The sequence below is a fragment of the Amblyomma mixtum genome, chromosome 8, assembly GCF_055824585.1.
Source record: "Amblyomma mixtum isolate Tamu chromosome 8, ASM5582458v1, whole genome shotgun sequence".
Classification (NCBI taxonomy): Eukaryota; Metazoa; Arthropoda; class Arachnida; order Ixodida; family Ixodidae; genus Amblyomma; species Amblyomma mixtum.
Window position 1 is genome coordinate 66,946,448 of NC_143019.1, and position 69,399 is coordinate 67,015,846.

The 69,399-nt window shown below is 46.6% G+C and overlaps 4 protein-coding genes across 6 annotated transcripts; 2 read left to right on the forward strand and 2 right to left on the reverse strand.

The window, feature by feature from the left end:
* Positions 1–14,607: 14,607 nt before the first annotated feature.
* Positions 14,608–28,343, forward strand: Polr3F (RNA polymerase III subunit F). Its single transcript, XM_089558417.1, has 10 exons — positions 14,608–14,825; positions 14,934–15,051; positions 15,137–15,204; positions 15,267–15,334; positions 15,406–15,518; positions 15,651–15,794; positions 15,855–15,962; positions 20,314–20,523; positions 25,890–25,995; positions 28,276–28,343. Exons 1-10 carry the CDS (start codon positions 14,767–14,769, stop codon positions 28,281–28,283), a joined length of 1,002 nt encoding a protein of 333 aa, XP_089414543.1. The 5' UTR covers positions 14,608–14,766; the 3' UTR covers positions 28,284–28,343.
* On the reverse strand, positions 28,344–30,030 carry LOC149332822 (protein dpy-30 homolog). Its single transcript, XM_089558418.1, has 4 exons — positions 30,006–30,030; positions 29,641–29,729; positions 29,368–29,516; positions 28,344–28,827 (listed from the first exon to the last, which is right to left on the reverse strand). The coding sequence occupies exons 1-4, from the start codon at positions 30,013–30,015 to the stop codon at positions 28,734–28,736; spliced, it is 342 nt and encodes a 113-aa protein (XP_089414544.1). The 5' UTR covers positions 30,016–30,030; the 3' UTR covers positions 28,344–28,733.
* A 75-nt stretch (positions 30,031–30,105) lies between these two features.
* On the forward strand, positions 30,106–34,571 carry LOC149332823 (uncharacterized). 2 transcript variants are annotated; one of them, XM_089558419.1, is made up of 3 exons: positions 30,106–30,432; positions 31,003–31,131; positions 33,759–34,571. In XM_089558419.1, exons 1-3 carry the CDS (start codon positions 30,355–30,357, stop codon positions 33,873–33,875), a joined length of 324 nt encoding a protein of 107 aa, XP_089414545.1. In that variant the 5' UTR covers positions 30,106–30,354; the 3' UTR covers positions 33,876–34,571. The 2 variants fall into 2 exon arrangements, with proteins under 2 accessions (XP_089414545.1, XP_089414546.1); XM_089558420.1 differs by having other exon boundaries at positions 30,108–30,399.
* Positions 33,043–59,867, reverse strand: LOC149332824 (coiled-coil domain-containing protein 85C-like). 2 transcript variants are annotated; one of them, XM_089558416.1, is made up of 10 exons: positions 59,013–59,757; positions 57,541–57,835; positions 55,872–56,123; positions 53,538–53,868; positions 51,429–51,508; positions 49,570–49,728; positions 47,820–47,870; positions 45,448–45,549; positions 41,238–41,297; positions 33,043–33,094 (listed from the first exon to the last, which is right to left on the reverse strand). In XM_089558416.1, the coding sequence occupies exons 2-9, from the start codon at positions 57,784–57,786 to the stop codon at positions 41,262–41,264; spliced, it is 1,257 nt and encodes a 418-aa protein (XP_089414542.1). In that variant the 5' UTR covers positions 57,787–57,835; positions 59,013–59,757; the 3' UTR covers positions 33,043–33,094; positions 41,238–41,261. The 2 variants fall into 2 exon arrangements, with proteins under 2 accessions (XP_089414542.1, XP_089414541.1); XM_089558415.1 differs by lacking the exon at positions 59,013–59,757 and adding an exon at positions 59,764–59,867 and having other exon boundaries at positions 33,045–33,094.
* Positions 59,868–69,399: the final 9,532 nt, after the last annotated feature.

A 69,399-nucleotide genomic window follows, 5' to 3' on the forward strand; every position in this document is an offset into this window, starting at 1 on the left:
AGACTCTATTTCTCGGGCAGGCGGACTTCGGCCCGCCCATGGGCCCGCCATTCTCCGCTATTCTCGAGGCACAAGTCGTGCCGAATACGCTCGCGCACATAGGCGGTTCCGACGTGAAATGCAGCAGTGAAGTATTTATCTCTCTCTCGCTGTCGAGAGAGAGTGCCGCGGCTTTACGTCTGCCCCTGCGCGGGGTCTCCCGGCCACTGCGCACAATCACTTACAAAAAGAAGTAAACTGTATGTATACATAGCCGCGCGCTCCTATAGCGTCCTGTCTCGGACTAATCGCGCGCGCGGCACACTGCACTAGCGGCCGGGGTGGGGCGCCCGGCTGCGTATACCGTCCGAGGTAGCACCCACGGAGCGTTCGTGTCACGCGTGCACTACCTGGCGAAGAGCGAGCGGGAAGTCAAGCCCGCCTGCTCGATGAACGCACAGAGGCTCACCACTGTTCTGTCACGGGTATAGAGGCTAGAATATCACGGGTGCGCGCAGTGCCGCGCGGCCAGAGGAGCGCTTCGAGACTGTCCGGGATGATTCCCAGCGCCCTGCAGGCCGCGAGAATCTCGCGACGCGGCACTGCAGAAGCGGCACAGCGAAGGAGCATGTGCTCCGATGTCTCCACTGCGCCGCAGTCAGCGCACGCGTCGCTCGGGGATGGTGGCCGCTGCGGCGAGCGAGCAGTTTGCGCTCACCACGGAGCCGTCAGTGAACACAAGCAGATGGTCGCGCAGTTGCTCGTACAGCGAGAGAGCGAAACCGAAACCGAAATCCGGCTAAGAGCTACCACTGCCTTGTCACGTGAGGGCCTATTTCCCATGATGCTTTCCATTATATTTTTTATGACTAGGCTTCAAGATTGTGACGTCATGGTCCCTCCTAGTTTTTCTTCCTCCATGATGACCAACCTCCTCGCCGCGCTTTACCCCCCTGCTAGAATCCCTCTGCTATAAATCTCACAGAGTCCATCTCCTGGGCGCGTTAAGCATTTCCTGTTTCTTTTTGGTCTTTTTGCTTTCTGTTAACTTTTCCCTTCCCCAGCATTCTTTTATTTCTACTTAATTTATTTATTTATTTATTTTCCCAAGAAAAAAAATTCATCACAAAACTCTGCCATTCTACGAGGTGAACAACAAGTTCCAAACTTGAACGAAGAAGAAGACTCCAAGATGGATACTGACCGTGAGTATGCCTTGCATATAAGCACGACAGTCTCCTAGCTTGTGTAGCTCTGAGGAAGGTGACGGCGTGAGGTTTACGGATACGCGACCTTTACAAGCTCGCTATTAAAAGCGGCACGAGGTATTTGACCTGTGAGCTAGCCTGCAGGTCAAGCAGCATGTGGGTCAAGTGGCTTGGGTATGCATGTTACACTATAAACGCCCCTTGAATTTATTTTTATTTTCATTTCTTCAGGGAGCACCAGCAGGAGCATCTCAAGGTTGGTGCATGGTATTGAGCGCCACTTTCATTTGTTCCATTAGTAACTGGTCATCTACATTTCTCTCGCCAGGGTTTTTGTGGAGAAGCTGGGTCACGAGTAAGTGCGCTATGGTCACCTAATTCTACGCGGCTTCAGATTGTCTGGTTTCACTGGGTTCTCGTTCCCATTGTATATATTTCCGCTGGTCCACATATGAAACCTGGTTTAATCAGGCGGTGAATAGCATTGGTGGATCGTACCTGCTGATACCCTTCCCTATTGGAATTTTATTTCTGACTTTGTGGAGGACTATCATAGGTGTACACCCGCTATAGATGTCATCGAGTATAATTACAAACGCGGGTTAATGACATCCTAGTTGAAATCAAGAGGATGAAATGGGCTTGGGCAGGGCATGTAATGCGAAGGCAAGATAACCGCTGGTCCTTAAGGGTAACGGAATGGATTCCAAGAAAAGGCAAACGTAGCAGGGGACGGCAGAAAGTTAGATGGGCGGATGAGATTAGGAAGTTTGCGGGGATACAGTGGCCGCAATGATGATATTTACATAAGGCTCTCCTACAGTCTGATTCCGCAATGCCTGCATGACAGCTGAAGTTTCGGCTGAGTTCAATGCTTTCTCGCAATCTATAAAGGCTATATATAAGGGTCGGTTATACACTGCGCAGTTCTCTATCACCTGATTGATAGTGTGAATATGATTGGCGAGTACCCTTAACGAAAGCCTGCCTGATCGTTTGGTTGATTTAAATCGAAGGTTGTGAGTTAGCGCTTAGTCGTTGTGTGTATTTTTTCGTGCGATTGTGCTGTAAAGTAGAGCGCTTAATATTGATCTTATCCGTATTGCTAATGACATTGCCCTCTATCTCTTAACGCATACATCTAATTTTTGCTATGCCTAGTTTCCTCTTCACCATTTTTTAGGCTACGCCCGTTCTCTCGAGCGTGCTGGATTCTGTCCATATTAAACTTGCTTACACGAGTTACCTTACGCTTATGATTAACCTTGATAGCTCTGCCAGTTCTATTCTGTCTGCGGGGCTTGATGCTTTCATGCTTTGGCGTTTCTTAATCAGTTTGAATCAAGTAGCAGGAAAATGTTTAAACTCAATTTTCGCAGCCATAAATACGCATTTTTCTTCCGGACCAACGTTTACTGAACATTTTTAGCGATAACAATAATTCAGATGGTGTTGCCCTCAGTTTCCCTTTAATGTGTGTGGAAAGGAGGGAGGGAAGGCATAGCCATAGCTGAAGTCTCTTCTCAGTGTTGGTCAAATGTTTAGGGGAATCCCCCAAGGTGGAGTAAATTTGTAATAAGGGAGTATTGGCATCCATTTTTTTTTTAACTACGAAGTTTCTGAGAAAGCTGTATAGCTTTCCTTTGTAGCTCGGGTGGACGTCAATGAGTAATTACTCCCTTATTACAAATCTACTCCACCTTTGGGGATTCCCCTAACATTTGGTCAACACTGTTCCCACTTCGAGTTATTGATCAATTCGCTTTCGCCCTACCATAAGCTTGCCGTCCCGGTTAGCTCAATTGGTAGAGCGACTGCTCCGGTGAAGCGGTGGTCCCGGGTTCGAACCCCGGATCAGGACGAATTCTTCTTTAACTACGAAGTTTCTGAGAAAGCTGCGCTGCGCTTGGGTGGATGCCAGTGAGTAATTACTCCCTTATTACAAGTCTCTTCTCAGTGCCGGAGAAAAGGTTAACAATCTCCGAGTTTCAGCGTCGCACTAGCTATTACGAGTTAACTATATCGAACTAAATGAATACGCCGTTCATGCGTCACTACAACGCAATATTTGGCAGTGGTGCATAGCCACTTGATTCGTGTGCACAGGCCTCAGGACCCTTCACGCTGCGACATGAACTGCGTCAGGTGCCTGTGAACGTAACGAAAGGCGAGGGTGCGTGTGTTCCGATTCACAAGCTGTTGCCACGGAACACCGGTCCGTGCAGCCCGGCTTAATTTATTCACTGCTGCGACGCGCAACGCAAAGGGCCGAGAGGAAGAACAGCATCGCATGCGCTTTCCTCCCCTGATGCTGTCCACTGCAGTAACGACGGACAGTGTGTAGTTGGATGAGACCGTTCACTCGTTTTCCTTTCCTTTCCCAAGTGTCGCAGACAAAGAGGACGTCTCTGTGCAACCGCCGCTGAGGACTGTCAGGTGAGAAACCCTTGACCAGCCGGGTGGCGTCCCGGCTGCCCGCGGAACATTATGTAAACTTTCGGATGGTCATTACCCCTACCCAGCCCTGCTTCGTGGGGTGCTCGGCTGACCTCGTGTCAGCTTTGAGACCAGCTGGTCCTGAAGCCAACTTAGTGGCTAGCACACAAGCTAAGCAGTAAAGTGACCCCACACCTGCCTTAAAGGGGCCCAGAAACACAATCTTAGTTGACTGTTCTCCCTGTTGATCGCATACAGTGAGTTACAATAGGGCTATCAGCGTCGGTAATACCGCGTATATTCCGTTTCTTTAATACTTTAATGTCCTCCCAAAAACAAATTCATGGCTCTGATGGTGTAATCACACAGTGGCGGGTTTTAGCAGCGGATATGACATCACCTGGCGCGAGCTTGATGATTGCACGAACAGTAAATATACTGCAAATTGTGTGAATAAATAGAGACACATTTTGTCACCTGTTGGTGTTTTATATTCGATCAACAAAAACAACTTGTTCGTCAAAGATAAAAGCCCTGCAAAGCAAGCAAAATAAAAATACACCACCAGGGGCTCTGGCATGGAAACGACGCTGCCAGTCTCAGCAAGAACGAGTTACAGAGAGCAGGCAACCATGGAGTACAAACTTCCGCGACGTGCTCTGGCAGGCTGTTTTGATTGGTTGCGCCAGGTGCCGTCATTGGGAGAGCGAAATAGGAGTGGGAAGCCCCTCCAAAATCGAGTTGAGGGCAGCGTTTTGTTTGCTTGTGTTTTGAAATTTCTTCATTGAATAACTCCCGTTCCTGTCAGAGCGGCCCTTATAATGTGTGCGTAGTCTGCCACCACAGAGCAGCCGACATGACGGTCAAGCTATACGCAGGGCCCCCCAGCAAGGTGTCTACCCCGAAGGCAACCGGCGTGCCATTGCCGTCTGCGTAGTTGCCCTGGTCGTCTCCATCGTGGCCGTCATGGCTGCCATTATCTACATACTCGTCTCCGGTAAGCGTAACAGAAAAACAAGCGTCAAGCTCGAGGTTGGACTACTACCGTAGGATGCAATTTAAATATGCAGCAACTGTCAGCTCTAGGCACACTGTATGCTACTCCGCTAACCAATCACAGCGCAGTAAAGAAAACCAACTTCTCAATATTCAACAAACAAGTCAGGGCATTGAAGTTATTACGCTAATAATTTATCCTGTGGCTACCGTTTACTGGCTTCGGCAACATGATAATCAACTTCAACAGGCTTACTCTATCCTATTACCCATCGGTTGCTTCGTCTGACAGACACCCTGCCATGGCGGCGTACAGTACAGGTAGTCGAGGTTGTTTGGTAACGAAAGGCGCGATGTCCCACTCTGGGATCACACCTGAGCCGCGTATTGAGGGGAAGGAGTTGAAGGGGAGAGGAGAGAGAAATGCAGTTACGGGCAGAAATGTGGAAGCCAACGAAAAGGAGAGTTAAAAAGGTCGGAATGGCCGGTTGGTATGATCGTACGCTCGTCCGGCGACACGTTGCCGGTTGGGGCAGCCACTCCAAACTTCTTGAGAAGTTAAAAAACTGATTTATTGAAGACTGGAGCAAAATACAACACTTAGAGAAAAAGGCGAGTAAAAAAAAAGGCTTTTAAAAGAAGGGCTGTAAGAAAGCGGCCGAGACTGAGACTCGGCGCGTTCGTCCTGCTCTTGTTTGCAGCGGGTTTTAATACCTTCGATAATTAGGCGGAGCTTTATTAAACCTGCTCTCGCCCAATTCCAACCAATGCCGCTGCAATGGCACTGTACATACAAGTGGGCGGAGCCCAGTGCTCGCCAGAGCCCGACTCTAGAGGCGCCAGTAAGTCCACTGCTTAGCTATTTCAGAAGTCGCCGACCTTACTGACCCCCCAGAATTTCCTTTCAACGGGAAACGGTCGTCGGCGCCTTGCGGCCCCGACAAGGCTGTTCGCGGTCTTTCTCCCCAATCCCCGCGGGCTTGGACAGCGTCCGAAGCGCGCGACGCGCTGTCGTCATTGTCAACCCCTCCTGACTTCAGACGACACGGTACGGGGGGAATTACCTACTGGCGCCGTAGGCTTCTACGTTAACAAGGAGCGAGCTATGGAAAGAAAAATTATAGGTGTTACGTTGAGACCGGAAGCGGGCGGAGTGGGTGAGGGAACAAATAAATAGCAGCGCAAGTAGACGAGGACTAGACGAGACAACAAGGACGGCGCTGAACTATCACTCCTTCTGATAAAGAGCTGACATATTTGCGCATGCACTGACGATGACGCCGGATTGTTCAGAGTGCATACATGTTCGCATGATTCGTTGGAAATAAAAGTTGGACGTTCAGCGCCGTCCTTGTTGTCTCGTCTAGTCCTCGTCTCCTTAATTGCACTGCTATTTATTTGTGCAGAACAATGACATCCTAGTCGAAATCAAGAGGGAGAAATGGGCCATGTAAGGCGAAAGAACCGACGTCCCTTTATGGTAACGGAGAGGATTTCAAGAGAAGGCAAGCGTAGCACAGGACGGCAGAGAGTTAGGTGGGCGGATGAAATTAAGAAGTTTGCGGGGATACGGTGGCCGCAGCTGGCAAAGGACAGGGTTTATTGGAGACACATGGGAGAGGTCTTCGCACTGCGGTGGGCAGGATTCTGATGATGATGATGACAGGCAGAGGTAAGCAAACGCCCTCATTTCTGCTTTTTCTGCCTCACCTTTAATATTGGCCTTCCCTCATTCATTGTCCCTCCCTCACCCTAGGCCTCACCAAGCAGCAACACCACGCTTAAGGCTTTCGCCTCACCGCACTTTAGGTCAACAAAGCGCCCTCCTGAATTTTTTTTTTTTTTGCCGTGTTCATCCCTCGAGCAAAGTAAACTTTACAGGCCTGCCAAAGCCAAACAGGTGCTTGAGCGTTTATAGGGCTCGACGTGCTAAAGCGACACAGGCTATGCCGCAGTCGAGTTGCTGTTGTTAGTGGCTATTTATTGGTAATAAAAAATAAAAATTGAAGGAACAGGTGTTGCTAGCCACAGCATCTGGCATCGAAACCTCAAGAACCTGAGCTGCGGCTAGCGGGAATTAAAGGAGAGAGAGAAGGAAAGAAAGGGGGGAGCGACAGAAGAAAGGATAGGGGTACAAATACAGGGGGTTCTGTCTAATTTCGACCACTTGAGGTTCTTTAACGTGCAGCGAAATCGCACAGCACACGGGTCTCTATAGCACTTGGCCGCGATCGAAATGCGACCGACGCAGCTGGGATCGAACCCACGTCTTTCGGGTCAGCAGCCGATGGCACCATAAACACTGAGCCACCGAGGCGGCGTTCGAGAGCATCGGTGACGGCATGCAAGCAACAGCAGAATGCACAATGCAACGAGTACTCAGCATAGCGTGTAAATCTAAGAATATTTATTTGATTTCTTGCGGAAAAGGATTCAGAACATCTGATTCAGGTATTTATTATGGCTCATAAAGGGATCGATTCGTGCCACGCTGTTTAGTGCGCATCAGAGGCACAATTGGCTCGCGTGGAGTTGAGTGCCATATTGTGCAAATGTGTGAAAAATTGCGCGACAAAGCATTCATTTTGTACCATTCACATGAATTCATGACCGGCAAATGACCTGTCACTTTGCAGAGGACTCCAGGGCGTCTTTGCCAGGGGCACCACGCCACAGGGCGGATCAACGTAACGTATACATTTTGGTAGCATCCAATATCTGTGTGGTACATACCGCGGTAATATGAGGCGCAGATCAGGCAACTGGTACTACATGTCAAGTGTTGGCGCGCAACGCGATTATTCGGTCCGATTGTTCGGTCATGTGGCTGCGGAATGGCGTCGCATTATAGGTCTCTCCGATTCAGCCCGCCGTGCGACTGCTGCTGTTTCCTCCTTGTTCATCGGTGCTGCATGACGTTACGAGACGCCTAACAGCACCCGACACTGATAAAACAAGTTATAATGGGGACCTAAACAGCATGAGCTCACTCGTGGGATTCCTGCTGTTAGAGAATTGGCCTTGTGCATCTGACCTCCGGAACTGAGGCAAATCATGGCCCTAAAGCACTTTATATTGTGCACCGGACTGTCAACGTGTCAATCCACAGGCGGGGAACGGCCTGAAATGACCGGCTCATCAAGCAGCAGGCAGGTCGGAGAGGCCTGTACTGGGTGTTGTTGTCGACGCTGTCTGTTCAGTGTTCCTTGTTGTTTTGTTCCGTATTGTTTTGTTCCAATAATGAGAACCGCAGTGAAAGCGCCAGGACTCACCGGCAGATTGAAGACTTCAGCGCCAAGTCATGGGAACTGCAGCAGGTATGCCACCAGGCCTCCGGGACCAAAAGGAAAATGAAAACTTATGAAAGTGTCAAATTTCACCGCGGGAGGTCAGCGTCCTGACCCAGAAGTCAGTCAGTCAGCCTTTGGCAGTGCACCAAATCGGACCCTAGCGCGATGTTGCAGTTTCAATTTTCGTATCACACTTATCATTTCGTCTTTTCACCGTTCTCGTCTCTCTCCACGACAATGCCTACCTGCCAGCAAAGTTTTTGGGAAAGACGTTTCAAAAATAAGGGTCTATTGCATCGCAATGGGGCGACACTAGCAGACGATAGGACGCTGCTACACACAGCACATACGGAGAATCGTCTGCTCAGATCTGTGTTGTCCCGTTACCTAGCGTCGCCAATTCTGCTCTTTATTGTGACGCAAGTTCTCGTGTTCTAAGCCCTCTAAGCCCAACTTATACCATCAAGGGGGAGGGGGGGGGGGGGTTAAATTTAAGAAAGAATGGGTGGAATCCTTCACCAGGCAGCCGACTTTGCAATGACAGTTGAGCGAATTGTGCTTCGACCGAACCGGATCGAGGGCAAGGCTACTATCTGGTGAGGTGCCGACAGTTCACATTAGCGTCTCCAAAAGGTATCGTGCTGCTCTTTCGACGAGTGTGTCATGCACTGTTTCGTACTGCACCAATGAAATTATGCCTGCATGGGCTCTTATTCGTGATGCTTGGTGCAGTTGACTTCTAACAGCGCTTGTCACGCGCGCTGCAGCATTCGGCTGGCTGTGCTATGGAGTTAACGTGGCTGTGCTGTACGAGTTATGTAAAAAGCAAGTGTGAAAGGGAAATGACATCCTAAAATCGATAAACATCACTCGCCATCGGTGAAAACAAGACATCGGCTGCCTGGAACTTATAAACTGAAACTTCTGCGCCATGGTTGGCCTTTTCTTTGCAACGCGAAAATTCGGTTTTAAGATGACCTAGCGTCATCGTCATTCCCTCTGCTTCTTTACGATAGTAAGACAAGAAGCGGACAAGAACGCAGTGTTTTTTGCACGTACCCTTTGCCGTGGCAGTGTGAGACTGATGAGACCTGCCTGCCTGTCTTCTTCGGTTTCTTTGAAATTACAGGGTTCTCCAAAGAATGCTCACATTTCTTGCCTTCAGCTTGCTTATTCCTTTGACATAACAGCAGACGTTGCACCAGAACAACGCAAAAAACTGAGAACGAAGGACGAAAGACGCGACTTTTTGCACTGAAATACGCAACAGACACCTGACTTTTGGGACATGCAGTCAAACTTCCGGTAGCTTAGCTAGCGCCGCTTAGGAAAGCGGGATGCAGTTGCTATAATAGCTATATGGCGGGATGGATAAGTGGATGGAAGATACATGGAGGAAGAAAAACTAAGGAGGGGGCGTGTCGTCACGCGGCCGGCTTTCGCAAGCTGAGTGTTTATGAAGCCGTTTTCTCTCTGTTTTTCGCTCTCCTAGTCAGTCCTTTGTGTTTTGATTCTGGTATGTTTTAGTGCGCGCGTATGCGCGACCCGGGGCGCGGGCGTCTACAGCAAGGAGGTTGATCTAGTCAGTTTGCCGCGCTTATGTGCGCATGCGCGCGCGCAGCGAGGCTAGAGTTTACCGCACGCTATCACGTGGTGTGATACGGGGGACAAACTTTCTTTTTTTTTTGCTATATCTTTACTTGTTAAGACTAGGCTTCAAGGTTGTCGCCGGATGCTCCCTCCTCAGTTTTCTTTCCTCCATAGGAAGATAGGAGCGTTCTGTTTGAAACAAGTGGTGGTGGTTGCCATCATGCTCGGCTTTTTTCCTTTATTTTTGAGTAACTGTGCTTTAAATTGTAATTAAAATCTCCATATCTATTTCAATACATTTTCCTAACTTCTCTCTGCTTCTGAGCCACCAATCTTCTAATCCCTTTTTGCTAACTTCCACTGCATATTTATTTACATGACCATTGTTATCTTTAAACCCTAGGGCCTCCGGAAGAGTGACTGTGCCTGCATCGACATCAGGATGGATACCATCACATTTGAGTAAGACGTGTTCAATCGTTTCCACAGATCTACCACACACAGAACATGAGTCATAATCTTCGTTGCGTTTTCTAAGACATCCTAACCTAGCTTCAAAGAGTAGGACAGTGCCTCTTTATTGATCATAGAACGATTCCTTCCTGACCTGCCTTTTCCAGTATCGATATTGTTCTACACTATGCTTCTTTTCCTTTGAATTAATCCAATTTTTACCTTCTGCGTTTTTAACCTGTCGTTGAATGCTCTTTCTTTCTCCGTTCTCGTGTCCGGCATACTTACTGGTTAGTTTTCTAGTTATTTTCCGCCATTGCGAGTGAACGCTCTTTCTGCACAAGTATTTATAAAATATCTTAGCTGTCCACCTCTCATCGTATAATTTTGGAATGCAGCAGCACCCAGCCACATAGTGGCAATCAGTGGTCGGCCATAGAGTTTCTCACTATTACCTAGAGGGAAAGCTGGCGACCCATCTATGGGACTTTGCATGGAGTCACTAAGTACTTTTTGCCCCAAATAACACTGTCACAGGACATGGGCACAACAAACACGTGAGAAAAGGCCTTCAAATTCAGTTAGAGCTTCGCCTTTTTCGCACTTCTTGGCCATAACATAAGCTAGAAAAGCAATTGCAAACCTGCTACAGGAAACCGGTCTAAACATAGCGCGCGACCAGAAACACAGACTTGACCACGATATGAACAGATATGTATACACTTGAGCCCGGCACGCCCCAGAGGCAAACAGCTCGCTAGACGTTTCAAACGTTACACGCTTGAAACGGGCATGTAACAAAGTTGCTGTATACTAAGAGCAAAGCGAGCACAGCTGCTTCCTTTCACAATATCGCTATCCACCCATGTCATGGCCCCCGCCGCTCACACAAGCGCAATCGCCGAAAAACGAAAATGACGGATATACCAACACCAGTGGCAATCGCTGGAGCGTTGCAAGAACACGCATAAGTAGCAACGAGGTTTAACTGCCATGGAAACGGGAGCGCGAATGGCACACGCACACTGCCCGCACAGGACGCGAAACGTCCGCACAAATACGCCGACGACCTCTCTAGCGCACGTCGTATTGAAAAATTCAAGGGAGCACTTTGTTGACCTAAAGTGCGGAGAGGCGAAAGCCTTCAGCGCAGTGTTGCTGCTTGTGTCACTGATGTGTTGTTAATATGTTAAGCTTCGCCTCTAAGAGTGAAACGCGACAGCGTCTTGCAACGCTGCCAGGGAGTCCATAGAACGCCATCGCCCGTTCGGATCTACGCCTTGCTCGTCGGTAAATTGGTTTTTGAGGAAAGGAAATGTATCTGTCTCGCATACCTCAGTGGACACCTGAACCTCGCCGTAACGGGAAGGGAGGAAGATGGCAGTGAACGAAGACACCGTATTCACTATACGCGCCTTTTTTCATTCCAAACCATCGAGCCGGCATTCAAAGGATTCATCGGGTTTTTGCTGTATTTATTTGGGCGTCGACATAGGAAAGAACTAGTCGAACGAACTTATTCTTGCCCGTGAAGAGAGGAGGTCTCGGTCTTGTTCATTTATTTGTACGACAAATCGTGTCCCGCTTTATGTTCCTTCGCGACCAGAACGATATTTTTTCTTCGCACAGTTATGCAAGTTCGTTTATGTCGATTGCTACCAGGAGTTGTAGTATGCTCTGTTGAAAACATGCGTGGTACAGTGAGAGGTTATCTGCGTGAAGTTGTGGTTGCGTACAGAATGTTACAAGTGCGATTTTCAATGCAGTACCTCTCCAATGTCACTAGAAAAAATCTGTATAAAGATTTAATTGAATCACTGCTCCCTGTACCCATTTACCGATTGTCAAACTGCGGAGGCCCAGGAGCAGATGTGCTCAAAAGGGTTAAAAGAATGCCAGTTTACCCATCTTTGAAAACTTTCTTCTTCAAACTTCACACCGGAACACAGTCGGTCAAAACATGGACGCATGATAAAGGACTCTTTGTCCCTTGGTCAACAGATTGTTTTATATGTAAAAAACCTGAAACAATAGATCACGTGTTTTTAGGTTGTTGGGATGCGGTTTTCTTCTGGGATGTGCTTCAGAGAACCTTAAAGAAAGATTTACCGCTACACCCGTATGGCATCAGGTTCTTACTGGTAGGAAAACAGGACATCCCTTATGACACTATTATGCTCCTTGGCCTCCATAGTTTATGGAAAACAAGGACACAATTCAACAATGCAGAAGTAGTTGTGAGATCTCCACGCGAGCATTTCATTGAAGGTGTCATACGTCTGAGGGAAGTGTATCAGGCACTGCCTGATCAGCCAACTTGGTTAAATGTGTTGGATGACTTGGTTGAAATGAAAAAAATTTAACCTGCCGTGTCAGTGCAAGTGTTGCTGACATGTTTATCTTCTTTGTACCCGTTGTGAAAATGCAATAAAGAAAAAAAAAAGCTGGCATGGCGGAGTGGTTAGCATGCTCGTCTCGCACTCCGGAGACCGGGGTTCGATTCCCGAACTCGCTCATTTTCCTACTCAGTTTTATTTATTTATCTGGCCTGACTATAAAGGTTAATTAGGCTAATTAATTAAGCAATTAATTAAGCTTATTCCCACTAACTTGGAGCATCACTATACGATTCCTTTAATTGGTTGCATCGTTACTAGCCAAAGTAGAATTGGCCCTGTTTGAAATTCGCGCACTCTGACGTCATGACTATTTCGACCAATTGAAAAGCGTGACATTTCTGTCGACAACTCCTGCTCCTCAGTGAGCAGCGGTGGTCCCCCGACGGCTCCGAGCAGTGACGCAGTAGATGAAATGCCCGTGCGATCGCGGTCGCCGAGCACGTTGAAATCAATGCACGCAATAACGAGAGTTGCAGCGAATTCCACCTGAGATATGTGTGAACGGCGGCAACGTCAGCCTGTGAGCACGATCAAAAAAAAAACTCGAGCAGTTGAGGAAAGTATGCCTACGCCGCACCGCAAACGCTACGCCGCGGCCGTCTGCTACTGCCCGGTTTGTAAACAGCAACTACAACGCCGTTGCTAAGCCACCCGGACAAGATGGTCTCTCAATCGAGAAAAAAAACCACATGATTTTCTCTACACTTTTCTCCCAGGGTATTATGTGGAAAGGGCCTTTATTTTTTTTCCTTCCTCCATGGTACAACCATAGTGGAGACTGGTACAACATATGGATAAATAAAATATATAGAACTCAGCGAGAAGTCACATTGATAGTGGCATAGAGTTTAGTGGCCTCTGTCAAAAGTTGCAAAAAAATGAGCATTTTTCACTACTAAAAGCGCAACTACAAATATCGTTCGTGTTTAATTTTGTTGTTAGTTGTTTTTATTACCATAAATTAAAATGAAACCTTTTCAAGCAGATTACGCACTGATCTCCATTAGGTGGCTGGATGCCGCATTCCCGCTTTCCGAGACGAGCGCGAGTGAAGCCACCGGAAGTTGGACCGCTTGTCCCGGAAGTCGGGTGTCTGCTGTGTATTTCAATGCAAAAAGTCGCGATTTTCGCCCTTTCGTTCCCAGTTTTTTGCGCTGTTCTCGAATAATGTCTGCTGTTATATGAAAGGAACAAGCAAGCTGAACGCGAGAAATGTGAGTATTGTGTGCAGAACCCTGTAATTTCTGCGAAAGCGAAGAAAATCGGCATGCAGGTCTCACCCTGCCTCGGCAAAGGGGTACGTGCATTAAGCACTATGTTCTTGCCTGGTTCCTGTCTTCCGAGCGTAAAGGAGAAGTTGTGGAATGACGATGAGGCTAGGTCATCTTAAAACCGAATTTTCGTGCAGGAAAGAAAAGGCACAGCGCGAGAGGAACGACTGACAAGAAAGACGAATGCTGTAGTGCGCGTGAGAAGCGCTGTTAGGAGTCAACTGCACCAAGCACCACGAATTAAAACCCATTCAGGCTTAACTTGCTCCAATACGAAATAGTACATGACATGCTCCGTTGAAAAAGCAGTGCCATACCTTTTGGAGGCGCTAATGTGAACCAACCGAACACCGTCGACACCTCACAAGATAAGTAGCCTAGCCCTCGCTAAATATAATTCGGTAAAATGGTCGCTGCGAAGTAACGAAGTAACTGCCTGGTGAATGTTTCAACCTATTCTTTCTTATATTTAACCCCCATTGATAGCATAACTTGCGCTTGAGAGTGGGAACAAGCATCACAGTAAAGAGCAGAGTTGGCGAAGCTAGGCAAACGGGACGACACCGAGCCGAGTAGACGAGGCTCCATACTTGCTGCGTGTAGCGACGTCCTGTCGTCTGCTAGTGTAGTCCCATTGAGATGCAATGGGCCCTTACTTTTGAAACGTCTTTCCCGAAGACTTCGCTGGTCTCCTCGCTCAGTTGATGGCGCAACAGGTAGGCATTGTCATGTAAAAAGACGAGAACGACGAAAAGACGAAATGCTAAGTAGGAAAACAAAACTGGAACTGAAAAACCGTGCTGAGGTCCGATTTCATGCACTGCCAAAGGCTGACTTCCGGGACAAGGCCACTTACTTCCGGTGGCTTCACTTTCGGGTGCCCGATGCGGCATCCAGCTCCCCTAGTGGAGATCAGTGAGATTACGAGGGACTCTTGCTTTCCTCCCGTTTGTGGGGTGGCTTCAGATATATTGACATGTCATCTCTCTTGCATGATACTTTAGCTAGCCATGGGCGCCGGCTGCTTGATAGAGTGCCGGCGTGGTGAGCCCGTCAGCTTTCGCTTCAGCTTTATGCGGACTTGAACTGTGCGTGGTGGCGTCTCCCAATCCGTTTATTTGCATCTACACCTTAAACTGCGAGAATGGCAGAAGCTGTCACGGTGAAAGTCGAGAAGCTCGATGCTGCCGAAATCGAGCAAAAGTAAGCACGCTACTATGTGTATGTTCTTGCTGCATTCCAAACAGTGACCGTGGGCGCGTTTTCTTGACGGGGAGACTCGGGACAAATGGTATTAACTTTTCGTTCCAGAATCATCGATCTGTGCTCCGCAAACCCGGCAGGCATCACGGACAAGCTAGTGCAAATGCACGTTCCCAACGGTGATCCCAGCGCTAGGGTCGCAGCTTTCAACAAGTTGCTTAGCCAGGTATTCCCTCTGTTTCGGTAGTACTTCCAACTCGTCCCCCCCCCTTTTTTTTTTCACAATGCAGTCTCCCCCTTTTTGTTTTTAGGGAAAGATCGAGATTCTCAAGCAAAAGAACCAGCTCCTCTACCGCCTGAAAGACAGCGATGCGGACAAGTCAGTCGAGACGCGTATGAGACGAGAGCACGTTGGTCAACCTTCTATTGCTTGTTTTACAGAAAGTGCAAGGGCTCTGACAGGGAAGAAAAAGTTGTGTACAAGATTGTCGAAGAAGCAGGGAACAAAGGTGCGATTAAATCGACCGTCGCAGTTCGTCTTGTGGTTCAAGTGCTGATATCGAGTTCCTTTGCTCAACAGGAATTTGGATCCGTGACATTCGGAACAAGAGCGGTCTCGTTTTGACGTCCCTCAACAAGATTTTGAAAAGTCTCGAAAGCAAGAAACTGATAAAAGCCGTCAAATCTGTATCGGTAAGCCGGTGAACTTCGTCTTTGGCGTCGTTACTCGTGCAACCATTTGACTTGTCTTGTAGAGATTTTGCTGCTGGTGACACGGTTCCGCCGTGTATTTCTCATCGTGTTCTTGTGAAATGCTCGTTACAGGCTTCCAAAAAGAAGGTTTACATGCTGTACAACCTCGAGCCTGATCGCTCTGTGTCAGGTGGCGCGTGGTACAGCGAACAGGAATTTGAGTCTGAGTTTGTGGAAGTGCTGAATCAGCAGTGCCACAGGTTCCTTCTGAAAAAGGTGATTATCATGCAGTAAGATATTTCTGTGGAAAGTGCTCTTAGATGGGCGCTATCTCAGCTTACAGTTGCCAAGGAAACATCGAGCGACCCTGTTTTGGAGAAGACTGCTTCTTTTGCCTCTTCAAAAGAGGTTTGGGAGTTCATCAAGAAGCTAGGGATCAGTAAGGTATGTGCCTGACTGTTCAAACTGACTATTTAACTAGTTTTGGTTTGCACGCGTGGCAGTTGTGGTCTGTTAGGATGGCAGTCTTGCTTCTATTTTACCTAGAGCACAGCACGACTGCTAGCATTGCAGCCTTGACACTTAAAATTCCTGCAGCTGGGAGTATTTTGATATGTTGCATTTAAGCACCGCCCCTCTGCTCCTAGTCACTGCATGTCTGCAAGAACTATTCAGATGGCTGGAGTGAGGAAGTAAGTGTACGGGAACACCTAAGAAACCTCCGGCTTACTGATGACAGTGACCTACTAAGTGGCAATGAATTGCAGCTTATGATTCGAGACATTCACCATCCCAACTACTAAATCAAGCATGTAATCTTACTTTACAGAAACACGCCAGACTAGCACGACTAAAATTATTGTTCCAATTAGTTCATAACACATTAAACATAGATACTTCGTTATATATATCTGTAGATGAATCCAGACCATCCCGGCATAAGCACCCATTAACCCTTAGAGAGTATGCATTCCGAACCGACTGTTTCAGATATTCATTTTTTCCGCTTGCCATAAAAGAATGGAATAGTTGAACCCCTCTATCACTACTAATACATCTTTGCAGAAATTTGTAACTCTGGTAGAAGAACAGTTGCGCGATAATTAAATAGATAATTAAATCATAATTATACAAGTACAGCAGACCACTCGTATCACTGCACAGTTGCGCGAAATTAAATAGATAATTAAATCATAATTATACAAGTACAGCAGACCACTCGTATCACTGCATATAACAGCATCTGTATGAACATATTACTTACAATGTATAAAATTGCACCCTTTTCTGTGAAAAATGCTCTTTCGTTATGTGTTTTATTTTTTGTTATCTGTGTTTTTTTCCCATACTCATGTAATTACTTGCAAATAACAGTGTTTTTAATGTATACCATTCCATTTGTATTCTATTTGTACATTACTATGTGCCCATCCTGTAAAAATCCCAATGGGATTGACAGTATCTGAAATAAATAAATAAATAATAAAGGCATGCACTAAGCTTAAAAATTAGTAGGAGGAAAACCGAAACTTTGGAACTCTGGCAAAAGCGTAAAAAGTATGAGTAGCGACAGAGTATCTATCTTGGTGAAGCACTAATGCTACATCAAAGTATTTGGAAAAGGAATTAGCAGGATAACAGATTGGAGTACATTTCACAAGGGTGGAAAGTTGGTCGAGTCGGTAACGATGACCCATGAATTTAGTGCAAACAGGACGAAGGGCAACAAAAGAGGCACACAACACAGGCGCTAACTTCCGAATGAAGGAAGTATAAGGTGACCAAGGCGAAACGGAACGCTAAGGGACAAGCAGGCTTATGCATCCCGGAAAACCAGTGACAGAACGGCGGGCAATGTTTTTTTGCCCAATTGGGCAAAATGCGAATGTTCGTGTGTGTTTTCCAGCCCCTGAAAAACTTAGTGTACAATGCAAAAAAACTTTGCCTGCCGATAAACACCCCCAAAAGCTGCAATGCACCATCAAGCATCAAACAAAATTTGTCAGATGTATTGAGGGCATCGTTTATAACATCCCACTTTCTTGTGGTAAGCATTATGTTGGTCAATCCGGGCGTTGCTTGAAGATAGGCTTTGTGAATGCAAAAACAACATGAAAGCCACTACTGGTAGTAATCTGGGTGTGCATTGTAAAGAGTGTGGTTGTGTTCCATTTTTTGATAAGTGCTCGATTGTGGCCAGACACCGTGATCAATTAACCTGTGAAATCATTGAAGTAGCGCAGATCAAAGCATTGGAAGATAAACGTGTTACAGAGCAGTCTATCTCCCTGTCCAAAAGAGAGCTGGCATTCTTAAGGAAGGTAAATCGCTGGCCTTGTTTGCCTGATCTGTCACTGGTTTTTCGGGATGTATACGCCTGCTTGTGCCTTAGCGTTCTGTTTCGCCTTGGTCACCTTAGACATCTATCATTCGGAAGTAAGTGCCTGGTTGTGTACCTCCTTCTTTGTCCTTCGTCCTGTTCGTGCTACCTTCATGGAGTATATATGCCCGGATTCTCCAGTTGTGAACAGCAGATTAGCAGTGTCATTTAGGAGTATACGTAACAGATGTTTATCTGTACTCTCTTGTCGGTTCAGAATTTGGGGGCTACTGAAAAGATTGATATGAGTAAAGAAAGCATGACAAGTTATATAAGGGATGATGATAGGAGCAACATTCAGTGTTATAAAAAAGAGTAGATTAGAGAAGCGATACTATTCATTTGCATTGAGAGGAGGAGACTTTGAAAGATGTTTTGCACTGAAAAGGTGGTCTGTTATTTGTAACAGGGTACCAAGAGAAAGAAAACCCAGTTGGTGGTGACAGATAGTGGGGTGAGGAGATGAGGCTAATTGTTGATATCGCGAGAGGCCTTTGCCCTGTGCTGCATGTAATTGGCGATGATGATGGCGATTCTATTACGCTACGAAATACCTTTGCATTTTGTGTGTTACTGTAGTCGTCACGGTCCATAACTGCATCCAAGAAGTTTGTGTGAGCATTTTTCTTTCTCAGGACCATTGTCACAACATCATTGTAGCCTAAATGAGCTTTCCATGCTTAGATACCTCTTCATATGAAAAAAATCGAAACGGGGGGGGGGGGGGGGGGGGGGCATTTACGCTCCACCTTAAAGGTATGAAGCAATAGCTTTAATGAATTTACGCCCATATGTGCAGAATTGGTCATTTTGACTTCACATTCATAGATCCCAGGCAGTCCTCATACCACTCCTGGTGCACCAGTTTTAACCGATGGCCCTACGATGGCAGGTGCTGCCATTGATGGGGCTTGTGCGTGCCAAGTTGCTCCTCCTGGGCAACTTCTCGTGACCAATCATTAATTTAACTGCCATGATGGTCAGTTTGCTCACAACGGGACCCTCAACGCTTTCGTGTTGTAAGCCAACCAAGCTCGTTTTGATGTACGAAGTGCACTTTGGCTTTTGAAGCTTTTTTACGTGTTCTGTAGTGGAGGTATTCTGGTTTCATGCACAAGTGCAGCAGCGTTTAACTTTTGTCAGGTAATGCGCGAGAATTGCTGAAGCATGCTCCGTAATATTATGGCCGGGACTGCACATCCTAGCATGCCCGCAATCTCCTTACCGTTGTCTGCTTAGATACCTGCTGAGATTTTTTTTCATGCTTTCTGAACCGGAATCTCTCCAGAGTAGTGGACACAAAGAAAGGCAGTGAGGTTACTCACCAGGATCATCTTAATGGGGGACGCAGCTTTGAAATAAAAAAAAGAAATGGCCAAAAAATTTGATTTTTAAAAAATTGTTGCTTCCGCTTGTATGCCTCGCTTTTTACGCTGTCTCGAAGTTTATTGTTGAAATCGACCGGGTAGCGCTCTAAATATAATGCTTTGTGAGCCATGATGCCTCTGCATTGCAGGGAAGCACTTGAACAGTGTCTGTTTTTCTGCATTATGGTTTTCTACCCAAATAGTCACCTTGGAGAACAGATTTCTTCACGACTGTTTTATCTGTTTTGACTCCGTTTGTTTTGTTGCACTCCTGGGAACGTAATGCAGGTCAGGTGCCGACAAGAATACGGCACCTGGCGGCAGTGGGTCTTCCGCCGAACATTAGTGCTTCATACACCGTTTGGACACAAGGACCTCGTCATCATTCACTACTTGATTTCATTAGATCAGCGAACCTTTTCTCTTTTATTTAGGCATTCTCGTCATCTATCATTAAATACCATCTTATGCCCTGAGGCAGTCTACATCGTTTAAAAAAAATCATTCTTTGTTTTTCAAATTTGTGAATTTGAAATTTCTTGTACGGAATTTTTTTCTTCAGTCCAGATGTGTCAGTGGACACTGCATTACAAAAATTTTAAGACTAAAATTTGTGCTTTGAGAAATAAAAGTTCTAAGAATGTGTTCACCTGTAGCCTGCCAGTAGGATTGAAATGAATGTTGAACCAGCCTCGTTCCACATTTTTTTAAAACTCTGCAGCCTTTTCACAAGATTCAGTGGGAAAATATTTCTTAAAAAACAATTTGTGAGAGTAGTCGTAAAATTATTTCAAATGTGCTCAAGAAGTGTCATGTAAATACATCAACAAGCAAAAGAATTTTTGTTGAAGTTGCATATCCCCTTAATTACTGTGTTGCTGACGTACACCAACACAAATTGAAGCCAACAATGTGAGGCACAATGTTGTCTTCAGTTTGTGTTCACTTTTCTCAGTGTCAGCGAAGTGATAATTATCGTAAATCGCTACCAACTGGGCTGCATTCTTCTGCTGTTCCTCAGAAGGTGCTTTCGCTGGTGCTTTTACAGGTCCAGCTGTCTCTTGAAGACATTGAGACTATCCTGAATACACTGATCTACGATGGAAAAGCAGAAAAGACAGTTGTCTGTGGTTCTGGTGGTCTGGGTGGCTCTTCAAAAAGCTCGTCTTCCAGTGAAGAGTTTCTGAATCTCTACCGTGCAATTGAGCCACTGGTCGAAAGCGCTGGGCTGATGCGGATACCATGTGGGACGTGTCCGGTGAGGAACTTTTTTGTTTTACCTCCCACTTGGTGGTTTTTGTCATTAAAGGTTTGGTTTGGTTTGGTGTATGGGGTTTAACGTCCCAAAGCGACTAAGGCTATGAGAGACGCCGTAGTGGAGGGCTCGGGAAGGTGCAGTGAAGAGGAATCTGAACTCGTCTTTTTGCCGCGGGAACTCAATCTACACGTTCCGAGCGTTCTTAGAAACTTCAATTTATAGCCCTGTGTGGCCGATTACCCTAATTAAACCGAATTAACGTCCAGCTCCCGCCTTTTTTTTTTTTTTAATTCTCCCCGTACGGTGGGCGGAGTCGACCAATGCGTGGAGTGCCTTTCACCCAGTCCCGTGGCGGCTTGCCGCTCTGCCATCGGCGGTGTATTACGTAGTAATCCATAGTCCGCGCATATTTTTATTTCTGCGGGCTTATTTTGCGGCTATATTATCTGCGAATGAAACTATTTATTCACGGAAACATAAAAAACAAAATAAAGCGAAAGCAAAGCCTCCATGGAGCTGGCTGAAAGGCACTCCACGCGTTGGTTGACTCCGCCAACTGTACGGGGAGAACTAAAAAAATAAAGGCGGGAGCCGGACGTTAATCCGATTTAATTAGGGAAATCGGCCACATAGGGCAATAAGTCGAAGTTTCTAAGAATGCTTGGAACGTGTAGATCGAGTTCCCGCGGCAAAAAGACGAGTTCAGATTCCTCTTCAGTGCACCTTTAAAGAAAATAACTTTCAGTATTGCCTGTATGTTAATTGTTAACGTTGTCATGGTTGCACTCAATGTTCTTGCTGAAATTTAACAAGAACAGCCAGGTATTGCGTTCATTGCCCTGCAGCGAGCTGCTGCTGCAGGTGTGCTGGTGTCTGTGCGCTGTCGTAGGAGAAGCCACTTGACCCCGGCTGCATTCAGCTCTTGAATGACGTACTGTCTTTGTCAAAAGTAACCAGGCTGCATGGTTTGCTTCTAGCTTGTATATAGTGGAGCGCTTGTGACTTTCCTAAATGCCAAAAGTTGTTTAAAGGTAGGAATACCCCCAGTCCTTACCTTTAACGACCATTTCAGCTTCAGGGAAGCTGTAAGGGCTCCACTGTACAAGCTAGAAGCAAACCATGCAGCCTGGTTACTTTTGACAAAGACTGTACATCATGGATCAGAGAGGTCTACTGTGTTGACTATCCATTGTCTGCTCAATCCCAACATGTTGCTTTTGTCGCTCTTGGTAATGTGTGGTTTGGTGTTAAATCTTGGTTCCCTTGAGAATGGACAGTAGGAGTAGCTTGTAGGCATTGATATTTGAGCAAAGCAAAGGTAAAATAATGAAGACTTAAAAGACGAGTTGAGTGCTGTGCAGAACTTGCCACCTTATTCTTCTCTTGTCACTTGCTGGCCGCCGTACTCCAAGCCTTTATCTGCTGACGACGAAATTATCTTTGTCTCTTGACAGAGCGATGCGCAGGAGAAGGAAGACTGGCATGCTTGATTTGCGAGGTACCAAAGTAATTACAGCATACTACAGTTGGCAGAAAACTACTCTGCAGATTGCTTCGAGCCTGTTGTTGCCATGAGGCAGATTTCTGGGTCACTCCTGGAAGGTGGTGATTAGGAAGGGGGGGGATCCAATTTGCGCTGTATATTTCTTGGACATTCTCTGTCAGAAAAACATGTCGAGAAGACATTCTCTGTCAGTTTTTCACGCTTTTCCGAAAGAATATTTAACGCTGTGGGGGCAAACCCCTTCCCCTTTTTTTTTTGGCCCCTGCTTCATGTAATGTGACCCAAGCTTAAGCATCAGGTTTATGTGCGAGGGGGATGTGGAAGGGAGAACATGACAAGATAATATGTGACAGAAGTTCAGTTAAAATGCAGTCAGTCAGTCAGTGGACCAGCGAGTTACCTGACGTACGAGTTGTGTGATTTTGCTGTGTGATGATGTCATTTTCAAGCGGATGATAATCTTGGAAATCTTGGGAGGGGTTCTAGGCATAACAGCTAATGCTGTAAAAAAAAAAAAAATATGCTGTGCTCGCGGCGGCTACACTTTGTTACCCATGTCTGTTGTAGAAACCTAGGAGATAACGGCATTCTCATTGCTGCTTAAGCAAGAACTTTGCTGATCAGTGACGCCAAAAATGTCTGGTTATTGCATTCACTCCCATGTAATGCATACCGTTTACCAATATCCCTCAAGAGAAAAGTATACAACAGCTGTATCTTACCAGTACTCACCTATGGGACAGAATTGTGGAGACTAACAAAGAGGGTTCAGCTTAAGTTAAGGACAACGCAGCGAGCTATGGAAAGGAAAAGGATAGGTGCAACGTTAAGAGATCGGAAGCGGGCAGAGCGGGTGAGGGAACAAACGCGGGTTAATGACATCCTAGTTGAAATCAAGAGGAAGAAATGGGCTTGGGCAGGGCATGCAATGCGAAGGCAAGATAACCGCTGGTCCTTAAGGGCAACGGAGTGGATTCCAAGAGAAGGCAAACGTAGCAGGGGACGGCAGAAAGTTAGGTGGGCGGATGAGATTATAGAGTTTGCGGGGATACAGTGGCCGCAACTGCAAAGGACAGGGTTAATTGGAGAGACATGGGAGAGGCCTTTGCCCTGCAGTGGGTGTAGTCAGGCTGATGATGATGATGATGATAAATGCATACCACTTTCCTGCGAAAGAAGACCCCAGGCAGCATGCGTAATGAGGCTGATACTGAATCAGAACTGCTTGAATGCCACTTTTAATTTTCCCACCGAGAAGGGGAGGGTGTCTGCTGAAATTTGGGTAATGCAGTATGCAGTGCTGACTTGAACATGTGTTGCCAGCAGCATGCATGAATGTCCAGCTGTCGATACTTGTTTAATAATATGGGCAAACTTGTTAACTAGGCTTGGCAGAAAATTTTGAAGCTGCAATGTATAAATGGAAGGTTAGGCTGAGGTAACACACTGAGAGAAACGAAGATCAAACTGGTATTATTTTTCACTGCCCGTTCTATGCAAGCCTAGATGACGCACACACTAGGAAGCACAATGGTATGGGTGCAGGGTAGAGCTGAAGCTGCTTAATCTACATTCTTAATATGGTGTGCTCCATGATGAACAGCTGGACGCTTGCAGCGTGTGTCATTACACTCCCGTGGCCTCCCAGCTAATATAGTGATAAAAAGTGCACAAAGTAAATACCATATTTACACGATTCTAATGCACCCTCTCAATGGCAGTTTACCAATATTCCTCAAGAAAAAAATCGAGAAGTTTGCGTGGATACGGTGGCCGCAGGTGGCACAGGGCAGAGTCAAAGGGGCTCTCAATAAAGTTGCGGTGAGCATAGGATGTTATAGGACTCCGCATCACAAATGTCCTCCAGCAAGAATTTTTTTAATGCGTTTTGTGGAAGCTGAGTTATCTGGAGTTAAAATTTGAACTTCCGCATCTCCTCTTGTCACTTTTGCACTCTGAAATGTCGGCACTCCTCCGCCGGCTGCCGGTGCCTGAAGACTAACTGAAGATTGACTTTGGCTGATTTGGACCAGAATCTATGTCTAACCTCAACTGACTGTGCCCGACATGATGGCGACCTCCAAATTTGGTCTGGGGCGTGGCCAAAATGCTATCGCTCTACCTTCGGGTGCAACTGTGGTTAAACCCTACTAAGCTTTTTGTTAGGTGGCGAGTAAGTTCTGTGGGGGACAGTGACGTTGGAATATCGCGTGTTGCGCAAATAAACGCACGCGGTAGAATGCTTCTCCCAGCTAAACGGGCGCATTGTTCAAGCTGAAATTTCGCACAGAAGTGGCACTTTGTCGACAGAATTGTTTCATCCTATATTTGTTTGGGTTACTTGCCTGAATCGATCAAAAAAAGTCGCATATTCGCATCGTCTGCGGCGACAGCGAAGGAAATCATGCCGTTCTGTCAGTGATTGCACCGGTGGCGCCGTCTCGTTTGTTAGCCGTGAAGATTCAGCAAAGGGGAGAGGTTTGGGAGGTTTGAAGACGCTCTTTCAACTGTTTTTTGTAATGGTCACAGAAAACTTAGTTTGGCCAAGCTAAGTTTTTTGTGACCATTAAAAAACCAGTTGAAAGAGCGTCTTCAAACCTCCCGAACTTTCCTCCTCTGCTGAATCTTCATGACCAACAAACAAGATGGCGGTGCGATCATTGATAGAGCGGCTTAATTTCTTTCGTCGTCGCCACAGACGATGTGAATATCCGACTTATTCTGTTTGAGTCAGGTAAGCACCCCAAGCAAATGTGGTATAAAACAATTCTGCCGACCAAATGCCATTTCTGTGCGAAATTTGAGCTCAAACAATGCGCCCATTTAGCTGAGAGAAGCATTTTACGGCCTGCGTTTATTTCCACAACACGCATTATGTGCGAATAAAGCTGGCACGAAGCGCAGGAAAGCGAAACCGAAAGCAAGTGGTCGGATCGTTCCCCGAGGCAGGGAGTGTTCGTTTTCCGAAACGCCTTTTGTTGCGTGCATGTTTGAGGTATGCTGGCAACTCTGTGGTATGCAGTTCAATTGAGTAGAGCTATTTTGGACGATCGCGTGCCCGTTACACCTGGATGTCACCTCCCTTCGTGAAGCTGCTAGAATTAACCTATGCGAGACGCACGGCATCCAAGTTAGCGAGCGCCCAACGCCATGAAATTAGATGGGCGCCAATTGTTCGAATTATGCAGATTTCCGAATTAACAAGCTTTTACTGTACCGACGTGCAAGTACCAAGCCACCATTTTGCAATGCCAATGACAATAGGGTGCTGCTGGCATAGTTTCATTTTCGTACTCGATTCTAACGCGCATGTCACTAGTAGACGAGTTTTTCCGGGAAAAAAGGTGCGCGTTAGAATTGATTGGATTGGAAAACATTTATTCCGACAAAAATGCAGATGCAGGCGGTCCGCGCTAGATGGCCACCAAACCATGGCTGGCAGCGACCTGAGCGGCCCACTGTGTGGCCATGGCCAAGGCTTGAATGCCTGGGTCCGAGCTGACCAGCACAGCCTCCCATCGCTCAACAGAAGGAATTCGTACTAGATCCTCCGGTGGAGGTTCTTCTTTACATTGCCATAGTATGTGCTCATACGTGGCTGTTTCGCCACAGAACCTGCACTCGGGGATATAGTCATCCGGGCACATTTCTGATGATAGGGGGTAAGAAAGGACCTCCTTTGGAGTCTCCTCCAGGTAGTCTCTTGTGCCTTATCAAACATTTATCAGGTGGTGGAAATTTGTGTCTTTCCAATTTGTAATGAGTTGTAATATCATGAAAAGATACCAGCGTTAGAATTGAGTAAATGCAGTGTATGAACAAAAAGCAAGCATGTCGACAAACTGTGGGCACTATCTTGCAGGTGAAGCAAAATTGCTACGAGGGTGGCTCTGTGTCCCCGTCTACATGCCAGTATTTTAAGAAATGGCTGTCCGAAGATTTCGACGAGAACGCATCGTTCGAAGACGGTAGGTGGCATGCCTGGAGGGGAAGTATTGTGATTACGACCACTGAAGGATGTCTTTTGTTAGGACTTACCTTCCATAGAAATTCCTCCCTCCTTTTGTCTTTTTCCGAAGCAGTAGAAGGCAACACAAATTTTTAATCAGCAGCTGTCAAGCCAGTAACCATATTTCTATACATGATTTCAACTGCTTAGGAGGGTAGATGTGTAGGCCAGTTGGTGAGACATGAAGGAGCTAGACACTGCAGCGGACACGGAAAGAAGACGACACAGGGCGGTGTGTCGTCTTCTTTCCGTGTTCGCTGCGGTGTCTAGCTCCTTCATTTCAACTGCTGTTGCACACACAATTTTGCTGTGCCGTCCATTATAACCGGTCCCTGCTTGAATTTTGAGTGGTCTAATGATGAATAGAGCAGGTGGTCAGGCAGGTTTGCAGATCTCTGATCATTTATTATGACATAGTGTGATACCATATCGAATGAGTTATCAGAAGCATGCAGACCCAACTCAGAAGGTGCTGGCTCTTTTGTGTGTCATTGTACTGGTGTTTTTTGTGCTGCCCTCAAGGGCCCAATTGCCCACACACCATGCACTGTTTGCTTAATTGCTTAGCGAGGGCCTCGGTTCTGGCAGCCTTGACGCCATAGGAAGCATAAGAGGGTTCTCACACAGCTTCCACCCTCTCCGTTCGATGACGTTCTACGTCACACCTGCAGTAACTCAGGACGTTCCACGTCCGCCGCTTATGAACGTGGGTGGCACTGATGAACACTCTCAAGGTTAGGTTACTTGTAAACATAAATACCCCCGAAAGCAGAAGATTTGACAGCCGTCACCGTAGCTCAGAGGTAGAGCACCGGACGCGTAATTCGGAGGTCGTGGGTTCGGATCCCACCGGCGGCATGTGGTTGTTTTTTCTTCTGCTTTTCTAATCAATTAGCTTTAAGCGATAACATATTCAGTAATATTCTAAATTGATCAGCACCAGAAAATAAATAAATTAATTTTAAAAAAATCCCCTGTGTCCCTTGGTTTCTGTGGCTGTTGGCTTCTGTGATATTAACATTGTGAAGTTATTTTCGGTGTCTCTTCGCGTGTGCAGAACGAGCTAAAATTCAGAGTATATGGCAAAAGATCGATCCTCACTACCCACTGTTGAACGGAACTATAATGTCTACACTCCTTCTCAGTGGTTTCTTACAGCACTACCAAAGCTGAGACGAGTGCAGAGGCCATGTTGACACTGCGAAATGTAGTGCCAGTAGAAAATGGCCATATGAGGTAGCGTGCTTTGAAGTGCACATGCTTCAAACGTTATTTCAAATCGAGCCTTAGTGTACGCAATCTTTCTTTTTTTTTTAAGTTTAGGTATGCGCAACTCTTGTCTACTCTAAAATAGCTTTCCCAACATGGTGGCGCACTTCCCCTCGCTTCGGTGTGAATTAGTTGTAACTGGGTTTTTAGTTTTCAGTATGTTCATTGGTCATAAATTGGGTATCAGGCTTTTGTTTTGTCATCGCTTACTGCAAACTCTGTAAGCGATAAATCTGCTTCATTTTTTATTTCTAGTGACGATTCTGCCGCTCCTGGGACTAAAGAAGAATGTCGGCTTTTTGGCAAAAATGTTTCCGTTCTAAAAAACCACCTAGTTTTTAAACTTATTTTAAAGAGCACTGCAGTAATCGCGACAATTGCGTGTTACAAACAGCGTAAAGTCCCACTAATTTCTTGCATACGCTTTGCTTAGACTACCTACTGTCCCTTCAGTACTTGGGCAGCATCTGTTTATACTCTTTTCCAACCAGATCTGCATATGCGGAGACTCAAGAGGAGCACGCTTAATGAACTCTCCTGATTGGCTGAGATGATCTCTAGATTCCATAGTGCTGCAAGGAATTTGTGAGACTGAGTATAGTTTAAATGCCCAGATAAACCTTTCAAGCATAACATACAGCAACTTTGGACTAATTGCCAAAATATTAATATGCACTCCTGAGTTGTGACAGTGATTGTTATATGCTCAAAAGCCATATAGCTTCAAAAAATTTATGAAGCACCTTAGCATTTTACATTATGTAGTTTCAAGTTTACAGGCCGCTTCCAGACAGTTCCAACACAATGCCTAAAGGGCCAAGTCCAATTGCTCAACTGGGATCGTTACCAAAACTTTTGAAATGCATTAGACACACAGTTAGTGGGTCACCTTTGAAAAGTGCTAGAAGCTGAATGCGAATACCATCTGTAAAAGCTGTTTTGCAAGTGACTACTGTTTTTTCTTTTTCAGTTTTCTGACGTCGAGGAGCAGCAGCACCTTGTACAGCTAGTAAAATAAAATTTCAAATGCAGACAGTGCACGTGTTTCTAACTTGTTTTATTGACAACATGTCACTTTTTCTTGCTGTTCCCTTTCTGCAAGGCTTTTGGACTAACTCTTCAAGGTGAGCGAGAACATCAACAGGATGTGCGAAACGAGACTGACATGCGGTTGGCAAGAAAACCATAACTCGCTCACACATGCTCACTGCATGGCCACAAAAGCACCAGGTCTCAAAGGGATTTCCAAAAGCACTTGACCGCATGACTGATAATGGCCAGTGCAACTCGCCAGCCAACGCAACGAGCGGTGCAGGCAAAACGCAGGAACAACTGCGGAGACACGGTGAAGCAGATGTGGTGTTCGCACACATGTAAATAACGACTTAAAAAAAATATACAAGTCTATCTCTCTCTCTCTCTCTCCCCTCAGTTCTGTCCGTTGACGGAATGACTTCCGTGCTCGAACTGCGTCTTGTTTCGCATCAGGTAGTTGGCCAAGTACTCGATCGGGTTCGGAGGTCTGCAACGATGAGACGGTAATGACCCACACAGCGAACTTGGTAAAACAGCGTACCACTGTCGGCGCGCTTAACACGAACGCTCGAGCGCATGCCTTCCACTGACTTTAGCGGCGCTGGGGGTCGGCCTCTGATCCTCAGACACTATTAGGGAGGAAACAGGACACGAGCTGTCTCCAACAGCTGCAAACACACTGGCCAGCATGGTCTCGGACTCAGTGCCAAGCGCTGATGGGCTGTAACATCGCTCAATCGAGCGTTCTAAGCCGCCGCGGTGGATCAGTGGTTATGGTGCTTGGCTGCTGACCCGAAAGACGCGGGTTCGATCCCGGCCGCGGCGGTTGAATTTCTTTGGAGGAGAAATTCTAGAGGCCCGTGTACTGTGCGATGTCAGTGCACGTTAAAGAACCACAGGTGGTCGAAATTTCCAGACCCCTCCACTACGGCGTCTCTCATTGCCTCAGTCGCTTTGGAACGTTAAACCCCAAACACGAAACGAAACCTCGAGCGTTCGTGTTAAGCGTGCTGACGACTGTACTCACCGTTCCTTGGCAAGCGTTGATAATGCCTGCAGAAGAATCGGCACGACAGTCTGGTCTAAGTACTGCCTCGTTGGTAGGGAATGAAAGTCGGCGTCCATTTTAGATTTCTTTGGTAAGCTGGCGCCGATGTTCTCCTTGTCGGCGCTCGCCTGCATTCCGAGAAATAAAGCAAAACGCGTGTACTACACCGCAGTCGACACCGCTGCGTTCGCCAGTAGCAATCCATTAGCGTAAGACTACCGCTAACTGCAATGGCGAGCAGGGCAATTTCACCTGAGTGTTTTCCGACGCGCCGGTAGCCACCGTGTCGGCAGCAGCCCGGACCTCGTCGGTCACTTCTGTCTTGGCCGCGCTGTTCTGATCTGCAAGAAAGAAATGGGACATCTCATTACACTACTGCGCCGACGGCATCGCAAAACAATTTTTTTTTCTTCTCACGAGCATGCCCGAACCAGTAACACCAACAATAAGCCCGTCTTTAACTCTGCCATTTATAAGTCGCTCAACGATTCAAAGTGCGGCACAACGCGTACACGCCAGGTCGTTTGCGTCCCCGGCTGTAAGCTCCCACAGGATAGCAAGCAAATCGAACGGAAATGGGTTGTATTAAAAGACGCGAGCCGAAACAGCCATCCTACCTTCCGCCATGATCCACTATGAAGCGGAAAAAGCGTCACGAAACCGGAAACCTCCGCTTAGATTTGGCTTGGTTTGGATTTCTTAGGGGGCCTCTTGATTTGTTTGCGCCTCCGTAGCCGTACACAGCCGTAGCCACCAAGTCGTCCCGTCCGCAGGGAAAACGCCCATGAAAGCACGATCCCCTACCTAAATTCTCGTGGGTGGGGTGGATACTGTTAACTACTGTGGCGTTGAGGGCGCACGGCTAGCACCTGCTCGTAGAGCGGATAGGCGTGCCCTTTAAAATAGCGTAAAGTCCAGTGTGCCTTAAGCCTGGTTTTGCTCGAAGAAGGTATCGTCCGCTTCAATATGGGTTCGCCGTTTCTAAGAGACGGTGGAGATTTGCTGCAGCAAGTAAGCGCTGAAAATCTTGAGTTGCTAGAACAGGTCAGACAGCGAGTACCACATTTTTTCCCTCTCAGCCTGCTTGAGCATCCTTGCAACGGAGCGATGCATGGACGTCATCGGCACCAGATCGCTGTAGAGCACCGCTGCTCCGGTTGCATTTGTGTCTTTTTGTTTCGCTTCCTATATCTTTCTTTCGTGTCTCTGTCGTCCCGTGACTTTTTTCCGTCGTTCTGATTAGACGTAGCCGAAGCATGCTTTATTGGTGTTTCCAAAATGTGCAAGGCATGCTCGTAGAGATGTGCCGCGGGACGTGATTGTTGCGTTGTTTTCGTGCGCTTGTTCTTGCATATCAGGCCGAATTCCTGACTCCACTATCAGTGTAGTTGTTAGTTGTTAGATTGTTACATTGACCGATTTCAGGCAGGTGTAAAACTTTGACCGAAAGTTAGTTTCGCTGTTGTGATATCTCCTGCTTAAGTTGAGATCTTCATTTCACAGGAGTGGCATAAAAAGCGAACCATAATGATCCCTATTCGTGCCTGTGTATCCTTACACCTTCCTCTTTGCCTAAATACTCGTCTTCTTATTCCCACGCCCTCCACTCTTCAGATTGGCTTGTACCTGTCCCTGGAGAAAGTAGAACATGCGGAGAAATTCTACAAAACCGTTGTTGGTGCGAGGCTTCTGCAGCATCTCTGGAAGAAGCTCACCAGGGAAGAAGAGATCGAAGCCTACAGGGTACAGATCTTGCTCCCAAAGCATATCAGACTTTACGGACTGGGCACTTCCCATGGTTTGCTGCCGCCTGCTTTCTGCAGTAGCACTTAATATTGTGAAATACAGTTAAAACTGTCACGTGAACACAGTTCGGAAGCTGCAGGATACACTTAATTGGCTTTGTGGGAGCTCTTCAATAGTTGTTCAAAGATTATTTTGGCGTTTTCACTTCCTGGATTTTTAACCATGTACCAGGGTAGTTTCTACAACCCCGAACCAACCAGGAGACAAGGATATGTTGTATTAGGGAACATTTAAGTGCCAACTCGAAACAATTCTATTTAGTAAGTAGGATGTACAGAAACCTGCAACCCTTTCGAGCACATTCCGGAGTTGGGGTTACCTTTCCTTTGATGAAACCTTTGCCTTAGTGGGCTTTTACTCTGTTGGTCCCAGCACTGTAATGTGGCATGCACACAGAAACTGCAGCATAGACAAAATAGGTCATTCAACTTGAAGGCGTGTTAAGGTGAGAAACCACAGAGACGTCAGCTTGTAGTGGACTTGCTTTAAGAGTTATCGAAATAGGTATTTGTTGCATCTTTTATATTTAAAAAAATTGACTTCAGAAAGGGTAATTCTAATTGCTTTTCTGTGATCCCACAATATGAAAAGAAGTAATGAAACTGGGTTCAATTCGATGATGCAGTGGCTACAACTTGGAAGTGTTGTTGCACTATAATCGACAATGATTTGTCATGGCTGCGTAGTTAGAGCTGCCACTCTTTTTCTTCCTCATGGAAGGAACGAAAATGTGTTGAAAAAAAAAAGATTCAATTTAATGTCGTAATCATCTTTACTTCAACACCAACCTTGCTGCACAAACTGCTGTCTAGCTCTTTAAATAGTTCTCCTACTGTGTGCTATTTTGGACCATGTTGTAATGATCGCACCTCTCCGACCTCCTCCAAGTTTTCGACACATACTTTGTTACAAAGCGTATAAGAACCTGCTGTGGTGGCATTCTGCTCCCGAGCGCGAGGCTGTGGGCTTCATTCCTGGCCGTCATGACGATAGCACTTTTTTGAGGCGAAATGTAAAAAAAAAACCTCATTTACCGAGATTCAAGTGCACATTGAAGAAACCCAGGAGGTAGAAATTCGGTTCCCCTTCACTGCAGCATGCCTCATAGCTGCTTCATTGACTTTGGCATATAAAAATCGGTTATGATTAGAAAGTATACCGCATGTTCCGTATTTATCTGTCCCTGTTACGAAAAATTCTGCGCAATCTACTGAACTATATGGGCTCAAACGCCGACTACAATGTAGCTTATGATGGTCTTCGTCTTTTGATAAGTAATTTAATTTGCCTGCATTTTCAGGCATCGGCAAAAAACTGCATTCGGTTGTGGCAGAACTTTTTGTCCAGGTGAGCAAAGAAACCAGTTAGACAGGCTGTGCCATCTGGCAAGCGGTCGTTAATTTCAAGGAGCAGACGACACGCACATTTGAAGAAACCATGCGAGGTGCACATTCCCGCCCGAAGCCGTGACATCGGTTGCCTCACCGCTTGCCAGATGGCGCAGCCTCCCAAACTAGCTTCTTTGCTCGCCTGGACGAAATGTTCTGCCGCAGCCAAATGCAGTTTTTAGCAGATTCCTGAAAATGCAGGCAAGTTTACATGTTAAATTACTTATCGAAAGACGAAGACCATCATTAGCTACCTTGCAGTTGGCGTTTGAGCCCATATAGTCCAGTAGTTTGCGCAGGAGAATTTTTTCTAACACGGACAGATAAATACGGACCAGGCGGTATACTGCTTGCTTTTATGGCTATGTAGTTTGCAAGTGCTTAAGAGCAAAATTCGAAGTATGTCAAATTGCAACAAACATTGCGAGCTTACTGTGCTTAGCCTAGTATCCTCTTCAATAACAGGACATGGCTTTAAAAGCTTGGTGAGTTATGGCCAAGTCCCTTACCAGCTGGAAAAGGAAAAAAGTGCATGCACTAAACCAAAGTTCAGACATGCTCTTTGTGCATGCTGTCAAGATCGAAAGCAGTTTTTTTTTATTTTTTTTTATTCTTTATTCAAGAGTTACCCGCATTTGCCCTGAAGGCGTTATAGCAGGGGGGTTACAGATTGGCAAAAAATACATCTTCACTTGCAGAGCACACTTGCATTTCGGAAAGCCGGTTCCACTGTTTTAACAAAAAATGAATTTGCAAACAAGTTCGTCCTGGTACGGTACTCTCTAATTTTACGGGAATGGTCATGTCGTTGAGAAACGTAAAAGGGCTGTTTTAAGTAATTTTCAAAATCAATCCCCGTTTTTCCGTGAAATATTAAGTACAGCAATTTTAGCCTCAACTTCCTTCTACAGGAAGCGAGTGGTTCCCATTGCAATTCTTTTTTCATTGCTGTACAACTATCCCTTCGCCCGTACCTGCCCAAGACGAACCTTGCTGCTCTGTTATGAATTTTTTCAAGTTTTTCAATTAACACCCGATGTGCAGCTTTCTCTCTGACTTTGTGTCTTGAAACTCCTATTAATTGCTTCAAATTTTCTGAAGTGTTTGCAACATTTTACAAAAAAAAAAAAAACGAGAATAAAGACTGAAATGAATGTTTTCTTCCCTTGTGTGCAGAATGAAGCCTTGCTTGCAATAGCTGACTATGTCAAGAAAAACCCGAGGGCAACGGAAGAGCAGGTTCTCAAAGAAGTACAGACTCACATAGATGCTTTTGTGCAGAAGATTCAGTAGCTGACTGAATGAAGCACTGCCCTTCTGTGATCTCTCCATGCTGCCAAGACATATTTATTACCTTTTTATCCTTTGTGTGTAGTTCAGCAGTCAGACAATGCACTGATGAAATGCAATGATTGTTCAGCTTTTTATTCTCAGTGTTCCAAAGCCATCGCGATACATGCTTTCTTTGCATACGTGATTTAATTCAAAACAAAGACCCCCGTCCCAACATCCTAAAAGTTAGCTGCAGATTTGCCCGTCCCTGTTACTGAGGAAGGAAACAGATTTGTTAAATCAGTCCTGACTGACATTTAAAGCACGAGGAAGGCAAAGAAATCTAAAAAAAAAACAAAACATGTGACGATGCTACTATGCTGTAGTTCAGGAAGCTATCATACTCTAGAACCTGCTCCATTGCAAGTCACTCTAGAGCAAAATCTGCAGCTTAGTTTATCAGAAAACGTCTTTCCCGTTACTTGTAGCATTGTTTGTACATTTGACCACTTAAGTATTGCATGTACTATATTGAAAAGTCTTGATCAAAAAGAATGATGCAATGGAACAAGCTTAAACTCTATGGCATAACACACAACAAAGATACATGGTCATCTTCTGCTACATAAGGCACAAGGTTCTTATTGTTTTTATCAAGTGGCACATGTGTGTATAAATGTATGTATACAGAAAGAAATATAAGAATGCATGTCTGCACATGTATTTACATTATTGAAAACAATTACATTCACTGCAACATCGGCAGTGGACAAGGTTTCATGCATTTGCATATTCCAGTGCTTGCATCGCCTCATTAACACCAGAGACAGGCTTTTTGTTTGCACATCGAGAGCATTTGACGATGCCGCTAGCAGTTACTAAGTAACATGAACTGGTTAATACTGCCCCACTGATCTTTGGCCATAGTTAAACTGACGTCATGCCAGTCAAATTAGCAAATGTATTCTTGCAAGTACTGTGACAAACACACTCTTACAACAGTGCTCCGAGGAGCGAATGCTCGCAAGGCAACCACACCAGTAGAGCATATTTTGATGAGCCACCACGACCCATAAAACTGGACATTTGTGGTAGTTTTTGAGAATATTTTTTTCAGAAGGCTACACAGGATATTTATAGGCATGTGCGAATATTTGATATTTGGTCGAATAATGTTTCGAAACTTTTGCTGTGAGTGATTTCGGCATCTCCCCCCGCAAGACACTTACCCCGCCGCGGTGGCTTAGTGGTTACGGCGCTCGGCTGCCGACCCGAAAGACGCGGGTTCCATCCCGGCCACGGCGGCTGAATTTCGATGAAGGCGAAATTCTAGAGGCCCGTGTGCTGTGCGATGTCAGTGCATGTTAAGGAACCCTAGGTGGTCGAAATTTCCAGAGCCCTTCACTACGGCATCTCTCATAGCCCGAGTTGCTTTGGGATGTTAAACCCCAAACCAAACCAAACCAGTTTCCAATCACCATTTTTGCATGATGTCGACACATTTCAGTGTGTGTGACAAAACAACGCATTCTATTTTTTTTCACATACGGGCTTTGTGTGTTAAAAAAATACATGATTTTGAAAATGCCCATTGTGCCATTCAACCTTTTTGTGAGCTAGAAGTATTCGATATATTCGCTTTGAAATTATTAGAAAAAAATTGCTATTCGCTTCGAACCAAAAAACCACTATTCGTGCGTGCCTATACATTTCTTGCTGGATGTGTCATGCCTCTCAAAAGCAGCAAGGCACTGCAAACTGTATGTCCTTTCAAAAGGAATCTTCGCAAATACATTTGCTACAGCAAGTACAAGAAAATAACCATTTTCTTTTTCTTACTCTTGCTCCATTAGCTTGTAGCCTAGCCTTTGGTCAAGCTTGGAGTAATTTACAGACTATCACAGCTGAACTTTTTCACGAAAGCTGCGTGATTCCCTTTAAAATTTCCTAGTTTAAGAACTACCATTGTCCCCTCTATTTACTTCCAGTTTCGGGGAGGTATGCAACAACCTTTCAGTTCGCATGTGGCAACACAAAAACAGGCAAGCATCTGGAATCGGCAAACGCTGTAAAATCGGGCAAAGCCAAGTTTCTTCACCATAAACGATCTCTGTCTGATGGCTTGCGATGAGCAAAATGAGTCCACGGCTCCTTAATACTGCTTTAATTCGACACAGCCAAGTAAAAGACATTTGGACCTCTAGCCCCTAAATGCAGAATTGTGGTTGTCGTCAGCTTGCAAAGAGAGAACTGTGCCTTTTAACACAGTCAGCCGAGACAACACATCTACAGTTGAAGAGGATTGCGCAGGCTTCTTCTTCTTCCATGGCACACTGGCATTTCAAGGCACTTTTTTTTTTCCTTCCACATTCAGTATGCAAACAGGCTGCATAAGATGTGACACACAACCTTGAAAAAGCACTACAAATATACCCTGGTAGGTTTTCTTCTTAAAGCCTTCCGATATAACCTGTAGTTCACAACCTATACCTATTTACACAGGACACTGAGAAAACAGTTGTACAATACAGCTGAAAGGCACTTGCGTATACCCAATAAAACAATGTAAAGAAAGTAATAAAATACTAAAAGCTTTTTCATCTCACAGGGACAAAAACAGTGACTGCATCGAGGTTAAAAAGAAAGCCATTGCAACTCAAGCGTGAACAACAATTTCCATACCCGGTGTGGCTGTGTTCCATCAAATGCATTCAGATTTGATCACTTCAATCACAGTGGAGATCATGGTACACACTGTAACATGACTGCTAATGAGAAATGTTCGCTGCACAAAATCTAAAACCATGTACACAGATGGCCAACAATAAACTCGATCACCTCCGGCATGCTTCTAGCAAATGTCGAGATGCTATTCCATTACCCCGTCACAGGTAAGGAGCGAAATTGTTCTGGCATCCACTGCGAAGGACATTTGAATGTCTTAGCTGGCAGTTTCCATGATACATCAACATGTAGGGGAATGTGGTTGAAAACAAGGTGCAAAAGGTGTAAATAGGAAAACAATATCTGAGGTTGCTTGAGACTTTGATTGCAAGCAGGTAGCAAGTAGCCACCCGTGTGGCGAAAAACACCATCTGTGTGAAAAGAGTCTCAAGGGAAGATATGTCAGCAGATAAGATCTTATCCAAGCTCAGTACAGTGAAATAACAGCAGAAGTGCCACTGAATAAGATTCTTATCACCGAAGCTTTTGGAGTATAAATACGCAATAACACACGTCTTTATGAAAGATGACTGTAATATGGAATGAAATGAGGAGAAATGCGACAACACAACACTATGGATAGTTGCAGTATGCATTTTAAGCAGAGAAGTGTTGGCAGCTGAGACAGCATGAGTCTTTTACTGCATGGAACATACTTGAAGACAGTACTGAGGTTCACTATGATATGAAATAAAAATAGAACTGCCAAAATGTCTCACTAGAATTTGTTGCAATAAGGATTCGCGTGACAGTACAGTGACCGTACTTGCACCCTTAAAAATACTGAATGTTCAATGTGTTAGTGCCACTGCAGAGGTCAGAGGCAGCCTAGCCTACACACAGGGCCCTTTGTTTTCGGGTTTTTTGTAATTGGAGGAAAAAAAACAAAAAGTGAACAATAATAAATACCAACAACAAGAACACGTCTGACCACATGCACTTGTTGACCATGGACAGATGACTTAAAGTATGAAATTTTGACTCTCCTAAAAAAAATCTGCTCAAAATTTTTTCCCCGTGCAACGAACCCTACCACCAAATTGATTTCAAACTTTTCTGGAAAAAAAGTGAGTCCATTACACGAGTATATATAACGTACCTGGTGAACTCATCCTGATAATTAAGCTGCGTCATCAATAACAAGTGTTAAAAGAAGTTTAGGATCACCTGTTCGCTGAAAGCGCACCATATCCGCTGATTTTTGTGAGGCACCTTCAGCTTGGTGCACTGGAAAAACGTATGTCCTCTAGAAGGCTCATTTTCGAGTAGAAATCAGGTCCCGATTTTTAGGATACTTTATTGAGGTGCAAGCGTCGGGTAAAATCGGGCTTTACTCGAAAATGAAGGCCACACCTGTGCATAACTGAGCTGAACTGAGTGGTTTGCAAAAGCACCACACAGAAGAATTGTTCATGGCCCCTTGGAACTAGGTGAGTACAGCTTTCTACTGAGCCCTTAAGTGCATCAAAGAATGATAACAATGAATTAAATGACCAATACTGTGTAAAATGTGGCACTGAGTCATAAAAAAAGAAAGTACAGTCGAGCCCGGTTGTAACAAAGTCGGCGGGAATCGGAAATCACTTCGCTTTATCCGCTATTTCGTAATATGCGGACTACGAAAAAAAAATTCAAACATCAGCATACCGATTTATTGCCACTGAAAGAAGTCGTCCAGCGTCCCCTGAACACATTTCGCGAGTGCGGACCGACATAAAACCTACCGCGGCACCGACATAAAACAAAGCGCGCGCTGCCACACCTCCTGCAGACTGCAGTCCAGCCGTGGCGCCGACTGCCTGGGAGAAATAGAGAACCGCGATTGGCCAAGATGGCCGCTCTCTGCGACGTCATCGAAAAAAAAAAAAATCGTCTGTTCTTTTTTACATTTTTCCCCTACGCGGCGTGCTCTACGCCGTTCAAGGACGGCGCATCACGAGACCGGCGTGCCATGCGATGCAGTGAAGCCACCTTTCGCTCCGCAGGAGAGCAGATGACGCCACGAAAGGACGCCATCAGCCGAATTTTGCTCTTATTTTCGCGAAAAAAATTGCCTCAAGGACGCAAAAATGTGTTGATTGAAAGATTATTTTTTGGTTGGTATTAAATCTCTTCGTTATATACGCTGACGCGCTCTTATTTACTTCGTTAAAACCGGACCCAAAATGTATTGAAAATGCAAAAATGGGAATGGGAAATGGAAATCCCTTCGTTATAACCGCTATTTCGCTATAAGTGGCTTCGTTATAAACGGGCTAGACTGTATAATAATGATGAGGTAAATCATGAATAAAAAGTGCACATATACAGCTAGCATATCTTACTGCCGTGCATAAAAGCATTTTCTGGGGGGGGGGGGGAGAGTAGCCGACAACAAAAGGAAAAAAACACAAGAGCTAGATCCTGGCAGAGAACTGTAGATTAACTTCCAAACTTGCTTCTTGCAAAACCCTAACTGTGGGAAGGCATGTACACCTGCATTTTTTTCTTGTTCAATCCTGGCTTTTCTTCAAACAAACCAGAGATGTTAGAATCAGACAAAACCAAAAGAGCACAAATGCCACTTTTAAAAAAATAGATGCGGCAGTTGATGTTTGAGTCTACAAACAGACCGATGAGACAGAAGCCTCTCTTCAGTTTCTTGTACTGTGTTGCGCATCTTAATTGTAGAGACTTTTAAAACATTTTCCTGCCTCAACCGCTGGCTCATTTGCTTGAAACTGCGCATGCAGCTTGATAATTGGTCACTTTTGCTTCGCAGCAAATTTCACAACAGTACTACTACTTTGGTTGGCTGCACATGATGTGAATCTGTAACCGTCTGCGCTGAGGTCAACGAACTGAAAGCTGTCAACGCAAGTTGTCGTCAAAGAGCAACGGTGGTGCCTTGAAATGATCGCTGTACCCTGCAACGCTCACCTTAGTTCCTTTTAAGTTGCAGCCCTTTCCTCAGCTGACAAGGGATGGCGCCAACACTGACCTTCGGAGATTTAGTACATGCTTGAATCATGCGTGGCTAAACCAGGTAAGTAGCAGGCAGGAGCTATTATTTTTAAGCATGGAATGCTTTTAGCTCCCGTTGTCGGCAGTGTGGTGACGTCACGCCGAGACCGAGAGCCAACATCCGGGCACTGAAATCCACTCATCCGGGCACTTAAACGAGAGCATCCGGGCACCGTATGAGATTTAACGAGATTCAACGAGACTCTCTAAGCCCTCCTACGGGACCGGCATACAAGCGCCGGTTGCTCTCCAAACGAGTCACAAAAAATAACTGCTGCAAGTGTCTTCTCAATGTTCATCGAGATATCAGTCGAGCTGTGCATTTGATAATGCACGGAATTAGAATTTCCGATTTCTAATAATGCGTGCGAAAAGCACATACATGCCACGATACACTTCGTTGTCATACGTGATCTGTTAGGGGCTTTGAGAGAAGGTCGCTTAGAGAAAGAGGGGAGCTCCAGGGTGAGAAGGGCTTTCGGCAGAAAACTGCTTTCGCGCCCTCTCCAAGGATGGCGCTACGGTCCTACACTCACGCAGGTAGAAGACCGGCTGCTGGCCCTTCAGGTCAAGCCCTTTCCCCCTCTGGCAGGCAGATGTATACACGCTCGCGGAGTATTCGAACGCGCTGCATATACATTCTTGTCAGGCCTGCGTCTCGTCGTGTCCGCGTACGCTTCTGCATCGTCCTGCATTTCAATGCCGCCACCGTCACAGCTGCTTATTTATTCTTTTATTTTGCCCCACTCTATGCATTGTCAGCCTTACTACGAAGCAAAAGTCACCACAATGTGCAAGCTTTGTGCACCGTTTCACAGCAGAGGAGCCAGTGGTTAAGGCAGAAAGAAATTCATAGTCACTACACTATAATAAATATGCGCACCACTCTTTCTGTGCTAGTTAATATGCCTCGAAAGTTTGTGATGCCTTTCTGTTCATTTAAAGGGCAACTTCGAAGGAGTTTCAAACATTTTGAGCTAACGATCGCATATACAGTATTTGCTCAAATGCAATGCGAGTTATAATGAAGTACTATGCTAAGACAAAGGCACATCATTTTGCTCGCATGTTGGTTGATGTGTCAGGCCCAAACTTTGAGATACGAAAAAATCAAGAAGCCAACACACAAAACAAAGTGTGAATGTCACACAGGTCAACCACGCTTTCTTATCAGTGACAGAGCAAAACAGTAAAAAGAAGAAGATAAAAATAATGTCTCCAGTTGTGATGCTGCAAGTGCACGTGCTGTGCAGTTAAGATTTTTGGAAAAATGCTCGAAGCAGAAATGTTGGAAGTAGTCGCTCCAGCTTCCTTGCTAGTTCCTATTTTGTTGCTGCTTATCTTATCATCTCTACTCAACCTAGCAGAAAACAACACCAATCAGCCAACCCTTGCAGCACACACCGGGTTACACACTATCTCAATGACTGCCAGCACTGCATATCTTATAACTGCCAACTCACTGTCATGGGACAGTCGGCGAGAGCTGAACAGAAGCAACAAACCCGCACTGCACAGTGACGATAACCAGCACAGGTAAATGCAGCGCTGACCTGATATACAGTACCCAACAAGAGTGCTGGCATCAAACACTGCACCGGTTAAGAACAAATGCCAAGTCGGAGTCCCAAAGACGTTTCCTCCCTCGCACCATACCGTGCCGAGTGTTTCGCTCTTGTGTCAGACTGGTCCATCTTCAAGCTTTCGCCAGACGACCTGTACAAGGAGCAGGCAAAGGAATGAACGTGAGATTCATCGTCCAGGCAGAGAAGAACACCGAGGACAGCTCCATAAAGTCTTTATTCTCAGTAGAACCTGACAGCCTTTCATGACTGCGTTAATGTTTGTTTGGTAGCAAGAGAAACCTCACCTGGATATCACCACCATGTACAGTATTGTGCGCTTTTATTTTAAAGACTCAAAATTTTTCTTACCTCAACCGCCAGCTTGTTTGTGGTGAAACTGCACACAGAGCTTGCGTATTATGGTAACTTTTGTATCGTAGCAAGTTTTACAACGGTACTTACTTCGTTGAGCCGTGCACGATGCAAAAGCGTAGTCGTCTGCGTCGAGATCGGCGAACCGAAGCCCAAAACACCGAGTTTTCGCTGAAGGGCGGCAGTAGCGCCATCTGTTTTCTGCAGTGGAAAGCGTCACAAGGCGCCAAGGCGAGCGTTGCAAGGAGTGCGGGCCCTTTGAATACGCCTTTCCGGCCTTTTCGTCTGCTTCAACTGAAGCACTTCGAACATTTTCAGCCAACTGAGCGGAAAAAATGCCAGAAACAACTATTTTAACGAGGCTGTGCCATAAAAAGAATATTGTTTGACGTTCTCTTTTTTTCTTCCAATGACTTTATCCAATTCAGCTTATATCGTCTCTTTCGTGGCTCTCTAAAGCATCGGAGGATGACGTCGCGAAGTCCTGAGCTGTGTTTTTCTTGTTTAATTTCGTCGTGGAAGACAGATGGCGCTACTGCCGCCCTTCAGCAAAAACTCGGTGTTTTGGGCTTCGGTTCGCCGATCTCGACGCGGACAATTACGCTCTTGCATCATGCACGGCTCAACTAAGTAAGTAGCGTTGTAAAACTTGCTACGATACAAAAGTTACCATAATGCGCAAGCTCTGTGTGCAGTTTCACCGCAAACGAGCCAGCGGTTGAGGTAAAAAAAATTTTGAAAGTCTTTACAATAAAAACGCACAATACTGTACCTGCGAAAAACGGCCGATGGTGGCAATATGCACCTTTCATTTCTCAATCTTTTCTAGCTCGTCAGAGCTCTGCATTTTGTGCAGGCAACCTTTTTGGTGATTTGAAAAATCTGCGCCAGCTTTAACCTGTCCCAGGAAAAACCAAAGCCTCTGGCAGCATCCGTTTCTTGTGGCAAAAGCATGCCACTGCAGGAAGGATAACGTTACTGCACTTATCACCACGCCCACATGCCTAAGAGTGGGGAGAGGAATCAAGCGCACAACGACAGTACTGCCCAGAAGCTAGAAGTGGAACAAATCATCAGCAGTGACTGCACAGACTAGCCACTAGCTGAATTCATCACTGGGCGACAACATCCTCAGTCAGTTCATTTTGACACTCTTTGTGAACCTGCAAAGAATGACTCCTCAGCTCACTTTTGCAGTTGATTTCTTACAGCTAACTGTTAACATAACAGGCAAGTGAAGGAACGTAGTCTGTCACGCAAAAATGCGCGAGTGCTTTGCACGGCTCCAGATTTCCCTAGTGTGAATCATCTTGGGTACCTGACTCACCAGAATGTCCTGAAAAACTGGTCTACTCATATATCTCTTTTTAAAGCACTCGCAGCAAGGATGACTATTTTACTTGTACCTGCTTTATCTACACCACAGTGATCAGAAGAGTGCTCTGATAAACAAATTTAGATACAACATGCAACTTTTGGCACAGAAAGAAAAAGCTTAGCTCATTAAAAATCAGGTGCACTGTGTGAGTGCCACCTTTCTGTTCTTCTATGTAGAGTCATCAACTGCAAGTGACTCATGGATGCGTCGGACATTTTGGTATTAGTGATGTGAGGTGCAGTGCAGACACGAAAACATCACTCTGGCTCAGATACAAGCTAATATACTATCGCTTGCATGAGGGACGACACAGCATCTTTCAAGCTGGCGTTTTCAGTAAAGAGGATTTTTTTTTTGATGTTCACAGATTTCTCCGACTGTGATTATTCAGGCCATATCTGTGGTCCCACTGAGTCCCAAAAATTGGCTGGCAACAACACACTGATTTAGTCTGGCACTGTCTACTTTCATTCTGCAGAGCAAGCAACAGATGCAATCACTGTGCACTTCTCTTACGAATAGTAGGTCATGCTTCATATTCTAGTGTATGGGGACCTCACAAATGGTCATTATTTGGCTTTTTCACAGAATTCGGTAAGCATTCATATGTTTTTAACAGCTCATTAATGCCAATGGGCACCTTAAAATATAAATAAAAATAAAAAATGCTTTGAAGTGCCTGCAACGTTGACTGTCAAATAGGTTCTATGTGGACCTATCTGCATCCATGAAGATGTTTCTGATATAGCCTGAAGCATTCTTCTTTAAAGGTGCCATGAAGAGGAATCTGAACTCGTCTTTTTGCCACGGGAACTCAATCTACACATTCTGAGCATTCTTAGAAGCTTCGATTTATTGCCCTGTGTGGCTGATTTCCCTAATTAAATCAAATTAACGTTCGGTTCCCGCCTTTTTTTTTTAATTCTTCCTGTACGGTGGGCGGAGTCTACCAACGCGTGGAGTGCCTTTCATCCAGTTCCGAGGTGGCTTGCCGCTCTGCCATCGGCGGAGTAATACGTAGTAATCCGCAGAAGCAAATAGTCCGCGCGTATATTAATTTCTGCGGGCTTATTTTGCGGCTATATTATTTGCGAATGAAATTATTTATTTACGGAAACCGAAAAAACAAAATAAAACGAAAGCAAAGCCTCCAAGGAGCTGGCTGAAAGGCACTCCATGCGTTGGTCGACTCTGCCCACCGTACGGGGAGAATTCCAAAAATAAAGGCGGGAGCCGGACGTTCATTTGATTTAATTAGGGAAATCGGCCACACAGGGCAATAAGTCGAAGTTTCTAAGAATGCTGGGAACGTGTGGATCGAGTTCCCGTGGCAAAAAGACGAGTTCAGATTCCTCTTCAGTGCACCTTTAACTGCAGAAAAAGGATGAGAGTTAATTTTTGCATTACAAGATGTGTCCTGCTTTAGTTTTTGGCTTCATGACACAACTGCATGGACCTGTGTGTACTACTCATAAAGTTCAGTTTATAACTACTAAAACAATATTTCAAAAGGCCCCCTTTCAAGTTCAAAGTGCTAGGCTGTAGCCACAATAACGCACGGCTAGAGTGACCCACACAGCGGACTTCTTGGATTTTTCTTTTGTGGTAACCGTGAAGTCAGTCTTGGCCATTGTCACACTGAGTTGAGAAACCTGGCCTGCTCACACTACCGTGTTTACTTGCATATAGGTCGGCCTTTTTTTTTTCATAAATGTTGCACATAATTAGTTATCGACCTATATTCGTGACGCAGGTCTTCATCATCATCATGCGGGTGCACACAGGGAATTGCTGTGTGTACTCGCATTGCTCTTTCGCTCATTTCTGTGGTCTTATCGTGGTAGACAGCTCAGAAAGCAGTATATTTTGGCGTTCTGGGCAGGAGCGGTGATAGTAAAGCACAGGAGGTTTTGGAGGCGTACCACATAAGAAAAAGAGGAAAAAGTTAATAATGGAGTAATTACTCATTGGCATCCACCCGAGCGCAGCCATACGGCTACAAAGGAAAGCTAAACAGCTTTCTCAGAAACTTCGTAGTTAAAGAAAAATTCGTCCTGGTCCAGGGTTCGAACCCGGGACCACCGCTTCACCGGAGCAGTCGCTCTACCAACTGAGCTAACCGGGACGGCAAGCTTATGGTAGGGCGAGAGCGAATTGATCCATAACTCGAAGTGGGAAGATAAAAAAAAGAAATTTGACCAACAGAGGAAAAAGTTGTGTCAGCGATACATCTGTGAAGCTTTCTAAAGCTTTGATTTCATATCCTGAACGGTTCTGTTGATTGCACATCAGGTTTCGTGCTGCGCATACCTAGGTTTCTATATATTTGCTCGCTTTTCAGAGATTAAAGTCAGATGAGGTGTGTGCTTTTCCTACGTCGCATGTGCATGTTTTTCAAAAGATATGGGTCGACTTATACCCGAATAATTTTTTTTATTTCTCGGCAAGCCCAATGTATGGGGCTGACCTATATGCGAGTAAATACGGTAGTCCCCGGAACCGACACTGACTGTGGGCCCCGAGTCTCCACAACAGAAAATGGCGAACTCACATTGCACATCTCGCGCACCAGGGCCTTCTCCCCTTCGGCAAGCTCCTCAAACTCCAGCTCAGAGTCCGTCGCTTTGTCCAGTTGTTCGTGCACCTCAAGGACCTGCACAGTTTTTTTTTTGTTTTTGCATTGCACTACAGAATGCACCTGCAGTCGGCCACACAGCTGCAAAAAAATATAATTCATGAACAAGTAACAACAGCAGGCTCAACACAAAGCAGACTGCCTAAGGGCAAAGTGGTGTCCGCAAAGCCAAAATAAACTCAAAAGCAGCGACTTATTAATGCACAACAGCCGTGAATGTCTCACTTAATACATGTAGCGCTTTCCACAAATTGAAGACAAGCTGAAAATAAACAGCACAGAGTTAAACCTGGATGTAATGAACCTCCATGTAGCAATTCCTCTATATTATGAAGTTTTCTCAATTTCCCAACGATAACTCCATGTAATAAAGGTATTGCGGTGTGTTGACTTTGACAGAAAGAGCTCTCTGCACTGACTACCTGCTAGCTAGGGCCGAGTTGCTGCAAGTTTGGCTGGAACATGTGGAAGTTTTGTGACAGTAAAACAGATTCTGGTGTCAATAGCTGTCACGCATAAAGAACGGGGTTGGCAGAGAGCATCGCTAATGCGAGGCGAAGAGCGCGTTCCCCCGGGGCAATGGTGACAGGCAGACCAGCTCGGCTGTGATGTCTCTCCCACCCCTGCCGCTCTCTGCGTCCCGCTTGGAGCCGCGTTATGCAAGACGGAGGTGGCAGGGGTGCGCTGTCAGTGTGAAACGTTTCTCTGTGTTTATAACCTCAAGACGAGGGGGAGTAGTCAACATCTTTAAGGAGGGACTGGTCTCCGAGAACAAAAAATTACCAAAAAATCGATCTTCAAAAAAATGACATTTGTGGAATCTACAGCTATTATTTTCCAACTGTACCCATTTTTTCCTTCAAGAAATCAGCATTTTGACCATAATATTAATAAAGTCAGATCATCGTGTGGGCTGGACTGATTCAGGAGCAGAAAATTTAATACTAGCGTGAAAATTTTGGACATCCGGCTGTCTTAGTATGCCGATATCTGAACATCTGGGACAGGCAGAGATGTCATATTGGTTGCTAAGGGAAGCTGAAGGCACAGTGTGTACAATAATCAAAGGAGATTTGTGCAGTCGCACTTCAAAAATGTATAATTTCACAAAGTTTATCGATGCACTACACTCACACCCTGAACATTGATATTCCAAGTGCTGTAAAATTACTTATGAGGGTAAAATGAAAAAATGGTTTTGATTATTGCACTCTCTACTCATCGTACTAGGCAGCTACGGATTAAGAATGATTTTTTATTGAGCAGTTATTTCTTGCACCGATGTATTAATGAATGACCAATTAAAATTAATTATCTTGGGAACCAACTGATTTATGAGAAAGGCAATTTCTTTGTTGAAATCAGTACAAAAAACTGAGCAAGGTGGTACAGCTTCATTAGGATTGGACTAAAAATAAGAAATACCCGTGCCACACGGACAGATTTAATGCCATTAAGTGCTTACTGCCTTAAGTTTTCATGGCATTCGTGCAATGCCACACGCATAAATTTAATGGCATTAGCCTTACTGCCATTCGCGACCTACTGAGTTCGCCACAACTCATTCGCCCATGCAATGCATACTCTCGTTCCCATTCCACACACAGAAAAGCATGCAGCTTTGTTAGTAACAACTTCCTAACCAGTAGGAAATGGCTAATTCTTAACTTTCAGTCAGATGAGGCATCAATACCGCATTTTCGATGCGAAGAGCTCCATTTTAACCAGCCTTAGTGACTGACAGGTAGTCTCGACTTATGTGCTGACATTCGAGTTTATGGCTACTTTTTCGACTTGTAAAGCAGGAACAGCCGTATGTTCTGGAAAATCGTTTGTACATTACATTTGAACAATATTCCCGATATATTGTGCTCATTAGGAATGTTTATATTCAGAGGAAACTTCTGACTACCTTGCAAGCGTTATCGTCATCGTCACTTTCGATAATGGCATTAAATGTGGACGTGTAGCACCAACTCCAAAAATAATGGCATTAACAAACTTAAGGCCTTAAGCATTTACTGCCATTTCCTGTGCGCGTGTGGCACGGGTATAAAATAGGTCTAAGACCAGTGTCCCCCCTTAAGGTGATTTCACCCACATTTGTTTCCTATTTTCGTTTCCTTTCTGCAGTTTCCTTCCGAGTCTCCATGTGAAAACTGCATATAACAAAAACCTGGAAGCAACGAAAAATCGCGAATTTTTTTCAGTCTCGCTATAACCTGGTTCAGCTGTAGTTATGTGCATTGCCCCATGAGAAGAGAGAAGAACACAGAACACCTCCTCACCTTCATGGCATGCACCACAGCTTCCGGCCTTGCTACGCCCACATACGTCTCCTGGAGAGGACAGTTTGAAAGACGGTTACACACTGCACACATTTCCAGATGTTGTCAGGAAGCCAAGCCATGCAACTTCCCTCTTCTTCAGGTTGCGCTCATCTATCCAGAACACATAAAACGAGTGACAAAGCTCTGCCGCATAGAGGAATGAAGATTTGTACAGCAGCCACAACACCCATGGTACTGACCATACCATACCTGTAGGAAACGGAAATTGTGGTGGTGATCAGATAGGAAGTAACAAAAAAAAAGCTTTACGCGCAATAAGGATGGAAAAGTGGTACAGGAAGTGGTTGATGATCTGCTGAGAGGTGGCAGGGACACTGTGCCCGAACAGCTGGCAAACCTCGGTGCCTCATCACCTCAAGTGCATGGAACATACTGTGCCTCCTTAGCTTAATTAAAAAAGGGAAATAAACAGATAACCAACGGTTTCTTGGGCTGACACCGAGAAGTCAAGAGTGGCAGAGTACTTGACTACGCAATACTGTTAGCAGGACACTTGCCAGTAGGGCAGTTGTAGCCGACGAAGAGCAGTGCTAATTGCTCACCAATGGTAAGCCTTTTCTGCTATAGTGGTTGGTTGGCGATGACAATGGTGAGTTTGTACACTGCTGACTCACATAGGGGAAGAGCCTCAATCACTATCCCGAAAACGAGACCAAAAATAGTGCCTGCAGAGCGCATATTCTCAATCTACAGGTGATCAAAGTTCGGAGTGATTTGACCTCAATTTAAATGGTCATGCGCACGAATTACAGCTTTGGGATGCTATAATGCACAAATTCGGGGGTATTTTTCCATAAAAATTGATAGGTAACTTGCAGAAAGACCTTGGAATCATGACAACCAAAAAATCACTCTCCCGCCCCCACCCTCCCACCCCCATTTTTTTTTACAGCTTTCTGGTTTGAACCCGGCCATGGAGGCCATGTTTCAATGGAGACAAAATGGAGAATGCACCCATGCGCTGTGCAATGTCAGTGCATGTGAAAGGGATCCCGGGTGGTCAAAATTATTCTGGAGCTCTCCACTACAGCACCTCTTTCTCACCTACATTCTCCCTTCCCTCACCACATTTGGTTGGGGCATCCATCAAGAAGGAGACTGTTCCTGTGCCATTTCCTTTCCTCAAAAGCCAAAATTTTTTCTTGGTCGCGAACTCCCAGGTTTCTCCTCAACACAAAGAAATGCTGTCTCTTTGCTATGGAAGCTCACATGGTTTGGTTCATGGGGTTTAATGTCCCAAAGCGACTCAGGCCCCACTGTAATGCCTCACGGCGCTGTGGGTACTGTAATAAATAAATAAAAATAAATAAATGAGGGACGCCGTAGTGAAGGGCTCCGGAGATTTCGACCACCTGGGGTTCATTAACGTGCACTGACATTGCACAGTACACGGGCCTCTGGAATTTCGCCTCCATCGAAATTCAACCGCCGCAGTTGGGATCAGACCCGCGTCTTTCGGGTGAGCAGCCGAGTGCCATAACCACTGAGCCACCGCGGCGGCTACGGAAGCTCACATCACTCAAACACTTAGCCATGGCAAGCTGGCAATACTCCAAGAACGGAGGCACTCTGTGTCACAGACAAGAGGTAAAAGAGGAAGTCTCTCCCCAGTGCACTCATAAAAACAACTCTAGCTCACGCTTCCCACTTGCACTTAGCTAGAGACACTGCCAGGGTGTCCACTGACCGAATTTTCTGAGGGCGTCTTGCTTGTGCTGTGCAGTGAGGGTGGCAAGATGTGGCCGGCGTCATCGGGTTTCCTGTAGTGCGGTGCACGTGGGATCCCGCTTTGGTACTTCTTGTCTACGCCGCCTGGCTGTGGCTTGAGTGGAACCTCCTCCGCAGGCTGCATGAAAAGTTGAAAACGTTTCACGATCGACGAGCTGAAGGCACTTAATGTCCCCAGAGACATGGACAAATGAATGAATAAACAAACGAATAGCTGACGTCCAAATGCGTTGTCTTTAATTCGTTTTGCTGCCACTGCGCACAAACGGCGCTATGAGCAAATTTTTGTTTTGCGTTTGACAGATAGCGCTAAGCAATCAAATCCTCATCATCCTTGGCAAAAGAGCGCGGTCCCCAAGTTTCGTTTCCGCGTCACCTGCGTTCGTGTCTCCGGCGTTTCTCTTGCATTAGACATGAAACTGAGTTTACTATGAATGGTAGTCATGAATGGTAGTTTACCAATAGACAGTTTTAGCTGTGTGTCCGCAAAAGCTGTGCGTACGCAACGGGCGCACCTTACACGCACTGCCACCCGTCCTGGCAACGATAGTTTTAGTTGGGAGTGGCTAACGTAGCGCCCGGGAAGCGTAGGATACGGTGGCGCCATCTAGCGACAGCAAGTCAAAGCTCCTGAACTGTGTGCTGAAGAAACTTTTTCCTCTTTTATTAATGGCAGTGGTGGTTGCATTCGAAGGCTTTGTTTCTTTTTTTAATAGAAATAAGTTTAATCAAATGAAAACATAAATTCTAGTGCAAAGTTGGAGAAGAACTTTGCCAAGGGTCGTTGCTATGACGACAGTGTACGCCGTACATAGTTAGGCTTAACAGCAAGAAATTCTTGAATTTAGCTAAAAAACGCTGATTATTTGTCACATATATCGTTACGGAAGGGTGAGAATGCGCAAAATAAAAGTGAATGCAACCGTTTAGAGCGAGCTATCGCGTCGGAAAATGCAGCGGCGATGCAGTATTTGGTCCGAAGCGGGTGTGCAGGGCGCCGCCATGTTGCCAACGTTAACCACGCAAGCCACGCAAGCAAAGTCCGCTGGCTTGCGTACGTACGCAATACGCAGGGCTAGCGTTTGCATTCTGCGCATGCGCACTACGGTCACCGCATGCTCCTTGCGTACGCTAAGCCCTTGCGGACGCACAGCTAAAACTGTCTAATATCCCTCAAGAGAAAAGTATACAATGGCTGTATCTTACCCGGCTAACAAAGAGGGTTCAGCTTAAGTTAAGGACAACGCAGCGAGCTATGGAAAGGAAAATGATAGGTGTAACGTTAACAGATCGGAAGAGGGCGGAGTGGGTGAGGGAACAAACGCGGGTTAATGATATCCTAGTTGAAATCAAGAGGAAGAAGTGGGCGTGGGCAGGGCATGTAATGCGAAGGCAAGATAACCGCTGGTCCTTAAGGGTAACGGAGTGGATTCCAAGAGAAGGCAAGCGTAGCAGGGGGCGGCAGAAAGTTAGTCGGGCGGATGAGATTAACAAGTTTGCAGGGATACGGTGGCCGCAACTGGCAAAGGACAGGGTTAACTGGAGAGACATGGGAGAGGCCTTTGCCCTGCAGTGGGCGCAGCCAGGGTAATGATGATGATGAGTTTACTATAGCGGGGTTCTACTGTATTCATAACAAATGATAATTACCTTCTTACTTCATGACTAATAATTCCCGAGGACACTCTCTGTCCACACTTCCTCTCCACACCACTCATGAGGCAAGAAATGTTTTCGCATTAACAGGAAACTGAAGAAGGCCATTCTGAAACAGCAGTGCTGCCAAGCGGGTAAAAAAAGGCATGGTGCGTCACTCACCATGTCTTTAATGATGCCCTTCTCAGCCTCCAGGATCTCAATGCGTTTCTCCAAATTGCGAATGTAGCGCAAAACTTGTTCTGGGGGAAAAAAGAACAAGTAGAAAATATCAAGGTACGGAAAAACAAAAGCTGGCACAAAACACTGACAGCAAAGTTACACAATGTCCATGAAATAGCACAATGATGTGACAGCAGCACTGTATTTGAAGGACAGGATCACAGAAACTGCTCTGATTCTTCTGAGCACGTAATATCTGTGCACATGACTAGAACAAGAAAAGAGCATCACACAACAGACAGGAAAGACTGGATCTGGAAACCAGGGCCAAGTGCTAAGGATTACTGGTACATATTATGCAATGTGTAGTTTCTAGGCCTGTGCAAATAGTGTTTTTTTTTGTTCGAAGCAAATTCCCAGTGAACAGTAATTTTTTTCGAATAATTTAGAAGCAAATACGGTTGCCAATCAATCTTTCAGACTCAGCAAGACTCAAGAAATGGTGAAAATAATCGAACAGTCCAAAAAACCGCTTTGCTGATGTTGTTCGCAGTGCAAGTGTATTATTATTTTCTCGTGTGCTGTCCTGAATATCGAAATGTGCTCGTTACGTGCTTATATTTTTTGGTTCAGACCATGGCATCAAGTTGCATTGCCTTTTGTCATGTTTTCCCCTCGTCTTGCAATATGTTTTTTGCTAATTAACTTACATCTTGCTAGTGAGCCTTCATGATACATTGTTATAATCCCATGTATGAAATGCTCTACGCCTACCTAAAGCCTGGCACTCGGGCTGGCAGTATTCATCTAAATAATAATAATACCTGTGTTCAAAAACCATTAGCTCTGCCGTTTCCGATGTTCAGCTTCCAATCGATAACATTCACGTGTTTAAGCAAGAGTCAAGCTTTTGTCATGTACACACCACCTCAGGCCAGCAATATCAGACTGTGCAATACAGCCGCACGTGCCGTGCAAAGCGAGAACAAACGTTCGGAAGAAGCGAGCTCCTTCTCCAATCTGCCGTGCACCACAAGCGACGTCATCATCATCATCATCAGCCTGACTACACCCACTGCAGGGAAAAGGCTTCTCCCATGTCTCTCCATGTCATTTGCCAGTTGCGGCCACCGTATTCCCGCAAATTTCTTAATTTCATCCGCCCACCTAACTTTCTGCTGCCCCCTTCTGCTACGCTTGCCTTCTCTTGGAATCCACTCCGTTACCCTTAAGGACCAGCGGTTATCTTGCCTTCACATTACATGCCCTGCCCAAGCCCACTTCTTCCTCTTGATTTCGACCAGGATGTCATTAACCCGCGTTTGTTCCCTCACCCACTCCGCCCTCTTCCGATCTCTTAACGTTACACCTATCATTTTCCTTTCCATAGCTCGCTGCGTTGTCCTTAACTTAAGCTGAACCCTCTTTGTTAGCCTCCACATTTCTGCCCCACAGGTAGAAACGTGGAGACGCGGCCTGCTTTAAACATGATCTGGGAACCAACAGCAGGCCATCAACAATGAGCAGCCAAGCCTGCCCAAGCCTGATTTCCTCCATTTAACTCAAGATGGAGCCTTTCACAGGGCCACCTGTAACAGCAATGGCTGCTTGCGTCTATGCTGCACCAAAAAAACAATCCCTACCTACAGCATTGGTGGCATCTCCTTCAATCCGAGAAATCAAGCTTTTGGGGCTCCACAAGGTTCGAAATATCAGTTGTGTATATGTAAACGTTCCTACGAGGTGCCTGATGGTTCCTGAGTAAAGTCCAAACTATTGGAGTCCGAAAAATCGGTCAGCTAATGTACTATTTTCTTTCTGGATGACCAGCTCTTGTACCGGCCACACCCAGACACTGCTCCTTAGCAAGAGCCCATCCAAACCGTTACGAGTCAAGCTGCGTTTGAGTTAACCAGCCTCCAATGCCACGGGAGGCTTTACTGGGACCATGCTGGAAGTCGAAGCTGTCCTGATTTCCCAATTAACTGGGGTCAAATTAATGCGGTCTTGCTTAATTTTGTGATTTTCTTTTCAAGACCAGTGTGCCCTCTCAAGAGTGGAGGAAGTAGAAGGTGCTGCACATTTGGTTTCTGCCCCTCCCTCCCTTACCGTTGATGATGCTCCGGTGCCGGTGAATGGCCTCCTTGATGGCAGGTGCCCTGACAGGTGGGACGACGCTCCGACTGGGCAGGCGGCTTCCATTCGGAACTGGTGACCGAACATGGGGGCCGCCGCTTCCTGCCCCACCCCCCAGGGGGGGCAGGGATGGCAAGGGTCGCGGAGGAGGTGGCGAGGAGGGCAGTGGAGAGGGCAGCTCGTCCTGAGTGGTGATGGTTGAGGAGGAGCTCCCGTCACCATCGTCACGGCGGCCCTCGGGCATGCCGCTGCAGTTTGCGCACAAAGTCTGCGCTCGCTCCTGATCCAGGTACAGGCACAGCTCCTGGTCAGCGGGCCAAGTATTTGAGGGTCAGCGCCAACACGGGTCATAATGTGCCAAACACGGGCTAGTCTCTTACTAAAAGGTGCAGTGAAGAGGAATCTGAACTCGTCTTTTTGCCGCGGGAACTCAGTCTACACGTTCCCAGCATTCTTAGAAACTTCGATTCATTGCCTTTGTGGCCAATTTCCCTAATTAAATCGAATTAAAAGTCCGGCTCCCGCCTTTTTTTAAAAATTCTCTCCTGTACGGTGGGCGGAGTCGACCAACGCGTGGAGTGCCTTTCACTCAGTCCCGCGGCTGCTTGCCGCTCTGCCATCGGCGGAGTAATAGGTAGTAGTCCGTAAAAGCAAATAGTCCGCGCATATTTTTATTTCTGCGGGCTTATTTTGCGGCTATATTATCTGCGAATGAAACTATTTATTCACGGAAACCTAAAAAACAAAATAAAGCGAAAGCAAAGCCTCCCCGGAGCTGGCTGAAAGGCATTCCACGTATTGGTCGACTCCGCCCACCGTACGGGGGAGAATTAAAAAAAAAAAAAGGCTGAAGCCGGACATTAATTCGATTTAATTAGGGAAATAGGCAACACAGGGCAATAAATCGAAGTTTCTAAGAATGCTGGGAACGTGTAGGTCGAGTTCCCGCGGCAAAAAGACGAGTTCAGATTCCTCTTCAGTGCACCTTTAAAATAGTTACCATATATTGCCGATTATAAGTCGACTCTGATTACAAGTCGACCCCCCAACTCGTGGCCCCTTTGGGCAAAAAGAAGTTAGACTCCGAGTTTAGGTCGACACAGCCACACCCTGCGGGTCTAGCTCCCCCAAAAGTCCTTCAGGAGGCCGAGTCTTAAAAAAACATTTAATCGTTCAAGAGACGTCTCTGACTCATCGTCGATTGTGAGGACACAGCCGCGATCATCATCTTATGAGCCACCGCTGCCGCTGGTTTGTCGATAACAAGTTGCTATCGTATTAAAACAAACATTTGGTGCATATCTAAATTAAATTCAAGCTTTTTTAAGCAGATCCACTTTCGCACCGTGTCTGATAACTATTATGGAATTACGAGTGCACGGGGCGCGATATTATCCGAAATTACTTTTGACCCCGCATATAAGCCGACTAAGACTCTGCATATACGTCGACTCCGATCATAAGTCGACCCCCCAACTTTGGAAGGACATTAAAAAAAAAAAAACGTCGACTTATGCGCGGCAATAAACGGTAAACTCAGATGTTCAGAACTAAACTAGTCAATGCAACGAAGGTGCTGGTGTTAGCGGAAAGAGTGGCCACTCAGTTACATACTCTGATACATGTCCTATGTAGGCCTAGTTTTTTAAAACAGAACACCAGTTATGAGCAAACTGTCGCAATAGTTCTTGGTAGAGCATCAAATCCAAGAGCAAGAATGATTGCACCAGCAAGGCAGTGGACATTACGGCACAGGCAAGAGGAATGCCTCAAGAGCTCAGTTTGAATGGCTTGTGGGAGGCACTGATGGGTCACATCATTTTTTTTATGCTGTGTGGCCACGAATACTGGGTCCCACGAAGCCGTGGGACAGATTTTACAGTGAGGTCCTCCTTCTCAGACCTTACAATAAAATCTGACTCATGGCTTCAATATGTGACCTACTATTTGAGGCCACACAGCATGGATAAATGACGAGACTATTCGAGGCCACACAGAATGGATAAATGACGAGACTATTCGAGGCCACACAGAATGGATAAATGACGAGACGTGCCAGTTACCCACAACGCTCTGAATGAGTTAACGACAAGCTTCAAGGAGGCACAGACAGCACACTCACTGTGGAGTAGTCACTTCAGTGCACGTTTCATTGTACTGCACTGTGAATTGTCAGAACCAGCCACTGTGGTCAAGATTCAGTCTAGCGACCTTAGGCTTATCAGCTGAGCTCGACAGCAACAATGGTTGGTTTCCCTGTAGTGTCTCTGTCTGTTCTGCTGGCTTCTTCCCCCCATGCAAGCCCACCTTGAGCTGGATGTTGTCCCTGATGAGGTCCTGCTGACGGGCGTCCAGGCCGCGCAGCTTCCCCTGGTAGGCGGCCACTTCCTGGCGCATGACGGACGCCGTGTACCGCCCAAAGCGCTGCCACTCGCGTGCTAGCTTGCGCCCCTTCTGCCGATCATCGTCCAGGAAGCAGCAGAGGTCACGCAACTCCTGGCTGTCACGCTGCAACCGCTCATTCACCTCGCGTAAGTTGCGGATCTCCATGAGGTGCACCTTCGGTGAGGCGAACAGGAAAGATATTACACAAAAATGCAGCCACCTTGCACCACCATCAAGAGTAGGCATTACCAGAAGAGGCTTAAAAGCAGGAAGTCACACAATGCCATCTGGTGGAATGCAAACAAAAAAAACTGAATTTTGTTAAGCACCTTGCACCACCATCAAGAGTAGGCATTACCACGACAGGCTTAGAAGCAGGAAGTCACACAATGCCATCTGGTGGAATGCTAAAAAAACTGAATTAAAAACTGAATTTTGTTAAGCAACTTGCACCACCATCAAGAGTAGGCATTACAACGACAAGCTTAGAAGCAGGAAGTCACACAATGCCATCTGGTGGAATGCAAAGAAAACTGAATTTTGTCAAGCCCATCATTGTTGCAATTGTTAACATCAGTACTTGATAACCTGGGACTTCACTCTGTATACAATCCAACAAATGTATTACTATGCTACAAGAAAACTTGGAAATAAATTTCATTCCACTGAATTCCACTAAAGTTCCTGAAGCTATTTTCAGCCGCGGCTCGCAGCATGAGGCACCATTTTTCTGGTCCACTCGCCTGACCCTTCTTCTAGGAAGATTTTTTCAGTGCAACTTGGACAGGTGTGGCAGGAAAGAACAGATTTTTCAGCCTTATGTCTCTAAGCAATCTCGTGCCATCTTTGTTTGTTTATTTTGACAGAACTAGTACCTACAGTCACAGATACCTTACAAGGCACTGGCATAGCCGGCATGGAAAAGGCGCTTTTAGCATTTGCCTGACGAGGCTTCGTCTCCGAATACACTGCACCACTGGATACACTAACAGCCGTTCACGCGATAAACAAGAAACCATAAAGAAGCAATAATCTCGTGTCAATAAGCATTCCATGCTTGAAAAGAACTCTTTATCTTACTTTGCACTGCTGCCACAGGGTAATAATATGGGCCCACAATTATCTATGACACCCTGTTCTACAAATTAACATAATTTTTCATGCCTCGTCTTTGTGCTTTTGCCCCGCACTGAACATCATGCCAAAAGCATGATCTATGACACCCTGTTCTACAAATTAACATAATATTTCATGCCTCGTCTTTGTGCTTTTGCCATGCACTGAACATCATGCCAAAAGCATGGACAGTGGCAGGGACAGATCATGGTTATAGCAGTAGCACTGCAAGACAACGATCTTGAAAAAGTAGCAGCACGAAAAAACGAGGACAAAATAGACACAGGTACGACAGGACATATGCTGCCTGTCGCATATGTCCTGTTGTACCTGTGTCTATTTTGTCCTCGTTTTTTCGTGCTGCTACGTTTTCAAGATGGATCAATACCAACTGGCCCAAACTTCGGTGCTTTTGCAAGACCACGAATCGAGCAATGAGCCAACATTCCCACCCCGATGATGACCCTGTGCTCACTTGCATGCGGCGGTTCACGTCCTGCATCATTGCCCCGTGGTCGAACATAAGCTTGAGGTTCTCCGCTTCAACTTTCTGCAGCCAGCGGAGGATCTCCTGGGGCGGTTTGCGGAGTAGTTCTTCATTGCTGGGTCGACCTCTAGGTGTTGCCACGGTGGCCATGCCCGGTGGCTCGGGGCCGCTCACTGGCTTGGCCGCTGGCGGCTTGTCCCAACCTTCTGCACCCTTGGCTGTGTTCCGGATCATTCATGGTCTGGGGCTGGAGACCGTGTGGTTAGTGGCCAGCCGCAGCTTGCTGCTGGGTCAAAGAAGTGGGTGTCAAGACACGGGCTACTGTGCAATTTTATACATTTCCACTTGAACATGAGTTTTAACGCCCCTGAAATTTGGAAGCTTGCAAATTGCGGCGCCACCTGTGAGCCCACAAGAGAACTGCTCAGGACTCCTTGCAAGGCATAGGGCACACCACTGAGAGTTGATGCCACATCTTGTATGTGGCACGTTTGTCTGCTAGCCTCCAAAGTCAGTTACACGAAAGATGTCAAGATTTAAAAATAAAATGCCACAACTGCCATGACTGAAGAATTTCGGGGAATCTTTATTCTGAACCCTGGCCAGCTTCTATGATATGCCTCTGGTATTATCATATGTGTGGGTCACATGTTATGACAGTGTTGGTCAATGTTTTAGGGAATCCCCCGGGTGAAATATATTTTCAATATACAGTTATGTTATGACAGCTGCATTGTAAGAAGAAATGCCCAAATTTGTGCCATTTAGCACATAGTTGCTCTTGAAACGAGTGGAGTGCTGAATAAGCACCGCGATGACAAATAGCTTCAACGAATGATTCTGCAAGTGTTATAATTAAACAGTTCTATCTTGTCATTCATTCTGGCCATGTCACCTTTGTAAGCATATAACTCAAGATGGCTGAACCAAGCAGTACCAACTACTGTGTGCAGTCACTGCAAACTTTTTTCACTCAACACTTAAGCAGCTGCACAATAATTTCAGTTGCCTTGGATTTTTGCATTGAGGTGAAGGCACGTTGGTGGAAGCTAGACTGCAAAGTGCGTCCAACGTTTACGAACTTACGCCGCACTTGTATATTTACCCTCTCGAGATGAACTAGCACAGGAATGCGAGACCTGAGAAAAATGTTGGTGTAATGCACAGAGGTAATCATGAGCTGGAAAAAGATACAATTCTGCTCGGTTTTCTACGTACGATAATCACGTGCTAGATGGAATCCTGTAGGTACAACTTTTTGTGAAAGGTGCAAATGGAACGAGGCACCAATGTTAACGCAACTGTCATTTCGCGAAAGTAGCGGCAGTATGGCAAACTCCTCAGAAAAGGACAGAAATCGGCTTTAGTCACGCGTTTTCTGCAGTACACACGGGCCAAACGGCGATCCGGGTATTGTGAAAAAAAAAAAGAAAAGCCTCGTGCGGCTCTTATGCACATACGTGAAAGCAGGAGAGAAAAACGCCGAGAAAAACGCCGAGGTCGTCGAGCAGAGCGCGTCGGACAGCACAGGTCACTTCGGTTCAGGTTCGCGAACACGCGCGTACCTACTTGCCGCACCGCCGCCGGCTCGGCGTAATTGCTCCCTGGAAGCTCCGCGCCTCCGGTATATGTATTTTTCTTCACAGCTTCGCCGCGACAATCTCTCCCATCGTGGCACAAACTCTTTTCGACACCGCGTGTAATACAGTTTCCAAATTCAAATAGGTCAGGGAGACCCGGGAAACCAGCGCGCAGCAGCCAGCATACGTGTTTGAAATAGTAAGATCAACAAATAAAAGCAAAAAGCGATCACGATCTCCGCAGCCCGCTTCGCCGAACCGACTTGGGGGTTATGCCCCGACGCGGGCAACTTTTGACACCGCGGACCGCGCCTTCGGTACGCGACTCAACTGACACTTCGCCAACGATGATGGGGGTGCAAAGGCGCGTGCTTTGCTGCACAAGTCGCAATAAACAGTGATCGCGACCACCACGAGGTGTGCGCGAGCCCTGCCAGCCAGCAACAGGTGGTAAGCAAGCCATACGAGCGTGCAGCAAAAGTCTTGTCGCGCGCCAAGAGAGAGCGGGGGCAGCACAACAACGTGTCACGAACGGTGCGGCGAAAAAAACAGGCACGATCGGGTCGCTATACCGAAGACTCGAATCGTGCGCGCTGGAATCAACGCCGGTCGACAGCTGCACGTGACTTACGTGTCTCTGAATCAGAGTGTCGCGCGGTTGCGTGAGGTTTTCGATCCTATTCGAGTATTTACATACGGTCAACATGGCAACGAAAACTAAACAACAAAAACAAAGGTATGCAGCTGTTCCATCCAGTGTGCAGCGTCAACCCTCGTCTACCTGTATAAGTTTTTCCAGCAAATTTTTTGCGTCATTCGAGAAGTGCGCACAAAATATTCACATCTTCTGTTACAAACGCGGGTTTTATTTTGAGCAAATAGTTTTCTCTCTTTTCTTTGCAAGGGGGTGACTGTGGCTGACAGAACGGCAAGCATGGCGTCTTTTCTTTTCTTCTACTTTTTGTTTTGGCGCGAGGGCCCGGCAATTTAACTTGGGGTCACGCCGTCAGTGAAACGCACGGCCTTGGGGCGTCCACCTTAAGCCCCAGATTGCGATAAATCACGCACTGGACTTCGTGGGCGTTCTGTCCGAAAGCTGGAAAAGTGGCATGAACCATATTGCCGAGCGGCTTTTCCGCACCGGTCGCTGCAGGCGGGCCTGCATAAGTCGCTCAAAATGTACGCTACAGCGCGCTAAATCGCCGCTGATTTTTGTCAACAATAAAGCTGAAAAAGCGGTCGTGACATAATTACTGCGAAGAATCGGAGTGAAAAAAATAAAATAAAAGGGAAAGCTGAACGATCAGGGTCGATCGTGACGCGTGAAAGAGAGAGACGAAGAGCTGCCGGTGCTTGATCGCGGAGGCTGTGAGTGCGGCGGCCGATTTGATGCCATGGACGACAGTAAGTATTTCATCTGACAGAGCCCTCACTTTTGTTTCCACGAAGTGTTCGCCGTTGCGTATGGCACATTAGACGCAATACTCAGCGCTCTTTCTCCCCCTTCCAGCGCAGTCCACCGAGCAATCCCAGTCGCAGCTTTCACAAGCGTCAGCGTAAGTGTTTGCTTATGGTTGAGGCATTTAGCTTAGGTACCGTCGCACCTAATTCAGTTCTGCGATAAGCGACGGGTGCTGAGCTTATGTGCACGACCAGCGCAGAGGTTGAGCGAACGTCAGCCGGTCGAAAGCACGGGACAGGGTTGGAAGATGAATTTTATCACGTTTCGAGTGCTCTATCGCACTCAACAGCGTGGGTGTACAAACTATGGCAGCTGACAGTAGGATGCCATCATGTCTTAAAAACAATCAAACGAAAACATGAAGGTATATGCGACTCCTGCGTTGTTAAGTGCTCAACAAAGAACGGGGGGGGGGGGGGGGGGGGGGTCGCGTCTGGATATTGTATTTCCGTACTGCTTACCAGTTGTGCTGTCTCTCTATCTTGTCCATGCGTCTCCCGCTTCCCACCCCTTTCTTCCTCCTTTCTATCCATGTGTACTTTTTTGTTTACTTCTGCTTACTTATTTCTGCATTCTCTTTCTTTCGCTCACCTGTTCTGTGTCCAGCCCCTGTAAAAGGGGAAACACCATCGAAGACAAATCACTCTTGAAAAAAGATCGGTCCTCCGATTGAAACGTCGAGTGAAATAGAAATATGTGCATATATATATATATATATATATATATATATATATATATATATATATATATATAGAGAGAGAGAGAGAGAGAGAGAGAGAGAGAGAGAGCATTCGCCTCGCGCGCTAGAAGACCGGGGTTTGGATCCCGACGCCGCGCAATACTCCACCGGGCTTAAAAAAAAGAAAAAAAAGAGAAAAGCAACTCTGCGTGTCGGAATTGCATAACCAGGCCTGGGGTGCGCCTCATCTCGGTGATCAGAACCGACAACGTACTCCCTCACCAGAACAGGACTTGGCCACCCTGGTGTAGTACTTGGCCGCAACCTTCTATGAACAAACCAATTAGCCCGCGGCCCTCAATCCCCAGAGGCTGCGGAGCAACTGACCAAGGCGACGATCAGATTTTTTTGGATTGGAAAACATTTATTCACAACTGTGACGCAGCGGAGGGTGCTAAGAATCTCTGGCTCCGGAGTCCGGACAGACTGTCATTGGAAACAACCTGGCAACGTTTAACGCTACAAGTGAGGGTAGCCTATATAGCAGTGCTGTGCGAGGAATTAGCGGGTACTAAATGGGTCGTCATAGGGCTTTGTGAGCTTAGGAAGACAGATGAGGCGCATACAGTACTAAAGTGCGGGCAGGTACTGTCCTGTCCTGGATTAGCGGACAGACGAGATGGGATTCCTCATCAATCAGGGTGTAGCTGACAACACAGAGGAGCTTTATAGTATTAACGAGAGGGTGGTAGCTATCGTAATTAGGCTTATTAAGAGGTACAAGCTGAAGGTGGTGCAGGCCTACGCGCCTACATCAAACCATGATGACCAGATCGCTGAAAGCTTCTATGAAGACGTGGAATCGGCAATGAGGAAAATAAAATCACAGTACACTGCACTAATAAGCGACTTCAACGCGAAGGTAGGCAAAAAGCAGGCTGGAGTCCTGGCGGTAGGTGACTATGGCATGGGTTGTAGGAACAGCAGGGGAGAGTTATTAGCAGAGTTCGCAGATGATTTACGGATCATGAATACCTCCTTCCGCAAACGAGCCAACAGGAAGTGGTCGTGGAAGAGCCCCAATGGTGAGACTAAAAATGAAATAGACTTCGTACTGTGCGCTCACCCTGGCATCGTAGAGGATGTGAAGGTCCGCCTTGTCCGCCTTGTTTCTTCGTTCGTCCAGTCCCTTTTGCGCTTTGTATCACCTAGTGAGGTGGAGGTCCTCGTAAAGGTCCGTTGTAGCGACCACAGAATGGTAAGGTTTCGTATTAGCTTAGATTTGAAGAGGGAACGGAAGAAACTAGTGAAGCGGAAGCCCATTAACGAGTTAGCGGTAGCAGGGAAAATAGAGGATTTCAGGATTCAGCTGCAGAACAGATATCCCGCTTTAGCTGAGGAAGACGACTGTAATGTTGAAACAATGAACGATAATCTACGGAGTGCGCCGTAGAAGTAGGCGGTAGGATGGTTCGACAGGATACCGGGAAGCTATCTCGGGACGCGAAATATTTGATTAAGAAACACCAAAACATAAGGACGTCTAACTCCACAGACAGAATAGAACTAACTGGGCTATCAAAGTTAATAAATGAGCGCAAGGTAGCCGACATAAAGGAGTTTAATATGGAGAGAATCGAGCATGCTCTAAAGAACGGAGGTAGCCTAAAAGCGGTGAAGACGAAACTAGGCATAGGTAAAAATAAGATTTATACGTTAAGACGCAAAGAGAGCGATGTCATTAGCAATATGGATAAGATAGTTAAAATAGCCAAACAGTTCTCAACACATTTATACAATGGCCAATGCAATCAGAACGTTAATGAGAGAGACAGTAGCGCACAGCAATGGGGCATCCCGCCAGTAACGAAAGAAGCAGTAAAGAAAGCCTTAGGAGCAATGCAAAGAGGGAAAGCAGCTGTTGAGGATCAGGTAACAGCAGATTTGTTGAAGGACGGAGGAGAGATTGTGCTACAAAAACTAGCCACCCTGTATACGCAATGCCTTGTGACCTCGATAGTACCAGAAGCTTGGAGGAACGCTATCATTATCTTGATTTATAAGAAAGGAGACGTCAAGGACTTGAAGAATTACAGACCGATCTGCTTACAGTCCGTTGCCTACGAGGTATTTACTAAAGTAATCACTAGTAGAGTCAGGACAACCTTTGACTTCAATCAACCAAATGATCAGGGAGGCTTTCGTGAAGGATACTCGACAATAGACCATATGCCCACCATCAATCAGGTGATAGTGGAATGCGCAGAATATAACTGTTGTGTCCCCTTATTGCTTTTGTGTGTGTAACGACCACTCGCATCCTCCTCCTAACGACCACTCGCATCCTCCTCCTAACGACCACTTGCCCTTCGTCGCACGCTGTCGCCAGATGCCCCCCCATGGTGCGCCCCCGCACCCTCCTCCTGTTTTGGGAAGCCACTCCCTCCCGTGGACGCTTCTCCGCTCCCTCCTTTCTTCGGGCGGCCAGTTCGGCTCCTGCCTCGGTCGACGCTGGTCGCACCCTCATCGGCTTTAAATAAACGAAGTCTTAAAGTACCGTGTGCGTCTTTCGCTGCATTCAACACAGCGACCGGACACGACAGTGGCGACGAGAAAGTGGATTCGACCCGCGCTACGCAACGCTATTGACAAGCCATGGCTACGCGAGGGTTTCCCAATCAGATACCAGAATTCAACGGCTCATCGTGGTCATCGTGGGTTGGACGCCTTCAGTTCTACTTTGAAGCTAACAACATCACAGACCCAGCCTTGAAGAGGGCCAACCTGCTGACGCTGTGCGGGGAGCAGACCTACGATACTGTCTGCGCCCTTATTCAGCCAAGCACACCAGCGGCAGTGTCTTACGACGACATCGTAAAAGCGCTGCAAAAGCACTACGACCCAAGGCCATCCGAGGTCTACAGCCGGGCTCGCTTCCAACGACGAGATCAACTGGGAGGAGAAACTGTGAGCGCCTACGTAGCCGCGCTCAAGAAGCTCGCTGCCGACTGCAATTTTGGAACGCTGCCGACAACAGCTACCGGGCAGGAGGGAGACGCAGCTTCTTCTGCTAACACCACCATGCTTCCCTTGGACGTGATGTTACGCGACAGATTTGTGTGCGGACTGAGTGACGAGTCACTGCAGCAGCGCCTGTTCGCTGAGAAGGACCTCACATTCAGCAAAGCTTACGACATCGCCGTTCGAGCGGAGAGCGCCGGTCACCAGCAGAGAGGGATTCGCCGGAACACCGAGCCGGTACACCAGACAAGCAACCAGGTGCGCAAGCCTTCTGTTGTTGTAAAATCGGTCAAAAAGGCACAACGCTGCTGGCGGTGTGACGACCAACACAACCCCCAGGGATGTCGATTCCAGTCAGCCACGTGTAATTTTTGCCACAAGCGAGGGCATATCGAAAGAGCATGCATTACGAAACGGAGACTTGCCAAGATAAAGTCACCTTCCCAGCCTAATCACAGCGTCAGCGCCTCAGAGAATACGCCGCTATCTGATCTCCATGGAGCAACATCAGCAACACCATCTGTGTTGTACGACCTGAACACCATGAATCTCGGCACGCGACCGAAGATTTTTACAGAAGTAAGCGTACATCACCAGCTGATTAAGTTCGAGGTGGACTCCGGCGCAGCCTGTACTCTGATCAGTGAGGACACGTTCCGAACTTCATGGCCATCTGACGCACCCGCCCTGCAACAAGACGACACGCACCTGCGAACGTGGTCAGGACAGAATCTGCCACTATTGGGCTCTGCCAACGTGCAGGTTAACTACAACGGCCAGACCCATACGCTACCTCTGCTTGTTGTGAAGGGCACAGGATCAAGCCTTCTAGGGAGAAACTGGTTTTCTCCACTAGGCGTGATGATATGCGGCATACACCAGACGCCGAGCCAGAACATGGTTGAGCAACTGCAAGAGAAATACGAAAGAGTATTCTCGGAAGAGATTCCAGGAAACGAAGGGCCCCCGGTCACACTGGAGTTGTTGGACAACGCGCAACCCAAATTTCTGAAGGCCAGGCCGGTGCCGTTTGCTCTCCGAGATTCAGTTGAAAAAGAGTTGGACAAACTGGAGCAGCAAGGTGTCATCGAGCCGACGCAGCATTCAGAATGGGCCACACCACTTGTCGTAGTTCGCAAGAAGAACGGAACCATACGCCTCTGCGGAGACTACCGGAGCACCGTCAATCTTGCGACTAAAGCGTCCTCTTACCCGCTACCGACACCTGAAGAAGTATTCAGTGTACTACGTGGCGCAAGAGTCTTCAGCACATTGGACCTCACCCAGGCGTATCAGCAGCTGAAGGTGAGCGAGTCAACTGCTGAATTATTGGCAATTAACACACTGAAAGGCTTGTACAAAGTCAAGCGACTGCCTTTTGGCGTAGCTGCAGCCCCGGCCATATTTCAAAAATTCATGGAGACAGTGCTTCAGGGCATCCCAGGAGTTTGTGTCTACCTTGACGATGTCATCATCAGTGGCACTTCCACTGAAGAGCATGCAGTGCGCCTAGAGCTCGTTCTCGAAAGGCTAGCAAACGCTAATTTGTGCATAAGCAAATCGAAGTGCTGTTTTGCGGTGCCAGAGGTGCAATTTCTGGGACACCGAATTGATGCGGAAGGCATTCACCCTACCGAGGACAAAGTGCGAGCGATCACAGAAGCACGAGCTCCAACAAACAAGCAGGAGCTACAGGCTTTTCTCGGACTCTTGACGTTCTACGACCGGTTCTTGGAACAAAGAGCTACCGTGGCCAACGACTTATACCAACTCCTTCGGAAAGATGTGACATGGACATGGTCGCCACGCCATCAGCAGTCATTCGATGCCCTGAAAGACCTGATTCGAAGATGTACAGTCGTCCGCCACTACGACGAAAGGAAGCCTCTGCTTTTGGCTTGCGACGCATCACCGTACGGAGTCGGCGCGGTTCTATCGCAAACTGACGAGCAAGGAAGGGAAGCTCCCATCGCCTTCGCCTCACGTACGTTGTCGCAAGCAGAACGCAACTACGCGCAACTTGACAAAGAAGGGCTAGCCATCGTCTACGCGGCGACACATTTTCACCAGTACATTGCCGGCCGGAAGGTGACCTTTATAACCGATCACCGACCGCTATTGGGCATTCTGGGACCACAAAGGCCTATGCCACCAACTTTGTCTCCGCGAATGACACGTTGGTGCATCAAACTCTCAGCGTACGACTACGCTCTGGTCTACCGCAATGGGAGTAAACATCAAAACGCCGATGCGCTAAGCCGTCTGCCACTAGACGCAACTGTTGACGAACCATTTCCACCAGGAGACGTTCTGATGTTCGAAGCACTGCCAGAACCTCCGCTTACAGCAGGCACAGTTGCAGCATCTACGCAGAAGTGCGCAGCTCTCCGGCTAGTTTACACAGCTGTTCAACAAGGCAACGTGCATAAACTCAAAGGGGACAACTTCGACGCTTACCGCAGGCGAGCTACAGAGTTGAGCACCCATCGCGGCTGCATCATATTTGGGTCCCGAGTTGTGATGCCGAGAGAACTACGCGCACAAGCTATGTCTCTCATCCACGCCGGACATCGGGGCATCGTTGCAATGAAAAAGTGTGCCAGAAGCTACATGTGGTGGCCTGGCATTGACAACGACATCGAAACCGTGGTGCGAGAATGCAAGCCTTGCCAGAGCAGCCGGAGCGCCCCGCCGAAAGCTCCTGTCCCAGAATGGGAAAAGCCAGACACACCATGGCACACACTGCACATTGATTTTGCAGGACCAATTGAGGGCTGCACTTTCCTTGTGGTCGTAGATGCCTACACAAAGTGGCTTGAGATAAGGCAAATGGGACAGACGACTTCGGCAGCAGTCATTGACAACCTCCGATCACTATTTGCAACGTTCGGCCTGCCGCGCAAGGTAGTGTCGGACAACGGAACACCGTTTGTGTCTGCGGAGATCCTCAAGTTTTATCGCGACAACGGGATCTCATCAGTTACATCGGCCCCCTACCACCCAGCGACAAACGGACAAGCCGAGCGCTACGTAGCCGAGCTAAAACGCGCCCTTGAAAGAGATCAGACAGGCTCGCTGCAGCGCCGCCTTGCGCGCTTTCTCTTCAAGCAGCACACGACGGTTCAGAGCACAACAGGCGAGACCCCCTCGAAAATGATGTTCGAGCGTGAAATGCGAACCCAGCTCACAGCCATCCTCCCCGAGCCAAAGGCAGAGACGTTCCGGGAAGAAAAAGCAATTCCGCGCTGCGGCACGCTTAATGAGGGGCAGCGCGTCCTCGCCCGACAGTTTCTGAAAAAGCCACGCTGGGAGGAAGCTACAATTGTCAGACGCATAGGCCTGCGCTCTTGGCTCGTCAACATACATGGCACAGTAGCACGCCGACATCTCAACCAGCTGCGTAGATTTACGACGCCGTCTGAGAGCTGTCCGCCAGCGGAGAGAACACGTGCACCATCTTCCCACATAGCCTGGCATCTCTTCCCGGAAGAAGAGACTTCGCCCAGGACAGACCTAGGAGACACAGCGAACAACAGCCAGCCTACAAGTGTTTCTCCCCCGAGCGCACAAAGCCAGCGCGCCTCCACGCGTGAGCGCCGACCCCCTGCACGATACCAGGCAACTTTCTAAGGGGGAAGGAAGTGTTGTGTCCCCTTATTGCTTTTGTGTGTGTAACGACCACTCGCATCCTCCTCCTAACGACCACTCGCATCCTCCTCCTAACGACCACTTGCCCTTCGTCGCACGCTGTCGCCAGATGCCCCCCCATGGTGCGCCCCCGCACCCTCCTCCTGTTTTGGGAAGCCACTCCCTCCCGTGGACGCTTCTCCGCTCCCTCCTTTCTTCGGGCGGCCAGTTCGGCTCCTGCCTCGGTCGACGCTGGTCGCACCCTCATCGGCTTTAAATAAACGAAGTCTTAAAGTACCGTGTGCGTCTTTCGCTGCATTCAACACAGCGACCGGACACGACAATAACCAACTCTTATATACAGCCGTCATTGATTACGAGAAAGCATTTGACTCAGTGGAAACCTCAGCTGTCATGCTGGCATTGCGGAATCAGGGTGTAGAAGAGTGTTTTGTGAAAATATTGGAAGATATCTAAAATGATTGCACAGCTAACATAGTCCCTCGTAAAGTCAGCAATAAAATTACAGTAAGGAAAGGTGTCAGGCAGGGATACACGATCTCGCCAGCGCTATTCACCGCCTGTTTACAGGAGATATTCCAGGGCCTGAAATGGGAACAGTTGGGGATAAGAGCTAATGGAGAATACCTGAGTAATTTGCGATTCGCTGATGACATTGCTTTGCCAGGTCACTCAGGAAATGAACTACAAAGCATGGTCAATGGGTTAGACAGGAAGAGCAGAAGGGTGAGGCCAAAAATTAACATGCAGAAAACCAAAGTAATGTTCAACAGTTTAGCAAGGGAACAGCAGTTCGCAATTGGTACCGAGGTGTTGGAAGTAGTATGAGAATATGTCTACTTAAGTAGTGACCGCTCATCCAGATCATGAGAGGGATATAACTAGAAGAATAAGAATGGGTTGGAGCGCATATGACAGTTTCTCTCAGATCATGAATGACAGTTAACCAATACCCCTCAAGAGAAAAGTATACAACAGCTGTATCTTACTGGCACTCTCCTATTGGGAAGAAACGTGGAGGCTAACCAAGAGGGTTCAGCTTAAGTCAAGGACAACGCAGCGAGCTATGGAAAGAATAATGACAGGTGTAACGTTAAGAGATCGGAAGCGGCCGGAGTGGGTGACAGAACAAACGCGGGTTAAAGGGTCCCTAAAGGGGTGGTTGAGGTTGGCTATAAAATGCTCGGATTATGTAGAGTACAGGCCACCGAGTGTTCATGCCGCGTACAAGACCTCAAAAACGAGCCGATAATTTACAATACAGTTTTAAGAATTCACATCGCCGCGTCTCGCAGCGACCAGCGGTGCCGAGCTTTCGCCCTAATCCACGCGAATTGCGTCATTTAGCGCTCTTTACGTCAGCAGCGGAATGCCATCATTGGTTCGCCGCACCAGCGCCGTTGACGTCAAGCCAGTTTAGGAGGCGTTGGCACCGCCCCCTGGGGAATTCCCACGCG

Coding starts and splice junctions, on each gene's coding strand:
- LOC149332824 (XM_089558416.1), bottom strand. CDS start 57,786: ATGATCCGGAACACAGCCAAGGGTGCAGAAGGTTGGGACAAGCCGCCA. Junction 49,729..51,428: donor AGGGCATCATTAAAGACATG/GTGAGTGACGCA, acceptor CTTTTCATGCAG/CCTGCGGAGGAGGTTCCACT. Junction 41,298..45,447: donor TGGTGCGCGAGATGTGCAAT/GTGAGTTCGCCA, acceptor CTCCTTGTACAG/GTCGTCTGGCGAAAGCTTGA.
- LOC149332823 (XM_089558419.1), top strand. CDS start 30,355: ATGGGTTCGCCGTTTCTAAGAGACGGTGGAGATTTGCTGCAGCAAGTA. Junction 30,433..31,002: donor ATCTTGAGTTGCTAGAACAG/GTCAGACAGCGA, acceptor TCCACTCTTCAG/ATTGGCTTGTACCTGTCCCT. Junction 31,132..33,758: donor AAGAGATCGAAGCCTACAGG/GTACAGATCTTG, acceptor CCTTGTGTGCAG/AATGAAGCCTTGCTTGCAAT.
- Polr3F (XM_089558417.1), top strand. CDS start 14,767: ATGGCAGAAGCTGTCACGGTGAAAGTCGAGAAGCTCGATGCTGCCGAA. Junction 14,826..14,933: donor GCTGCCGAAATCGAGCAAAA/GTAAGCACGCTA, acceptor TTTTCGTTCCAG/AATCATCGATCTGTGCTCCG. Junction 15,519..15,650: donor AAGCCGTCAAATCTGTATCG/GTAAGCCGGTGA, acceptor TGCTCGTTACAG/GCTTCCAAAAAGAAGGTTTA.
- LOC149332822 (XM_089558418.1), bottom strand. Junction 29,517..29,640: donor GCGCGTCGGAAAACACTCAG/GTGAAATTGCCC, acceptor CTCGGAATGCAG/GCGAGCGCCGACAAGGAGAA. Junction 28,828..29,367: donor TCAACGCTTGCCAAGGAACG/GTGAGTACAGTC, acceptor TCATCGTTGCAG/ACCTCCGAACCCGATCGAGT.